The 60,948-nt window shown below is 39.0% G+C and overlaps 1 long non-coding RNA gene and 1 pseudogene across 1 annotated transcript, besides 2 other annotated features; both read right to left on the reverse strand.

Moving 5' to 3' along the window:
• Positions 8,175-8,882: an enhancer, noted in NCBI's record as "OCT4-NANOG-H3K27ac-H3K4me1 hESC enhancer chr4:55852217-55852924 (GRCh37/hg19 assembly coordinates)". NCBI's record gives its function as "activates a minimal SCP1, AML or CMV promoter by ChIP-STARR-seq in naive H9 embryonic stem cells {active_cell/tissue: H9 hESC(naive)}" and the evidence as "EXISTENCE:reporter gene assay evidence [ECO:0000049][PMID:30033119]".
• Positions 34,652-35,851: an enhancer, noted in NCBI's record as "BRD4-independent group 4 enhancer chr4:55878694-55879893 (GRCh37/hg19 assembly coordinates)". NCBI's record gives its function as "activates an origin of replication core promoter dependent on BRD2, P300/CBP, MED14 and CDK7 cofactors, and independent of BRD4, by STARR-seq in HCT116 cells {active_cell/tissue: HCT116}" and the evidence as "EXISTENCE:reporter gene assay evidence [ECO:0000049][PMID:35650434]".
• LOC124900703 (uncharacterized) lies at positions 34,999-57,504 on the reverse strand. Its single transcript, XR_007058121.1, has 2 exons — positions 57,416-57,504; positions 34,999-35,286 (listed from the first exon to the last, which is right to left on the reverse strand). It is a non-coding gene; the product is annotated as an uncharacterized LOC124900703 (long non-coding RNA).
• Positions 54,090-54,196, reverse strand: RNU6-410P (RNA, U6 small nuclear 410, pseudogene; annotated as a pseudogene).
• Positions 57,505-60,948: the final 3,444 nt, after the last annotated feature.

The raw sequence follows: 60,948 nt of genomic DNA on the forward strand, positions 1-60,948 counted from the left end.
ACTTTGTATTGTGATTTGAGTGCCAGCTTAGCTGCCATAAAATGGAGTATCAGGTAATTTGCTAAGGTTTTTTACTTCAAACCCTGACTCCCAGACAGCATCTCTGGACATGCCTAGGGCCTTGGGAAACTCATTACCCTGAAGGGAAGGGCCTTGAAGAAGACTCAGTGCTGTGCTGGCTTCAAGTCTGATCCAGTGCAGTCCCAGTAGTGACGGCCACAGGAGTGCTTGCATCACCACACTCCCAGTTCCAGGTGGCTCAGAACAGAGAGTAAGACTCTGTGTGTTTGGGAGAAAGTAAGGAAAATGAACAAGAGTCTTTGTATGGTAATCCGGAGAATTCTTCCAGATTATATTAAAGACAACCAAGGTGGTACTTCTGTGAGTCTACAAAAACTACAGTATTATTGGGACTAGGCACAAGTCCCTTTGAGTATCTGGAAAGCCTTTCCAAGAAGGAAAGACACAAACCTAGACTGTGAAGACGACAATAAATGCCTAACTCTTCAATGCCCAGACACCAACAAATATCTACAAGCATCAATAACATCCAGGAAAACAAGACACCACTAAATGAACTAGATAAGTCACCAGGGACCAAGCCTGGAGAAACAGATATATGGTCTTTCAGAGAGATAATTCAAAATAGCTCTTCTGAGGAAACTAAAATTCAAGATAACACAGAGAAGGAATTCAGAATTCTGTTAGATAAATTTAACAAAGAGATTGAAATAATTAAAAAGAATCAAGCAGAAATTCTAGAGTTGAAAAGTGCAATTGACATATTGAAGAATGCATCAGAATATCTTAATAGTAGAATGGATCAAGGAGAAAAAAAGAATTAGTGAGCTTGAAGACAGGCTATTTGAAAATATGCAGAGAGAAAAAAGAATAAAAAGAATCAAAAGCAATGAGAAGATCTATAAGATCTAGAAAATAGTCTCAAAAAAGCAAATCTAAGAGTTACTGGCCTTAAAGAGGAGGTAGAGAAAGAAATAGGAATAGAAAGTTTATTCAAAGGAATAACATCAGAGAACTTCCCAAGCCTAGAGAAAGATAACAACATTCAGGTACAAGAAGGTTATGGAACATCAAGCAGATTTAACCCAAAGAACACTATCTCAAGGCATTTAATAATTAAACTCCCAAGGGATAAAGAACAAATTTTAAAAACAGCAAGAGAAAAGAAATAAATATACAATAGAACTCCAATACATCTAACAGCAAACTGCAGTGGAAAACTTACAGGCCAGGAGAAACTGGTATGACATATTTGAAGTGCTGAAAGAAAAATCTTTCATCCTAGAATAGTATATTTAGCAAAAATGTCCTTTAAGCATGAAGGAGAAATAAAGACCTTCCCAGACCAACAAAACCGAGGGATTTCATCAACATCAGACCTGTCCTACAAGAAATGCTAAAGGGTGGTCTTCAATCTGAAATGAAGGGATATTAATGAGCAAGAAGAAGTCATCTGAAGGTACAAAACTCACTGGTAATATTAAGGACACAGAAAAACACAGAATAGTATAACACTGTAGTTGTGGTGTGTAAACTTCTATCAACTTAAGTAGAAAGACTAAATGATGAACTAATAAAAAATAATAACTACATCAATTTTTCAAGACATGGACAGAACAGTAAGACATAAAGAGAAACAACAAAAAGTTAAAAAGTGGGGGGACAAAATTAAAGTGTAGCCCTTCTTTAGTTTTCTTTTTGTGTGTTTGTTTGCTTGTTTATGCAATCAGTTTTAAGTTATCACCAGCTTAAAATAATGGGCTGTAAGATAGTATTTGCAACCTTCATGGTAACTTCAAATTGGAAAACATACAATGATAAACAAAAAATGAAAAAGCAAGAAATTATATCTTACCACCAGAGAAAATCATCTCCACTTTAAGAATGACAGGAAGGAAAAAAGGAAAAGAAGACTGCAAAACAATGAGACAATAAATAACAAACTGGCAGGAGTAAGTCCAATGTTATCAACAGTAATAGTGAATGTAAATGGACTAAACTCTTCAATCTAAAGAAACAGAGTGGCTAAATGGATGAAAGAACAGGACCCAGTGATCTGTTGCCTACTAGAAACACACTCTACCTACAAAGATACACATAGACTGGAAAATAAAGGGAAGGAAAGAGATATTCCATGCAAATGGAGCCCAAGAAAGAGCAGGAGTAGTTATATTTATATTATAGAAAACAGATTTCAAGACAAAAACTGTAAGAAGAGCCAAGAAAGTAATTATATAATGATAAAGGGGTCCATTCAGCAAGAGCATATAATAAATGTAAGTATATATGCATCCAACACTGGAGCAAGCTACATGTATAAAGCAATTATTATTAGAGATAAAAAAAAAAGAGATAGACCCCCAACAAAATAACAGCTGGAGACTTCAACACCTCACTTTCCTCATTGGACAGATCTCCCAGAGAGAAAATCAACAATAAAAAAATTAGACTTAATGTGCACTATAGAACAAATAGACCTGATAGATATTTACAGAATGTTTCATCCAATGGCTGCAGAATACACATTTTTCTTCTCAGCATGTGGATCATTCTTAAGGATAGACCATATGCTAGGTCACAAAATAAGTCTTAAAATATTTAAAAAATTACAATAATATCAAGCATTTTCTCTGACCACAATGGAATAAAACCACAAATTAATAACAAGAGGAATTTTGGAAACTGTACAACCACATAGAAATTAAACAATATGCCCCTGAATGACCAGTGGGTCAATGAAGAAATTAAGAAGGAAATTGAAATTTTTTTTGAAACAAATGATAATAGAAACAGAACCTATAGGATACATCAAAAGCAGTACTAACAGGGAAATTTATAACTTTAAGTGCCTATATCAAAAAAGAAGAAAAACTTTAAATGAATAACCTAATGATACATCTTAAAGAACTAGAAAAGTGAGAGCAAACCAAACGCAAAAATTAGTAGAAGAAACGAGATAATAAAGATCAGAGCAGAAATAAATGAAATTGAAATGAAGAAAATCATACAAAATATCAGCCAGGCACAGTGGCTCATGCCTTGAATTTTACTGTAGCACTTTGGGAGGCCAAGGCAGGGGAATGGCTTGAGCTCAGGAGTTTAAGACCAGCCTAGGAAACATGGCAAAAACCCACCTCTACAAAAAGTACAAAAAATTAGTCAGGTGTGATGGCATACATACACATCTGACCAGCTACTCAGGAGGTTGAGGTGGGAGGATCACCTGAGCCCAGGAGGTCAAGGCTGCAGTGAGCTGTGATCATGCTACTGCACTCCAGCCCGGACAATATAGTGAGACTGTGTCTCAAAATGAAAAGGATCAGTGAAACAAAAAGCTGGTTTTTTGAAAAGATAAACAAAATTGACAAGTCTTTAGCTTAGACCAAGAAAAAAAGAGAGATGACTCAAATAAAATCAGAGATGAAAAAGGGGACATTACAACTGACACTGCGAAAGTCAAAGGATCATTAGTGGCTACTATGAGCAACTATATGCCAATAAATTGGAAAATCTAGAAGAAATGTACAAATTCCTAGACACAACAACCTACTAAGATTGAACCATGAAGAAATTCAAAACCTGAACTCACCAATAAAAAATAATGAGATCAAAGCTGCAATAAAAAATCTCCCAGTAAAGAAAACCCCAGGACCCAATGGCTTCACTGCTGAACTCTATTAAACATTTAAAGAAGTAATACCAATCCTACTCAAACTGTTCCAATAAATAGAGTAAGAGGGAATACTTCCAAACTCATTCTACAAGGCTAGTATTACCCTGATACCAAAACCAGACAAGGACACATCAAAGAAAGAAAACTATAGGCCAATATCTCTTATGAATATTGATGCAAAAATTCTCAACAAAATATCCAGCAAACAAAATTCAACAATACATTAAAAAGATCATTCATCATAACCAAGTGAGATTCATCCCAAGGATAAAAGGATGGTTCAACATATGCAAATCAATCAATGTGATACATCATATCACATTGTAGGACAAAAATCATATAATCATTTCACTTGATGCTGCAAAAGCATTGGATAAAGTTCCCCACCCCTTCATGATAAAAAAAAAAAAACCTCAAAGACCTGGGTATAGAAGGAACATACCTTAACATAATAAAAGCCACGTATGATAGACCCACAGTTGGGATCATATTAAATGGGGAATAACTGAAAGCTTTTCCTCTTAGATCTGGAACATGAGAAGGATGCCCACTTTTACCAGTGTTATTCAACATAATACTGGAAGTCTTAATTAGAGCAATCAGATAAGAGAAAGAAATAGAGCATCCAAGCTGAAAGGAATAAATCAAATTATCCTTCTTTCCAGAAGATATGATCTTATATCCAGAAAAAACTAAAGACTCCACCAAAAAACTATTAGGACGGATAAACAAAATTCAGTTAAATTTGCAGAATACAGAATAAACATACAAAATCAGTATCATTTCTACATGCCAATAGTGAACAATCTGAAAAAATACATCAAAAAAGTAATCCCATTTATAATAACCACAAACAAAATTAAATACCTAGGAATTAACTGAAAAGGTAAAAGATCTCTACAATGAAAACTCTAAGCAGGGTGTGGTGGCTCATGCCTATAATCCCAGCTCTTTGGGAGGCCAAGGCGGGTGGATCACTTGAGGCCAGGAATTCGAGACCAGCCTGGCCAGCATGGAGAAACCCTGGCCTTACTAAAAATATAAGAAAAAAAATCATTAGCCAGGCATGGTGGTGCATGCCTGTAATCTCAGCTACTCAGGAGGCTGAGGTGGGAGGATTGCTTGAGCCTGGGAGATGGAGGTTGCAGTGAGCCAAGATTGTGCCACTGCACACCAGCCTGGGTGACAGAGTGAGACCCTATCTCAGAAAAAAAAGAAAAGAAAAGAAAACTCTAAAACACTAATGAAAGAAATTGAAGAAGACACCCAAAAAATGGAAAGATATTCCATGTTTATGGATTGGAAGAATCAATAATGTTAAAATGTCCATACTACCCAAAGCAATCTGCAGATTTAATGCAATCCCTATCAAAATACCAAAGACATTCTTCACAAAAATAGAAAAAAAATCCTAAAATTTATATGGAATCATAAAATACCCAGAATAGCCAAAGCTATCCTGAGCAAAAAGAACAAAACTGGAAGAATCACATTACCTGACTTCAAATTACACCACAGAGCTATAGTAACAAAAATAGTACGGTACTAGCATAAAAACAGACACATAGACCAGTGGAACAGAAGAGAGAACCCAGAAACAAATTTACACACCTACAGTAAAACTCATTTTCAACAAAGTTGCCAAGAACAGACACTAGGAAAAAAGACAATTTGTTCAATAAATGGTACTGGAAAAACTGTATATCCACATGCAGATGAATGAAACCTGGTCACTATCTCCTTATACAAAAAAATCAAATCAAAATGGACTAAAGACTTGCATGTAAGACCTCAAACTATGAAACGACTCCACAAAAACATTGAAGAAACTAAACTGTACAAGACATTGGTCTGAGCAAACATTTCTTAAGCAATATCCCACAAGCACATGCAACCAAAGCAAAAATAGATAAATGGTATCACATCAAGTTAAAAAGCTTCTGCACAAAGGAAACAATCAACAAAGTGAAGAGACAACCCACAGAATGGGAGAAAATATTTGCAAACTACCTGTCTGACAAGGGATTAATAAGTATAATATATAAGGAGCTCAAATTATCCCATTAAAAATGGGACAAAGACCTGAATAGACATTTCTCAAAATAAGATATACAAATAGAAAACAAGTATATGAAAATTAACAAAGAGGTGAAAGAGCTCTGCAATGAAAACTGTAAAATACTAATGAAAAAAATTGAAGAACACACACAAAATTTGTATTTCTCTGATAATCATTGATTGTCAGAGAAATACAAGTCAAAACTACCTCTTCAGGTAGTAACAAATGCTGGTGAGGATGTAGAGAAAAGAGAACCCTTATACAGTGTTGGTGGAAATGTAAATTAGTACAACCACTATGATGAACAGTTTGAAGGTTCCTCAAAAAACTAAAAATAGAGCTACCATGTGATCCAGCAATCCTATTGCTAGGTATATACTCAAAAGAAATAAAGTCAGCATATCAAAGAGATGTCTGCACTCCCATGTTTGTTGCAGCACTTCACATTAGCCAAGATTTGGAATCAACCTAAGTGCCCATCAACAGATGAATGAATTTTGAAAAATGTGGAACTTACACATAACAGAGTACTACTCAGCCATAAAAAAGAATGAGATTCTGTCATTTGCAACAACATGGATGGAACTGGAGGTCATTAGCTCAAATGAAATAGGCCAGGCACAAAAAGACAAACATCACATATTCTCACTTATTTGTGGGATCTAAAAATCAAAACAATTGAACTCATGGAGACATAGAAGGATGGTTACCAGAGGCTGAGAAGGGCAGTGGGAGTGTGGGGAGATGTTGGGAAAGGTTAATGGGTACAAAAAATATATAATGAATGACTAAAACCTAGTATTTGATAGCATAACAGGATGATTGTACTCAATAATAATGTAATTACATATTTTTAATAACTAAAAGAATATAATTGGGTTGTTTGTAACACAAAAGATAAATGCTTGAGGGGAAGGATGTCTAATTTTACGTGATGTGATTATTACGCATTGCATGCATGTATCAAAGCATGTCATGTACCCTATAAATACATATACCTACTATAGATTCATGAAAATTTAAAATGAAAATTTATTATTATGACATACTATTAATTTGGCCTTGCTAATATTTTATTTTCATTTCTGTGTTTAAAAGTGAACTGTGCCTATAATTTTCTTTTCTTGTACTCTTTCTATTTGTTTTGGAACCAAGACTATACAACCCTCAAAAAATTTTAAGAGCTTTTTTTTGCATTTGAAATTTTGTAGAATTCATCCGTAACACCATCTTGGCCTGAGGCTTTAGAAAAAGGGAGAACTTTGATTTTTCATTACGATTTCTTTTTTTTTTTTTTTTTGGAGATAGAGCCTGGTTCTGTCACCCAGGCTGGAATGCAGTGGCATGATCTCTGATCTCTGTTCACTGGAAGCTCTGCCTCCTGGGCAGCACATGCCTCCACACCCGGCTATTTTTTATTTTTTATTTTTTTTGTACTTTAGTAGAGACAGGGTTTCACCATGTTGGCCAGGCTGGCCTCAAATTCCTGAGCTCAGCAATCCGCCCGCCTAGGCCTCCCAAAGTGCTAGGATTACAGGCATGAGCCACCATGCCCAGCCTACAATTTCTTTAGTTCTTATCAGTTAATTCAAGTTTACATTTCCTTTTGTGCTAATTTTAACATTTTATATTTTTCTAAAAATTGTGCATTTCATCTGTTTTCAAATAACGATGCTTATTTTGAAAACTTCAAATTAGTACATAGTTTTTCGAAATATTAATTCTGTAAATATTTCTTGTGTTGAAAGTAATTTCCCTTTTTCTTTTCTGTAATTGGTTATTTGTATTTTTTCTCTTCTTTGTGATTAATCTTTCCAGAGATCTATCATTGATATTTTCAAAGAACTGACATCAATTTGATTCATTTAAATGTTTCATTGTTCTTTATTATATTGATTTCTTCCTTGAGCCTTATTATATATATCCTTTGTTCTTTGTCTTTTTAAACTTCTTAAGTTTAATAATTTGCTTTCAGCCTCTTAACTTTCTAATTCCTTAAGTTTATGCTTAATTTATTTGCTTTTGACTTCTCTTGTTTCCTGTTAAATGTATTTAAAGCTATAACATTTTTTCTAAGTATTACTTTAGTTGTTTTCACAAATTTTGGCATCGACTATTTTCAAGGCTAATTCATGTCTAAGTATTTCGTGTTTACCTTAAGATTTTTGAAAGTGGTGCTAATTTTAGCCCAAATGTCTAGGCATATGGAAATTTTAACATATGAGATTACTAGTTTATAGACATGTGAGATTTTTATAGAGTTTCTTTAGGTATTGGTTTCTAATTTGATTGACGAGAGTCAGATAATAATGTGTATGATATTGATCTTTTGGAATTTATTGAAGTTTTCTTTGCATGATTAATGTTTGTAAAGTGTGGAGGGGCTTCAAGATGGCTGACTAGAAGCATTTCATGTGCTCTTCCTCCCCTTAGAAGAACCAATACAGTGTGTAGACAATCACGTTTCAAATACATTATCCAAGAAAGAACACCAGAATTCAAAAGAAAAGTGACAGGAAACACTGAAAACAAAGACTTAGAAGAAAGAGAGGCAGCCTGCTTGACTGGGATCAGCTGGGAGCCAGGAGTGACTTCCCAACATGGGGAAAGGGCTAAGTGAGAGACTTTCAGCAGCTCACATCCCCACCATGGAATTATGCAAATCTGACCACGCTGGATCCTCCCAACCCCTGGGAATAACAAAGGGAGCTGCTGGGAGACTGTGACACAGAACTGCTTCAGGGAGGGAGCTCATGCTGTGTCCCATACACTTTCTGAGACCTATGCAGGTATTGCAAGGTGTCATTTTTAAGTGCAGCCTTTCACAAACTGCGGGCTTTCCTAGGGCCCAGCAGCACTGGGACTGAGGTGTTAGGGAAACTTGGGCTGTTGCTGTTGGGACTGCAACACAAGCTAGGAATGGGCTCCCACACCTGGGGCTGACAAGGAAGCAGTATATGGGCTGCAGCTGCCAGTGCTGGGAAGTGAGCGCCATCAGGACTGACACTGGGATGTGAGCTGGGCCCACGTTGCTTCTGGGATTCATTGCAAGTTGGGTGGGAGCTCCTGCAGCCAGGCTGAGGTGTGAGCTAGGTGCAGGCTACCACCACGACTGGTGGCCATGCCTCATCAGAATTGGGCATGAGAGGGATGCATATTACCCACTGGTTTAGGCTGTGGCCACTGAGGCTGGCTTCACAATGGCAGGGACTCAATGCAGCTGCTACCATCCCTCACCCAAGCGGTCCACCTGGGATCTGAGGATGCCTCTGCTCACCATGGCTGGCACCCGCTCTCCTCATTTGGAGGCCTGAGCATAAGCCTGCCCAACCCGGCTTTATCCCCAATGCTAAAGCACATAGCTTGGGGTCCTGGGGATTTCTCAACCCAATCCACCATATGGATTGCCTTAACACTCCTCCCAGGGGCCTGAGGTTTGGCCTAAATACCCAATCACTACAACCTCAGCTGACACCTACCTGTCAGCACCACACGCAGGTCTAGAGACTGGCCATTCCAGCACACTGCAGACACCGCCAAAACATATACACACTGCTTGGGACCCAGGGAATCATCCTATCACAGTTATTGCCATTGCCTTTGCCACACTGGCTACCTCAAGGCCTAAGAACCAACTCATCCACCCACTCCACTGCTGCTACTACTAGCATCCCAGAAAGCCACCTTTAGGCCCAAGAATTGGCCTGTAGATAACAAACAAACCAACACAGATGCCAGCATGCACCACCCTAGGGTACAAGGATACACGTACTCACCCCATCACTGCTACGACTAGGGCCTGAAGACTGGCCCACCTGACATTCCAGTCCCAAACACAACTTTGCCACAGCCTCCACTAATAACTGCACCCTAACATAATAAGGAAATCACAGATACCAATAATGTTGTTTACAACCAAAGAAATCATATGGAGACTACACTACTACACACCACAGAATCAAAGCTAAGGTGCCCTACTCAACCAACAACATCTTCTGGAAAAAGATTTTTCCCTATGAAAGTAAATTTAAAAATAGAAGTAACTGTTACAGTCACCAGATGCACAGAACAAGATAAGGACACATTGAAAACCAGGGAACATTGAAAACCAGGGAAATATTGAAAACCAGGGAAATATTACACCTCTAAAAGAACACAATAATTTTCCAGCAGAAGATACTAATCAAAAAGAAATTCTTGGCCAGGTGTGGTGGCTCATGCCTGTAATCCCAGCACTTTGGGAGGCTGAGGCAGGTGGATCACTTGAGGTCAGGAGTCTGAGACCAGCCTGGCCAACATGGTAAAACATTGTCCCTACTAAAAGTACAAAAATTAGCTAGGCATGGTGGCGCACACCTGTAATCCCAGCTACTTGGGAGGCTGAGGCACAGGAATCGCTTGAACCCGGGAAGCATAGGCTTCAGTGAGCTGAGATAACGCCACTGTGCTCCAGCCTGAGTGACAGAGCGAGACTGTGGCAAAGAAAAACAAAGAAAGAAAGAAGAAAGAAAGAAAGAAAGAAAGAGAAAAGAAATTCTTGAAAGCCAAGATTAAAAATTCAAACTATTGATTTTAAAGAAGCTAGATGAGATAGATACAAGATAATTCTGAAAAATAATGCAGGAAAATTAGAAAAACAATTCAGGATATGGATGAGAAATTTACCAAAGAGGTAGATATTTAAAAAAAAAATTCTGGAACCAAAGAATTCATTGAAGGAAATAAAAAATATATTTGAAAGCGGCAATAACAAAATAGGTAGGAAGAAAGAATCTCAGAACTTGAAGACAGGTCTTTTGAAATAATCCAGACAAAAAAAAAAACGATTTTTAAAAAATGAACAAAGTTTTCATAACATTTGAGGCAGCATAAAGCAATTATATTTAAGAATTATTGGATTCCTCAATAGGGAAGAGAGAAAAAAAGGATTAGAAAAACTGTTTCATGAAATAATAGATGACTCCCAAGTCTAGCAAGATATTTAGACATCCAGATACAGAAGCTTGACAATCCCCAAGCAGATAGGATGCAATAAGATCTTCTCCATAGTACATCATAGTCAGACTGTCTAAAGTCATAGATAAAGACTGAATCCTAAAAACAGCAAGAGAAAGGTATCTAGTCAACTATAAAGGAAACCTCATCAGAGTAACAGTAAATTTTTCAGCAGAAACATCACAAGTCAGAAGAGAATGGGAAAATATATTCAGTGTTGAAAGACAAATACTGTCAGCCAAGAATACTATAGTCAGCAAAATTATTCATCATAAATGGAGAAAGAAAGTCTTTCCCAAATATGCAAATGCTGGGAAAATTTATAACCACTGAGCCAGACTTATGAGAAATGTTTATGAGAGTCTTAAACCTGGAAGTGAAAAGATGACTTTCACCATCATGAAATCACATGAAACTATAAAACTCACTGGTAAAGCAATCACAAGAAGAAAGAAGACTGAAATGATACCACCACTACAGAAATCTACCAAACCACAACAACAAACAATAAAGGAAAAATTAAGTAGCAAAAAATATATAAAACAACCAGAAAATAATTAACAATATGATAGGAACAAAACCTCACATATGAATAACAACCTTGAATATAAATGGATTAAATACTCCACTTAAAATTATAGAATGGCTATATGTATTTTTTTAAGTGATCCAATTATTTGTTGCTTACAAGAAATCCACCTTGCTAGTAAAGACACATATACAAAAGTAAAGGAATGGAAAAAGATATTCTATGCAAATGAAAACCAAAAGCAAGCAGGAGTAGCTTAACATAAATCAGATAAAATAGACTTTAAGTCAAAAATAGTTTTAAAAAAAGACAAAGGAGGTCATTATGTAATGATAAAGGGATCAATCCAGCTAGTAGATATAAAAATGCACTCAACACTGGAGCATCCAGATTCATAAGGCAGACATTACTAGATCTAAAGAGAGAGATAGACTGCAATACAATAATAGTGGGGGACTTCAACACCTCATTCTCAGAATTAGACAGATCATCTAAACAGAAAATCAAAAAACAAATATTGGATCTAAGCTAGTCTTTAGAACAAATGAATGTGATAGACATTTACAGAACATCCTATTCAACAACTGCAGAATATACATTTTTTTTAATTAGCACATAAAACACTCTTCGGGATAGATCATATGTTAGGCCACAAAACAATTCTCAACAATTTTTTTAAAAAATCAAAATTATAACAAATATCTTTCAGACCACATGGAATAGAACTAGAAATCAATGGAAAGAGAAACTATGGAAACTATGTAAATACATAAAAATTACACAGTGTACTCATGAACAACCATTGTGTCAACAAAGAAATTAAGATGAGTATCAAAACACTTTTTGAAACAAATGAAAAGGGAAACATAACATACCAAAACCTGTAGGATACAGTAAAAGCAGTGCTAAGAGGGAAATTTATACCAATAAATGTTTATATCAAGAAAGTAGATAGATTACAAATTAACAATTTAACAATGTTTAAAGAAACAAGCCAAACCCAGAATTAGCAGAATAAAAGAAATAATAAAGATCAGAGCGTAATTAAATGAAATAAAGACTAAAAAATAATACAAAGCATCAATAAAACTAAAAGCTGTTTCTTTGAAAAGGTAAACAAAATAAACTGGTAGCTAGACTAACCAAGAAGACAGAAGATCCAAATAAACAAAATCAGAAATGAAAAGAAGACATTACAATTGATACCACAGAAATATAAAAGATTGTCAGAGACTATTGTGAACAACTATACACTAAAAACCTAAAGAAAATGAACAAATTCCTGGAAACATACAAGCTACCAAGACTGAATCAAGAAGAAATTAAAAACCTGAAAGAACCAATAATGAGTAGTGAGATTGAATCAGTAATAAGAAGTATTCCAATATAGAAAAACCTAGGACTGGATGAATTCTCAGCTGAATTCTACCAAATGTAGAAAGAACTAATCCCAATCCTCCTGAAATTATTCCAAAAAAAATTCAAAGGAAATTCTTCCTAACTAATTCTACAAAGCCAGCATCATCCTCATATGAAAACCAGACAAGGACACAACAAAAAAAGAAAACTACAAGCCAATATTCCTGATGAACATAGATGCAAAAATCCTGAACAAAATACTAGCAAACTGAATCCAATAGCACATCAAAAAGATAATACATCATGATCAAGAAGGATTTATACCAGGAATGCAAGAATGGTTCAACATATACGACTCAATAAATGTGATACATCACATCTACAGAATGAAAAACAAAAAACATATGATCATTTCAGTAGACGAAGAAAAAGCATTTGATAGAATTCAACATCACTTCATGGTAAAAGCTCTCAACAAACTAGGCATAGAAGGAACGTCTGTCAACATAATAAAGACCATATAGGATAAACTCATGGCTAACATTATACTGAATGAGGAAAAGTTGAAAGCCCTTCCTCTAAGAACAAAACAAGGATGTCCACTTCCAGCACTCCAATTCAACATAGTTCTAGAAGTCCAAGCCTTAGCAATCAGGCAAGTGAAAGAAATAAAAGGCATCCAAAGTAAAAAAGTCGAAGTTTAATTGTTCTTCTTTGCTGATAATGTGATCTTATATCTAGAAAAACCTAAAGACTTTACCAAAAAAACTCTTAGATTTGATAAATGAGTTCACCAAAGTGGCAGGATACAAAATCAATGTACAAGAATTAGTAATGTTTTGATACATCAATAATGATCAAGCTGAGAAAGAAATCAAGAAGGCAGTGCTGTTTACAATAGCTACAAAAAATTAAAACACCTAGGAATATATTTAACCAAGGAAGTGAAAGATCTCTACAAGAAAAACTACAAAAACACTGATGAAAGAAATTAAAGATGACACAAACAAATGAAAAAATATTCATGCTTGTGAATCAGAAGAATTAATATCCTTAAAATGACCATATTGCCCAAAGCAATCTACAGATTCAATGCAATCCCTACCAAAATGCTAGTATCACCCCTCACAGAATTAGAAAAAGACAATTCTAAAATGCATATGAAACCAAAACATAGCCCTAATATCCATAGCAATACTAATCAAAAAAGATCAAAGCTTGAGGCATCACATTATCTGACTTCAAAATATATTAGAAGGCTATAGTAACCAAAACAGTATGATATTGGTATAAAAATAGACACATGGATCAACGGAACAGAATACAGAACCCAGAAATAAAGCTACGTATTTATAGCCAGTTGATCTTGGACAAAAGCAACAAAGGCTTACATTGGGGAAAGGACACCCTCTTCAATAAATGGTGCTGGGAAAATGAGATAGCCACATGCAGAAGAATGAGACTGTATCCCTATTTCTGACATATACAGAAATCAACTCAAAATAGATTAAAGACTTAAACATCAGGCCTGAAACTATAAACATACAAAAAGAAAACCTAGGCAAAACTCTTCTGAACATTAGTTGAGGCAAAAAATTTATGACTAAGACCTTAAAAGCCCAGGCAACAAAAACAGACAAATGGGATGTAATTAAGCTAAAATGCTTCTGCACAGCAAAAGAAATAATCAACAGATAGAAGAAACAACCTGTTGAGTGGGAAAAAAATCATTTCAAATATTTTCCAATATTAGGGGACTAGTATCCAGAATGTACAAGGAACTCAACAAAAAAATAATAATCCCATTAAAAAAAGGGAAAAGGACATGAATAGACAATTCTCAAAGGAAGACTTTCAAATGGCCAACATTTGAAAAAATGCTCAACATCACTAATCATCAGAGAAATGCAAACCAAAACCACAATGAGATATTCATCTTACCCCAATCAGAATGACTACTATTTAAAAGGCAAAAAATAACAGACGTTGGTGAGGATGCAGAGGAAAGAGAACACTCATACACTGCTGGTGGGAATACAGCCACTCTGGAAAACAATATGGAGATTTCTCAAGAAACTAAACATAGAATTACCATTCAATCCAGCAATCCCACAACTAAGTATCTACCCAAAGGAAAATAAATCAGTATATGAAAGGGATAACTGCACTGTCTTGTTTATTTACAACACATTCAAAATAACAAAGGTATGAAATTAACCTAAGTGTTCATCAACAGATGGTTGGATTAAAAAGTGAGGTGCATATGTACACAATGGAATACTATTAAGCCATAAAAAGAATGAAATCATGTCATTTGAAGTAATATGGATGGAACTAGAGGTCATTATATTAAGTGAAATAATTCAGGCACAAAGAAACAAACATCACATGTTCTCACTTATATGTGGGAACTAAAAAATTGTATCACATGGCAGTAAAGAGTAAAAAGATAGAAGACAGAGACTGGGAAAGTTGAGTGGGATGTAGTGGGGAGAATGAAGAGAAGTGAGTTAAAAGGTATAAACACACAGTTACATAAAAAAAATAAATTCAATGTTTGGTAGCAGAGTAGAGTGATTATAGTTAACAAAAATGCATTGTATTTGGGTGACAGATACCCTGAATATCCTGACTTGATCACTACACATTATATACATGTAACAACTTTTACATGTACCCCATACATTTTTATAAATTAAAAAATGATAATTAAAAATTTTGTAAAGGTTCCATGTGTGCTTAAAAATAGCTGTATTTTCCTTTTGTTGAGTATTAACTAAATGGAGAAAAAGAATGTGTGTCTATGCGTATGCATATGCAATTGAGAGGTGACAGCGTGCTGGCAGCCCTCATAGCCCTCGCTCACTCTTGGCACCTCCTTGGCCTTGGCACCCACTCTGCCCACACTTGAGGAGCCCTTCAGCCCACCGCTGCACTGTGGGAGCCCCTTTCTGGGCTGGCCAAGGCCGGAGCCGGCTCCCTCAGCTTGTGGGGAGGTGTGGAGGGAGAAGCGCGGCGGGAACCGGGGCTGCGGGCCACACTTGCAGGCCAGCGCGAGTTCCAGGTGGGCGTGGGCTAGGCAGGCCCTGCACTCGGAGCGGCCAGCTGGCCCACTGCCCCAGGCAGTGAGGGGCTTAGCACCTGGGCCAGCAGCTGCTGTGCTCCACTTCTCGCCAGGTCTTAGCTGCCTCCCCACAGGGCAGGGCTCGGGACCTGCAGCCTGCCATGCCTGAACCTCCCCCGGCCCGCCGTGGGCTCCTGCACGGCCCGAGCCTCCCCGACTAGTGCCGACCCTGCTTCACAGTGCCCAGTCCCATCGACCGCCCAAGGGCTGAGAAGTGCGGGCCCACGGCGTGGGACTGGCAGGCACCTCCACCTGTGGCCCCGGTGCAGGATCCACTGGGTGAAGCCAGCTGGGCTCCTGAGTCTGGTGGGGACTTGGAGAAGCTTTATGTCTAGCTAAGGGATTGTAAATACACCAATCGGCACTCTGTATCTAGCTCAAGGTTTGTAAACACACCAATCAGCCCCCTGTGTCTAGCTCAGGGTTTGTGAATGCACCAATCCACACTCTGTATCTAGCTACTGTGGTGGGGACTTGGAGAACCTATGTGTTGATACTCCATATCTAGCTAATCTAGCGGGGACATGGAGAACTTTTGTGTCTAGCTCAGAGATTGTAAACGCACCAATCAGCACCCTGTCAAAACGGACCAATCAGCTCTCTGTAAAATGGACCAATCAGCTAATCAGCTCTCTGTAAAATGGACCAGTCAGCAGGATGTGGGTGGGGCCAGATAAGAGAATAAAAGCAGGCTGCCCCAGTCAGCAGGGACAATTTGCTCAGGTCCCCTTCCACGCTGTGGAAGCTTTGTTCTTTTGCTCTTTGCAATAAATTTTGGTGTTGCTCACTCTTTGGGTCCACACTGCCTTTATGAGCTGTAACACTCACCACGAAGGTCTGCAGCTTCACTCCTGAAGCCAGCGAGACCACGAACCCACCAGAAGGAAGAAACTCCGAACACATCCGAGCATCAGAAGGAACAAACTCTGGACACGCTGCTTTTAAGAACTGTGACACTCACCGCTAGGGTCCGCGGCTTCATTCTCGAAGTTGGTGAGGCCAAGAACCCACCAATTCTGGACACACAATGTCTAAAGATCATTAATTGTATTATTCACATGTTCTAAAGCTCTGATTATTTTTTGTGTGTTTGATCTATCATTTTTGCGAGGGAAATATTAACACTTCCAATTATAATAGTTGACTTAGTAATTCTCCCTAAACTTTTTCAAGTTGTTGCATAGTATTTCTTGAGGTTATATAGTTTACTTCATAGGTATTTATGTGGTTTATTAATGTTTACATGTTATTACTCCATATTCTTTTATCCAAGATACATCCTCTTTGTGTCTTATGACATATTTTACCTTGAATTCTGCTTTTTCAGATATTATAATACCACTCCATCTAATTTGATTCATGTTTTATCTAATATAGCTTATTACATCCTTTTATTTTCAAATTTTTGATATCCTATTTCAGTGTGTTTCTTACAGACTGCAAATTGTTATAATCTTTTTATTATTCTGAAATTCTCTCTTTATATTGATAAAATTAAACCATTTGTATTCATTATAATAATTTTAATACTATAACATTTCTGCCTTATTTTATGTTTTCAATTTATTGTATTTTTTATGATGTGTGCTTCTTTTCTCTTTTCTCGCCTTTTCTCCTTTCTTTAAAAAGTACACATTCTTTTTTTAAAATATAAATTTTTTAGGTTTATGATGTTTGACTTTAAACTAAGGCCCATTTTGTGTTTATTTCTATTAATTTCCCAATTACTCGTATATCTCAATATCCTTTGAGACATCATTAGCTTCTTTCATTTCTTATTTTTAAATGCTGCAGTGCTCCAAGACCCAGTCCTCATTCTTCTCCATCCTTACTCAGTTCCTAGGAAATCCTATTCAGTCCAATGGCTTTAAATATTAATTATATACTGATGAATTCCACATCGTTACCAGGCCTCCAAACCTGTGTATACAACTTCTTCTTCAGTATCTCTGCTTTAATGTTCACTGTGGACCTCAAATTTAACCTGCCCAAAGTAGAAGGTTCATTTACTTCAAGGTTGTATAATTGTGGTCTCCTACAGTATCTCCAAAATCCTAGGGGTTTTCTTTGGTTTCTCGTTGTCTACTACTTCACATTAAAATCTTCAACAAGACTACCATCTTTATGTTAAATTATATTCCCAATCTGCCCACTTTTGTCACCTCCACAGCTATCACCCTCGTCCATATCACTATCATCTCTCACCTGGATCATTGTAATTACCTACTAACTGTCCTCACTGTCACCTCATTTCCACTATTGCCTAACACCCCCCAACCGCCACCTCCATAATATATTTATCTCCACAAAGATCTATTTTTAACAGAGAAAATAACACTGCTCCCATACTCAGAGTCTTCTGCTGACTTCCCATCACGATTACATCCAAACTCCTTACCATAGCCTGTTAGGAAAGTGGACATATAATTTATCCATCCAAACCAGGCAGTGTTGAGACTGAAAGAGGCTCTATTAGTAAAGACACCGGGAACAATGACAACTTTACAACTTGATTCCTCCCCTACTCCCTCAGCTCCAACATGCTGCTCTGTTTAATCGTTCCCACAACAAGGTCTTTCATGAGCAAAAATTCAACAAGGATGTATCAAATGCGGAGTATGTGAGGATGCAACAGTGAACACAACAAAGTTTCTCATTTCATGGAGTTCACATTCTAAAAGCTTCTTCCATTTGGAAGACATCCTCCAGATTCTCACACAGCTTAAGCATTCATATTATCCAAATATCTGGTCAAATGTCCCTTTTTAGAAAGATATTCCCAGGATATCCTGCTGCAATAGCCTGACTAACCATCCCATCAATCTCTATCACTAACCCTGATTTATGCTTTTCATGTTTCACCTGAAATTATATTATTCCATTAATTGTTTTCTTATAGCCCGTGTACTATTAATAGTTTGTTCTTGTACTACTATAAAGAAATATGCGAGACTGGGTAATTTACAAAGAAAAGAGGTTTAATTGACTCACAGTTCTGCAGGCTGTACAGGTTGGGGAGGCCTTAGGAAACTTTCAATCATGGCGGAAGGTGAAGGAGAACCAGGCACATCTTACATGGCTGGAGTAGGAGGGAAGAGAGATAGGGGGAGATGCCACACACTTTTAAACAACCAGATCTCCTGAGAACTCACTCACTATCATGAGAACAGCAAGGGGGAAATCCACCTCCATGATCAAATCCTCTCCCACCAGGCCCTACCTCCAATATAGGGGGTTATAATTCAAATGAGATTTGGGTGGGGACACAAATCCAAACCATACCAGCCTGTCTGTCCCTTAGAATGTAAGCTTCAAGAGGACAAGGATGTGGCCTGCCTTAGTCACTGCTGTATCCCCAGCTCCTAGAACATTCCTAAACCATCAATATGTATTGAATAAATAAATAATGAATAGTTCATTGGGGACATTAAATTTATATGAAACTTTCCCTTTGGGAACATTTAACTATGTTATTCAATAATATTTAATAACAGCCAATTCCCCAGAGGTATCTACAGAGAATATCTCTATCACAATCATTTTTCTTGAAACAACTTTTTCCATGCATTCATTTCATATAAATGGCTGTTCTCTCTGCACTGAAAGTTGAACAAGACAAATAGAATTCACGTATAAATCTGAATTCTCTTAGCATCGCTGAAACCCAGACGAAAAGCACATGTGTGAAGAAGCTGGTGAGGCTTTCCCTTTCATGGGTCTTCTATGGCATATATTTATCCACCAGTCTCCTGAATGAAAGGCTGCACTTTTTAAATTCCAAACTAAGCACTTCAAAGGAAGAGCCTCCTGCTTTCCTAAATATGCTTAGTGCAAAAGATTGCATTGCAAGGGCTATCTGGGGGCATTTCTACCTGTGGCCAAAATCCAAATGTCTTGAGGTTTTTTTTTTTTTTTTCAGATTATTGTTTATATGCTTCAGATTGTTTATATGCTGCATATATGTTTATATGCAGATAAGCATATGAGAGAGAATGGGCTATAATTATTAAATAATGAAAACAATTTTTCCACACAACTTATGAATATCATCCTCATGAAGATTGGCTAATCAAATGTTTCTCCCTGCATTCTGCCAAGAATTTAATTAAAAATGGCTTTGATGGTGTGTATCCAAGGAAAACTAATTCCTGGTTTTAACTAAGGAATAAATGAATACTTAAAGCAGGTTGCTATGATGGACCAGGAGTGCACAAGTAGAGTTTTGTTTTGTTTTGTTTTGTTTTTTGTTTTTGTTTTTGTTTTTTTGAGATGGAGTTTTGCTTTTGTTGCCCAGGCTGGAGTGCAATGGCACAGTCTCGACTCACTGCAACCTCCACCTCCTGGGTTCAAGCGATTCTCTTGCCTCAGCCTTCCAAGTAGCTGAGATTACAGGCGCCCACCACCATGCCCAGCTAATGTTTTTTGTATTTTTAGTAGAGACAGGGTTTCACTATGTTGGCCAGGCTGGTCTCGAACCCCTGGCCTTAGGTAATCCACCTGCCTCGGCCTCCCAAAGTGCTGGGATTACAGGCATGAGCCACTGCACCCAGCCACAAGTAGGATTTTGACACATTGAACTGGTTTGCATGCCAAATCTAGTCAATGGCTTAAATAAGTTGTTGAGAAAGATGTTTCTTTGGTGCAAAGAATACAGAATAAGAAAAGTGAAAATATTTGATTCAACAAACTTTTTGAGAGTTACCTATCAAATACTCCATGGAAAGCAATACTGCTCAGACCACTACAGTCGCCTTGCATTAAGCATCTCATGATCTCCATTTCAATCATAATACTTCTTCAGATGAATTTTATTCATGTATTTCATTCCACTCTTACCTGATTCCCTATAGTGTCTTTGTATTATTGCCTTGGACTGCAGCTATGCTTTGGTGGCAAGAATGTAGCCTGTGTTCAAGATCAACTTGAACAGGTTAAACTTTTCAATTGGCTGCATAAAGTTTGGCAGGCACTTAATCTGTCTCAGTTTGCTCAGTTTGTTACACCACAAAATGCAGCTAGTGATACCTACCTATTGGGTTGCTATGAGGGGTGAGTGTGACCATATATGGGAGTATTTCTCAATGATCAATGGCATAGGCAAGACCAGAATCAGGGTGAGATGAATGAGAAGCAACATTTAAGAGGACACCAAAAAACTACCATCAGGATAAATATTTTAATAAAATATGTTGCAGAAATCTAAATCAATGGAAAAAATCCATGATGAACAAAATACCAAAAATTCAGGCTCTGGATATGAGAATATGAGAGATATAACAGTATGTTTGATAGAGGTATAACAGACAAACATTTGACCAGTGGTCTTTCTTGCCACGTCATACGGTTTTAATCCTGTCCTTTACTTCTCAGCAGCTGGCTTCAGAGCATCCATCAGTGTCTGCCTCCTCACTATCCAGCCAGCTGGGAGCTTTTTTCTCCTTGCTATTTGCTTAAATTCTTGCTTTCTCTTCCTTGGAGTACATAGTTGCCTTTCTGACAATTTTCAACTCTTACTCTTCAAGTTCCTTTATTGTCCTGCTAGGGGTGCTCCAGTTCTTTGGAAAAACTCTCTTTTTAGCTCAGGATTTGGTGCCAAGAGTATTTTAGCCTTGTTTTTTCTGATGTTGGACTCCTGCATCAAATGCTGGCTCTTCCTCAAGATCTCAAGTTCAAGTAATGTTGCAAAAAGTGTGCACTCTCAAGTGAGCTGTTCACACAGAGTTCCATTTACTGGTCCATCTAGGTGACAAGCCAATACATACAACCTACAGATTTCATGGAAACACAAAGGCAACCAATGTCTGATTATCAGTTACATGAAGCAAGTTTAGAAGACTAGGTGATATGTCCCTGAGAGAGAGACTCTTCTCTCTGTCACTCAGGGAAGGACTCTCTTCTTCTGTTGCAAGCATGGGGCATTGATTGATTTATTAATTCATTGATTTTTCTTATCACCATCATCAGATCCCTATTTCTACCAATAATTACTACCCTTTACTGGTTATTTACTATGTGCTAGTTGCTGTGCATACATTGTTTCATTCAATCCTTGTAGCATGCTTTTGGAGTAGGAATTATTAACTTATTTAAGGATGAGGAAACCCAATCTTAGAGATGCTCTTATAGCTATCAATAATAAATTCTCTTATGTATTCACTCTACAAATATTTATAAAGTTCCTTAAATAATTGAGCTTCTGTGCTAGTATCTTTGGAAACTAAAATAGACTGGCTGAGTGCTATGGTTTGAATGCTTGAGTCGTTCCAAAATTCATGTTGAAACATAATCCCTAATGCAACAGTATTAAGAAATAGGGCATTTAGAAGGTTATTCGGCCATGAGAAATTCACCCCCTTGAATGAATTGGTGCCTTATAAAAGGGCTTGAGTGGGCACAGGCACAGCATTCCTCCCCTGTGGAGGAAGAAGTGTCCAAGGTGCCATCTTGGAAGAAGAGACGGGGACCTCACCAGACACTGAACCTGCTGGTGCCTTGATCTTGGACTTGCCAGCCTCCAGAACTGTGAGAAATACATTTCTATTATCTATAAATTACCCAGTCTAAAATAACGTATTTTGTTAACAGCAATATATATAGACTAAGAAACTGAGGTAAGCAGAAAAGGGATTTATAAAAGGATATTGAGTAGCTCGCAGAATCCCAGAGAGAAGAGATGCCCACAGAAAAAAGCCTAGAGTCACATCAGAGACCCAATCTGGTGAGGAACTTGTCACCACTGACTCCACTGTCAGGGGTGCTGGAATATGCTATCAGCACTGTCACCACTAGTCCCCCTGGGACTTGTTCCTGCTACACTGCCACCGCCAATAGAGAGCCTCTTGGATGTCCTTGCTGCTTTGCAACATTAGTTCTCCATTCAAAACCTAACCTGGGGCACCTTTTGGAAAACTATAAGTCACACATCCACACCCTAACTACAAGGAAGACTGGGAATATGAGGATCTAGAAGCTTCTACAGAAAGAGGTGATTTGGATCTCCAACAGAGACTCAATTTTTTAAATGTAGGAAGGAACTTCAGGTGCTGGCACATCCAAAAGAATCACAGGTAACTGCTACATTGAGTCCTTGCCCTTCAGGCACTTATAAATGAACAGGGCAGAAGACGCACACCAATGACCACAGTATGTAAGAAATGCCACCAAAGATGAGGACAAAAAAAAATCCTTCTTGGCAGGAGGTAGAGGATGCATTCTCACTGGAGATAACAGGACAAATTCAAAGAAGGGATCACACTTCTACTGAGTCTTACAAAGTGGTAGAATTTGATAGATTATGATGCTGAGTGGGTCAAATAGGAAAAACAATTCAAAGAACAAGATACCCAAGCAAAAATGTACAAGGTTTATTGGCAAGGATGAGTACTCACATTGTGCTGAGTAGAGCAGAGGGTCTTCGGTGTGATTTAGGTGTGAAATGACCAAGGCTTTTGGCCATGGTGAAGGGGAAGAAGGAATAGACTCAGCAGTAATTATGAGGGAAAGATCAACTGGGCTTACTCCTCCTTCTAGATCTTGTTATGTTTATACTTCCTCATTTGTGTCTATGATTGTCTGAGTAACAACTGTCTCCTCTATCAGATAGGAACCTTCATAAGCAGGGACAGTGCCTGCTATTTCTCCCCATCATATACCTGGTGGCTTGCCTAGTAATGGCTGCACTGAAGGAGCTCAGTAGATACTTATTGAAGGGAAGACAGATTGATAAACAAGAAGATTGATATACAGTTAGAGAAAAGGGAGTGAGGAGAGAAGAGATCATTCTGAGATCTTTTAGACATGTTGAATTTGAGATTCAAAAGAGATATCTTAGGGGACATTTTTCAAGTGGATCTTTGGGGAAAAAGGGATTTCTAGACTACTATAAAATTGGGTAGGTAAGTCTGTTCTGCATATGTGTATAGTGGCTAACACATCTCAAGTATGTGTTTCCATAATGACATATTACATATGCAGTGGAGAAAACTGGCTTTGGGAAAAAAGTGATATTTGAAGATGGTTCTTCATTTCACATTGCTTGTGCCACTACTCATACATTCCTCTGACTTGTACAAATATTCAACACATTACCATGTGATCTAAATAGAGAGACAGATCTCTGAGGAGTTTCGTCAAGCCACCTGTCCTCTTACAGTTGCAGTATGAAACTGAGTAAGAGTGAACATCCAATCCACATTGGGAGAAGAAAATAATTTATGTCAAAGATGCAGTCTCCAGGTTCCCTTGGGTTCACTGTATATTCATAAGGGGGCTCCCCCCTACCCAGTATACATGTGAAAGTGTTCCTTGGTCCTATGCCATAATTCATATCAAGAGCTGATTAATTTTTCACAGTAAGCCTTTTAGTGTATATGGGTTTTTTTTTTTTTCAGTCTTGCTCTTTGGGGGTCAAGTGACCCAAGAAGGGTCTGGTGGCTAATATAGTGCAGGATTTAAGGAATTACACAAGTGCTGGAATGTTTCCACCAAGCTTCCTTGGTAACAGCGGCCAGGTGATAGGGAACATTTTATAAATTAAGCCGCTTTTGCCAGAAAAGGAAGTAGAACGGCCACTTCATTATAGTTAACTGTTTCTCTCCCAATAATAAGAAAAGTGAATGATATATGTCCTCTGTGTCTTGCCCAAACTCAGCTAAAAATAATAACTAATTCTGGGTCACACGGATCTCAGAAGAAACTAAATTATCCAGATTAGCAAATATAAACTGTGTTTGAAAAGGAAAAAGACAGGTAGTAGACATTTGTGGCTTTGTGCTTCCCGGAAGCCCTTATTTTGGTAATAGAACCCACATCTTCCCTGTGACAATTGCACCTTCCTTGTCACAGTTTCTGTGGTTTAATGAAGCATACCCAGACCCCCAGGGTGGGCACGTGGCCCAGGTCTGCCTACAGGGAGCTCTGAGTACCTGGCTAGAGAGGTCAGGTTAGGGATTGGCATAAATCTCACCAAGTTAGTCAGAAAGAATCCTGGGATCTGTAGCTGTCATCATTCCTGAGTAATTTCAGAGACATGTGGGCCCAACCTCATAAAACAGTTACATCACAAGGATACCTAGCAGCCCTTTGATCATTAAACACATAGTGACTTTAAACACAAGTGTTAGGGACAGATTTTTGTGTGCTCCTCAAATTCATATGTTGAAATCCTAACCCCCAAGCTGATGGTAATAGGAGGTGGGGCCTTTGGGTGGAAGGTGATTAGGACATGAAGGAGGAGCCCTCATGAATGGGATTAGTGCCCTTATGAGAAGAGACCCAAGAACTTGCTTCCTCTCTCTGTTCTCCACCATGTGAGACACAATGAGAAGACAGCCACCTACAAATCAGGAAGAAGGCCATCACCAGGAACCAAATAAGCTAGTACCTTGATCTTGGACTTCCCAGCCTCCACAACTATGGGAAATCAATTTCTGTTGTTTAAGCCACTCAATCTATGGTATTCTATTATAGCAAACTTTACCAACTAAGACAATAAGCTTCTTTGTATAATGTATACACAATTATTTGTGTATTTCTTTCCCCATCACTGAGCTATGGACCCAGGGAACAAAAGCCATATATATATATTTTAATCTCATATTCCCAGAAGACCTAGCACACATGTGCTTCACACATGAAGTCATTGGATACATACATCAAACTGAATCAGCTTCAGGTCTGCCGAGGCATAGGTGATGGATTCCCTAAAGCGGATGGACACAATGGCAAAACACTGTTCAGAGAGGTTCCCTGACCTATCCAAGGTTTCACTTAATAGATATATTATGAAGGAGATAACTTTATAAAAACCATTACTTCATTTGCTAAAGCCCTTCATGAGACAACTCCTTCAGAACTAAAAGCAAAATACTTCACTTGCTGAGGAAAAGGTATTTTTCCATTTGTGCATAATAAATGACCATGTTTCCTTCTCTGCTTTGACCACGAGGAAGCTCTGAGGCAAATTTACTGCTCAGTCATTGCAAGTGTGTAAGATCTTTTGGGTTTGCTCATCTCCCTTCCGCACTTGTTCTAATTTCATTTATCTGGTGCTGCTACTTAATTTTAAATTTGTATTTTATTATATGTATTTTCTATATATTCTTTGTAGAACAAGATATGTGATATTAATAGGCCAGTTATGGCTCAACTAATAACAGTTTGAAAGTACATGGATACCTGAGATAACAGTGCTGAGTGACTAGAACAAGGGGTTACATGCTTGGTTCTTATAAGGTAGGAGGCTTTGTTTTTCTAAAATGTAACTCCTGCTCTGGAGATGCTACTGGTGGTGAGAGCACTTCCCTGGGCTTCTGCCCTGACCAGTGATGAAATATTTACCCTCAGCAGGTTCTCTCTTCTAGTATAGGGTAGTGTTGCTTACTGTTCAACTCCACTTGGATTAATCAGTTAATGTGTGAAATCATTTTGAATATGAAAAGTTCTGGGTCAGGTACGCAGCAGTCATTGCTGTCTGAGTTACTATGCTAATCCTTGCCTTTGTGAGAGAGGAGTGTGCTTAAAGTCCTTCTATGAAACCATTCCTCTCAGGAGTCTGTCAAAGTCACCAGAAAAATAGGTAGATCCAGCCATTGGCAAAGAGGGACCCAACCTGGGCATCTGAATATGACTCAGAGAAACCAAACACGAGACATAGAAAGAGGTTGCAGGCAAGAATCTAGGGCTTGCAGGGGCACCAGACCATCAAGACTTCCAGGAGAAATTACGGAAACATCTGCAAGGTTAAGTCAGGAAGTCCAGGGGCTACTTCCCAGAGAGGGAAGTGCCTTTCTTGGGACTGCTGCTACAGAGCTGAAACGGTGCATAACCTGGGGCCAAGGAGGCTGATTGAAGATGAGGGATTAGACTCCAAGAAGGATCAAGAATCCATCAACTCAACTCCACTCCTTCAGCCACACCGAGGTGAGGACAAGCCTTGGGCTTTGGGACACAGTGAACTCTGCATTAACCAGGCCAAGAAGTGGCTCCATGTTAACTGCATTACAAGAAAGAATTTATGTTCAGCAAATCTCTTGACCACATTTGCTTCTGTTCCCTCCCAGCCTTTGCCAACCATGGCACTACAAAGAGCTAATCATCAAAAGATAAAGCAAATAGGTTTCATTGCTGAGTGATAATCAAACAGTTGCCAAAACTTTGCAATCTTAGTGCTTGGAAAATACAAGGTCTACAAAACCTCAGCTGAAGAACAGATAATTAGCCAGAAAAATCTAGGAGGGGCTTGGACTGCTTTGGGCATGAAAGGAATGTCTTTCTTCAACTCCACAGGGATGTGGTGAGGTAGGAGTGGGGTGGGGGCTGGACTATTGGATACTCACTGCAAGTTCTGCCAGCTTGGCAACACATCTCCTGCTTCTCTGGGCTGGCTCACCCAGCACAAATTCAACCCTTTGCTTGTTGCATATCCTTTTACATTTCCCCAGAGGGAGCTCACTCTCAGCCTTCCCACTTAGAATCACCACCCTTGGGACCCCAACACTTTAGATCCGTCCAGCATTGTTCAGCCTGACAGATGACCCAGCCTCCTGGTTTTCTTAAAATAACAAGAGAACATTTGCTCTCTGGAAATACAAGGTCGCATCCAAATTTAAAGAAGAAAAATAGGAGAGGAAAGCATTCAAACAAAACTCTTGGAATTGGGCTCCTGTGGTAACATTTGGAATAAAGGAAAACAGGAAAGCAATTGCAATATTAAAAATAGATGATTTCCTGCATGTAAATTCTTTGCTGACCTTGTTGATTGCAGCATGGTCCATGTTTGCTGGCTTGCCACCTTCTGACTTCATGAGAGTTCATACCAAGGGACAGTTCTCAGGGCTCAGAATTCAACCCCTAGTTAAAAAGCATTTGTTTACAAATCTGCCTATTGGCATCAACCCTTTTCTCTTTAATCCTTGATGCTTATCGGAGATTAATTATTTATCCTTTGTTTTATTCCTATGTGTCCAGGAGGAACGTACTGAATATCAAGAATACTTCAGAGGATCCTGGAGCAGACATGGTACCTCCACATAACACAGTGCACCTTGATGATATTAGCATCCACTGCCAATAAGCATAAAAGTAATCATGGGAAAGGTAATGCATTATCTGGCTGAAAGAGCATTCATCCCTCAATGGATACTTAATCAGCAGCCAGGCACTACTCTATGCTCTGGGGTCACACCCATGCCCTCAGCAACTTTATATGCTAGTTGGGTGAAATAAACAATAAACATAGTAAATAAGTTAGATAATATGCTATAAGATAGGTATATAAAAAAAGAAAAAGTAAAGTGGAGTAGGGGGATTGGGCAAGTAAGGTATTAAATACAATAGAGAAGGCCTTAGGAAAAAGGTAAAATTTGAGCACAGGTTTACTGTGAAGGGAGTAGCTAGGCAGATATGTTGATAAAGTTTCCAGCCTGGCACAGCAGCCTGAGCAAAGGCCCTGAGGCAGGACCATGATAATTAGTTGACAGCAAGATCTGGTGTCTCTCTCTTTCACTGTCAGGGAGGTCTGAGACAAGGCAGCAGTTAGTTATTCTCTGTGGGTAGCAGAGAGAGTGGCTTTGAAGCAGAAGGAGCAATGATGAAATGGTTTCGTTGATGAAAAAATGGGCAGCTTTTGGAATTGGGGTGAGCCGGAGTGAAAGGAAAGGTTAAAGGCTCAACAAAAGGGAACAGCTTCCAAGATTCCACTCTCTGGGTGGAGAATGAGACCTGGAATCCAAAGGGCACACCCAAGACAAATCAGCTGGAGACAAGGGGCCCCATCCCCGTGTTTTGAATCCCCTTGCAGTTACGAGTATGGCTCAGCGCTTTCTGAAGCTCTCCTGGAATCTGGCCTTGGCTCACAGAACTTTCAGACTGAATTGCTCCCTCTTGGCTTTGCTTGTTGCCTAATGCCCTTCTCTTGATCACCTTGGTCCTTGGAGTTCTCTTAACCATTTTCTGTTCAGGGCCACTCTGGAAATTAGATCTACCTAAGTGATGACCAACACCTCACAGAACTGACCCTCCCCCTCCCTCCATTGGGGCTGATGAATTTACTGTAATCATCTGTGAATTCAAACCCCATTGTTAAAGAGGAAGAGGCAGAGTCACATCTACCCCTTCCTCTTGGGGTAGATGCGTTTTTGAAAAAATGCACCTGGTGTTCAGGTGATTTTTCAAAATGCATTTGGCTTTCTCTCTCGTAGCCATTAGGGTTCTAGAATAAGAGAGGGTGAGCTAGAAGCTTGTGTATTTACAACCCCCATAGCTTCCCAGTTGATACGGTTTGGCTGTGTTCCCCCCAAATCTCACCTTGAATTGTAGTTCCCATAATCCCCACGTGTTGTGGGAGGGACCCAATGGGAGGTAGTTGAATCATGCTGTTCTGTGACAGTGAGTGAGTTCTCACAAGACCTGATGGTTTTATAAGGGGCTTTTCCCCCGTAGTTCAGCACTGCTCCTTCCCACCACCTTGTGAAGAAGGTGCCTTACTTCCCCTTCACCTTGTGCCATGATTGTAAGTTTCCTGTGGCCTCCCCAGCCATGCTGAACTGTGAGTCAACTCAGCCTCTTTCCTTTATAAATTACCCAGTCTTGGGCAGTTCTTTATAGGAGTGTGAGAATGGACTAATCCACCAGTGTTCTTGGGAGACAATCAACACTCCCCAGCAGCCTTCCTTCCTCTAGAGCTGTATCTTTCTGAGTCCCCTGTTTGCTTACTGAAGGCATTGACATTTCTCTAAGGGGCCCTCCTTTTTACTGCTTCCAAATGTATACACCTGCTGCCTTGCAATACTCTTCTGGCCCTCTCTTCACCTGGCTAAATCCTACGCACTCTTCAAGTCCCAGCTTAGTCAGTCCTCCTCAAGGAAAGATTTTTTAATCCCTCAGACTAAATTGGGCCACTGTACTTCCAGAACTTAGCATGGCAACTGGCACATAGTAAGTGCTCAGTAAACATTGATGCTTCATAAATTCATTTGATATACAAATGCATGAGTGAGGGAACAGAAAGAGAAGCTAAAATCAATGTGAGAAACAAAGTTTTTAATTGGAAGATCAAGATAACAAAAGTCCCTACCACAAAGAGAAGGAGAAGAGAATAAAAGACAATGGTACAATCTTTAAGGCCTGATGTGCTTTTGCTTAAGGCAGTATCAGGTCGATCAGGTCAATCACCTGAGAAAGCAATGGGGTTCCAGGGTATTCATCTTGTGGCTTAGTGTCAAGAAGTAATATTGTCAGCCATGTGAGCTGAGACTGCAATGAGCTGGATTTCCCCTGGCAGAAGGGGTAATAGGAGGACACAGCCAGGAAAATCAAGCACATAGTGAACACCCTGCTTGGAGGGGTGAAGAAACTATATTGCAAGAACACAATTTCAAGTTGTTGTTCTGTCTTGATTCATTGTGTATGACTTTGGACAAATCACTTAACCTTTGGAATTGCACTTCCTTTTTAAAAAAATAAAGATAGGGGTCTCCCTGTGATGCCCAGGCTGGTCTTGAACTCCTGGGCTCAAGCTATCCTCCCACCTTGGCCTCCCAAAAGCTGGGATTATAGGCATGAGCCACTGTGCTCAGCCGGAATTTCACTTTCATTGTCCAGAAAAATAAACTGTGGGACTACTATGCGGATATTGGGAGAAACATGAATATTAGCCAAGTTTACGTATGGCCCAAGGTCCAACACAATAGTGGTATTATTCATGATCCCCAACGCTATCCCCAGCTGTTCCCCAGTAAGAGTTTATTAGTCCCACTGCTATTTCCTGATTTGTTTCCATTCAGGAAGCTTCGAACTAATGGTTAGCAGAGGGGCACATTGCAAAAATAAAAATTCTCACTTTTAACTTTTCCATCCCCTTTAATCCCCACTGCCCAGCCTTCCTCTCTCCCCAGCGAGGGCTGGAGTTGTGCCATCCCCGTGATCAATCACACACTGGGGAGCGCCTCGTGGCGGGGTGGAGGCTGTGGGCAGGGGGAGAGCTGGCCCAGCACGTCTGTTGAGTATGATGTCCTTTCGTGATGCCCTTACAAACAGAAGCGAGGAAACAGGCCGTCATTTATCATGTGGCTTTGTAGTGGATGCTGATAATGCAGAACAGCCAGACCACTCTTGAGGTCGCTCCATTGAAGTACTTACTGAGTCAGCTGTCGGGAGCCAGTCGGAAAGGGAGGTTCCCCATATGACTTGCCTTACTGCCAGGGACCTCCCCGCAGTAACAACTGCCCACTCCTCGATGGAATGGAGCCTGCCATTTGCCCTCCGGAAGCCACCCAGCCTCCTGGGTTATGGGCATTGAAAGTTTTTGGCCTCTAGGGGGAGCTGAAGACCTCTCCCCATTCCAGCCCATTCACCCCACTCACCCCCCAACTCCCCAAGCCAGGCACACTATTGGGCAAGAGGGTGGAGCTTTTTGGTGAGATGGTGGCTGCATGGTCCTTGAACCATTCACTGTTGCAGGCGCCATTCTGTTTAGCCACACCTAGGTCACTTGCCTGCTCTTGGTTGGGTTACGAAGTAAGGTAGCTTTAGCCACATCCAAACTGCACAGACACGTTTCCAGAAGTGAGGGAAGGGGAAGTGTGATGGGCACTATAGCGACCACTGGCATGACGTCTTCTATTTCTCTGAATTTCCTCTACCCTTACCAGCACAACATCTAGCACCATGCTTTGGCCCAAAGCAGGGTTCAATCAATGAATTTACTGGCAAGAAAACACTTAAATCCACAAACGAACACATCGTGAAAGCCATGCAAGGGCAGAGCTCCCTGGAAGTACTCTTTTAAAAGGGGCTTTTTCTCCCCCAGGTACTCACCTAAGAAGATGTTGAGCCAAGAGAATGATATTGCTAAAAGGTCAGCCTCTCAACACAGCCACCCTCTCTCCTTTTGACCTTGGCTACTCTTTTCCATGTCATGACGGCCTCCGTGTTGCTAAGTTTGGTCCCATCTGACTTACCCCATCAGCAACATTTGACCCAGTTGATAACTTTCTTCTCCTTGAAACCTTTTCTTCTCTTGGCTTTTAGGACGTCACACTCACTTGGTTTTCCTCCTACCTCCCTGGTCATTCCTTCTCAGCTTCTTCTGCTGGTTGTCCTCATCCTTCCAATCCTTGATTGTTCAGTCCCCATGGATCAGTACTTGGGCCTCCTCATTCCTATGGACACTCACTCCCTGGGTGATCTCATCCAGGTTATAGATTTCATACTATCCGTGTGCTACAACTCCAACATGTGTGTCTCTAGCCTAAACCCCTTTCCTGAACTCCAGATCTTACATCAACCTTCCTGTCCGAAATGTCTACTGGAATGTCCAATAGACATCTCCAACCAATCTCATCCAAAACTGAACCCTTGATAACTCTCCCTCCACTACTACCAAAAAAAAAAACTCCTCCCATAATCCTCCCATAATCCAGTCACGCAGGCAAAAATCCATAGTGCTATTCTTGACTTCTCTCTTCCTCTTACACTCTACGTCTTGTCTGTCAGAAAATTCTATAGGCTCTATCTTCAAAAGATATTCAGAATTTAATACCACCTCCATTGCTACCACCCTACTTTTAACAAGTATCCCTCCTTCCTGACTTTGCTTCCTACCCCACCCTTATCCTCACAGCCCATTCTTAACATGTTAGCCAACTGATCCAATTAAAACGTCAGTCAGATCATGTTAATCCTCTGCTCCATAACCACAGTAGCTGTAAAAGCTGTGCCCTTGTGCCCTGTGTGGCCTATGTGATCTGCCTCTCACTCACTGTATCCCACTTACTAACACCCCTATTCTCTCTACTCCAGTCTCTTGGCCTCCTTGGTCAGATATTCCTGGCATGCCTCAACCCCAGGGCCTTTGCACTTGCCCTTTCCTCTTCCTGGCATGCTCTTCCCCTAAATATTCACACAATTCCCTCTCAACTCCTTTAAGTCTTTACTTGAAGGTCACTTTCTTAAGAGAAGTTTTTCCTGAAACTACATCTAAATTTCAACATGCCCACCCTTTGTGTCCCTCTTCCCTTCTTATTTTTTTCCTTTCCTTTTATCACTATAATTTGTATATTCTTTTAATATTATTATTGAATATAATATTATAGAATATTAATATTCTTTAAGGAATATTTGTTTAATATTTAATGTGTAATTTATTTAATTGATATTTAATTATATTCTTTTTACCTATTTTATCTTTTTTTCTTTTTGAGACAGGATCTTGCTCTGCCACTCAGTCTGGAGTGCAGTGGTGTGATCATAGCTCACTGCAGCCTCAACCTCCCAGACTCAAGCAACCCTCCCACCTCAGCCTCCTAAGTAGCTGGGAGTAGGTGCACACCACCATGCCTTGCTATACCTACTTTAGCTTGTATATTGCATCTTATCCAACTAGATTATATGCTCCATAAGGACAGGAATATTTTCATATGTTTTGATCATCAGGAGCAAATGTCAAAGTGTTAGAAACTACAATAGTGCTTTCACATATAAAAGAAAGCAAACAGTATAGCCTAATTGTACAGCTAAGATGTGAGTCTTTTGAAATCCACACTATTTGGCCTTGACTTCCAACTAAACTCAGTGATCAGGCAGGATGGATTTCCAAGTTTTGAGGCTAATTTTTGGTAGAGAGGCAGCCATGAAAATTTTCTACTCATGTCACTTCCTAGCTGAACAGTTTTCAATAGCTTCCCGTTGCCTCCACTGCCTTAAGGAGCGAAGTTTATACCTCCCTCATCCATACCTTTCTCAGGTGATCTCCTGCATCAGCAATACAAATGTCTTCTCCAGCCAAACTGCCTTATCCACTGTTTCCCCAAATAGCCTTGAGCTTCTCTTTCTCCATATTCTTTCTCATTTCTTTCTTTCTTCTGAAATATCCTCCTTTATTTCCTCTATTCCTCCATCCAAGTCCACAATTGTTTTAAAGACATGCTTTCTTCTCCATCTGCTGAAATTTAACCTTCTCTTTCAACTTACATGGCACCTCTTTTATAAAGGCTTCCTTGAATTTATCAGATGAAACACTCCCTATCCTCTTGTAATTTCATGGTATTTTGCTTCTACCTTTATTCCATCTCATTTCACAGTACAGTCATGCAGGAGTCCACAGCAGAGATTCTGGAGCCTAAGTTGAATGACTTTGCACAAGTAATGTGGCCTCTCTGTGCTTCTGTTTCTTTCTCTGTAAAATGAGGTTAATAGCAGTTCCTACCATATAGGATTTTATGATGATTAAGTGTATTAACATGTAAAACACTTAGAACAGCATCTCTCCTCTGAGTGTTTTGATGTTGTTACTGCTGTTAGCAATTCTTCATTTTCAGTCCACTTGACTTTGTTGGGTGAAACATCACAGCTGGATTTCTTCCAGTTGTTTAATACATACACTTTAATCTTATTAAATAATGAGTGTATCATTTCCTTTTTCTCAATTTGGAGGTGCAGGTAAATTAAATCCAATGTAAGGAATTATTGATACTATAGACAATTTTATTGATTTTTTTCTGAATTACACAATGCATAACCACAATGCAAGTGTTACATGGAATTGAACTGAATTCCCGTGTATTGAATTCAACTTAATCACACATGCTGTGAGGAACAGAAAGATGAAGACAAGGCCCTGACCTCATAGAACCACTATCTCTATTCAGCAAGATTAATATATACACAAGTAGCTTTCCAATATCTGCTATATGCTACATATCATATGGTTCTTTTACTTATATCTTAATATTTCAGTTTTTCTCAGTCTTCTAATATCTTTTTATTATTTTGAACCCAGGGTGCATTAGTTCATTTGAAAGAGTTTTTTGTTTTAATGTGGGAACACAAGCCATCAGTTGTAGTCTATTATTGTCTACTTAATGAAATTGTTTTTGAAACCCTGCCCATTCACCTTTAACCTTGAGGCCCATGCATAGTTTCCGTATTTATTAAATGATTAACTCACTTACTAGAGGTATTTATGAGTTCTTGGCTCAGCCTGAGCCTGCCAGTCCTGGTCGAGAGACAGGAATGGTTCCAGAATGACCTCCCCAGTCTTCTGCTGAGACCCATCTCTCATCGCCCCCACGTGTCTCCGTTCCTGATCATCCCTACATGCTTTTCTTCCACATCCACTTCACTCTCTTCTCCAGGAGGTACAATTGCATCTGGTCCTCATTGTGGTGATAATTTCACTTTGCAGTTATTTTTATAAATGTTTAATCAGGTGTGCAGGCAAAAAGATGAAAAGTGAAGGGTGGCTGTTTCTAAATATTTATTCAGAAAACAAATTCAGCAATATTCAATCTGGCCTCTTCCTCAGGGACACTGGCATTGACATCCTCATAGCAGCAGCCTAAGACCCTCAGTCCTTGAAGGTGAGTCCTGGAACTATAGCCTAATACCCATGAAATTGTTTTTTCACGCCTAATAGTGTCCTCACCCTGCGTGCTGGATAAACAGGCGCTGAAGTGGTTTCTATGCCAGGCTTGTTTTCCTTCTGAAACATGATCCTTAAAGTAACTTCAGAAAACAGAAGGTCAACTCTAAAGACAAAAAAAAAAGAATCCATGGTTACATAAAAAAGCCTTTCAGTAAACTAAGATACTATTCACAGAAGTTGTAAAATAATATGTTACTAGTTCATAATTTTAAGTATTTAGAATAAGAGGACTCATGAGGAAAGTGCCTACAAGCATCTAAGGGTAGTACCTTGGGTCATTTTTCTGAAGGTGATTAAGATGAAACAAAGTGTTCTTCATAGTATAACATAGGCCACTTTGAAATATAAAACTGTGAGTATTTAACTCTTAAAAAGGACAAAGAAATGTCAGATGATAACGTGGATGCTAAAGGTTATGGCAATGGTTCGTTTTCCTAGCAAGCCCACAAAGCTGGCCAAGAGAGAATGGCTTTCACTTTGGAAATACCCTCAAGACGTAAGTTTCACCTTCCAGGTATCTTTGGAATGCAAGATCAGGAATTATGAATGAGCTCTCCCAAATACCCTCAGCGTCATTGGACCTAGGCTAACAACGATGAAGATAAGACCCCACATTGTTTAAGAATCTGGCCTGAAGAAGCTGGATGGAAGACTACAGGAAGCACTAAAATTCATCTTGGGTAGTTTGGAAACTACTTTTCCCATTGCAGCTGTAACCACGCTATGACCACAAGAGTTTTGGTGGACAGAGCCCTACCCTTTATCAGGCATGTGAACATCCCAATAAAATTTCTATACCACTTACAAAAGATAAAGGAATTCACATGGTTTCCCAGACCAAGTTCTACTGATAGGATATGCAATTCAGTCAACAATCACAGCAAGTAAATAAAACAGAAATTTGAGATTACAAACCTTAACGAGATGAATGAGGTAGATGAGGCCCTCCTGGGCAGAAAAAGCAGCAGAAGCAACAGTGATCTTCCGCCATGGTGTTCAGAAATACAAAGTTGTGTCAGACAAGATTGAATTATCAGAGGATTTGACTGCAGTTTGCAAGCTTACATAAAAAGGAGGAGAGGACCCATCTGTTCTGTTGAACAATGGTTTTCTGAAACTTCGTCAAATTGAAAGGGTAATCCAGTTAATTAATCAGACTCTATCAGATATCGACTGGAAGCTGAAACCAACGCTCGTTAAAATGAGGGTGAGGTTCTTGTACCTCAATGAAAGTTACTACAACCTTTGCCAGAAGGTGTATGAAAACACTCTTTTTTTAAAAAAAAAAAAAATCACATTACTTTTATTTTAAAATTTTTTTATTTTTAATTTTTGTGGGTACATATTAACTTTTAATTTTTGTGGGTACATATTAATAGTACATATTAGTAACCATTTTAACTGAGGTAAGATGATATCTCATTATAGTTTTGATTTGTATTTCTGGAAGTACTCTTTTGTGGAAAAGAAAACAAATGTCTCTGGGTGAGATGTTAACTCACTACTTTGCTTTTACTTTAAAGCAAAAAAGTACTAAACAATTAAAAGAAAGAAATCGATCTGCACCAAATATTTGTATCATTTCATCTTCTCAACATGTGAGGTTACAAAAAAGGAAACGGAGGCTCAAAGAAGCAAAGTAGTTTAAGGAGCTTTCCATAGCTAGTAAGTTTCTACCCAGCATTTCAGATCAGAATTAAAAGTATCCATAGCCCCAGCTATTTCCACAATATGCTGCCGCCATTTGGGGCAAAGTTCTCTGTGTGGATGAAAGGAGAGAAAGACCAAGGGAATGCTCTGAAGAGGTAAGTAGGAGGCCTTCCTGTCCTGAATAGTAAGATAATGGCTGAAGATTAAATGGGGAAGCTTTTCTGCATGTGGGTGCTAATGAGATCACATTAATATGTCAGCTTTTGCTGGCTCCAAAGCTCAGCAACTAAACTGCAGGAAACCTACTCCCTCCCCATTCAATATTCTCTTTCGTTTAGAATGTCAGGCAGTCCCTAAGTTTCACACTGCACAGCAGATTAATGTCATCCTTTGGTGACACTGCAGCCATCTGGCAGGTTGGCCCAGCTGCTCCTTCACACCTCTCAGGGCTCTCCCTGTAGCGCTGCCACACCCCAGCTATTTGTTCAAAGCTGAGGATTGATTACCTGAGCTGATTTTCTGTTCCTCTCTACTTTGGTTCCCTTCTCTGAGTTCTGGGCCTATATATACAAATGTCTTTCACACTTCTCAACAGAATGTCCCAAAGATATCTCAAATACAATACAACCAATAAATAAATACATTATCTTCTCTAAAAATCTTCTCTTCACGTGAGCTGAGTTTTGATAAATAAACGACACCAGTACTCATAGTGACTCAAATCAAAAACCTGGAGTCACATATCTCTGGCTTCTTCAACCCGACACCAAGTCCTATCAATTCTACATTCCTCTCGACTATGATCTCTCTCCTCTCTATTTCCTGAAGGTCGAATGGGTAAACCAAATGCTCTGGGGTTCTATCCGCATTCCCACTCCCTTTGTCCAAGGCCTTATCATCTTTCTCCTCTTTACTGACTTCCATGTTTCTTACCAGGATCACCTTTCCATAATGCATATTGCACCAAATTACCAGGTTCCCTATGGTACAAAATTCTAATGACCTTGGGTTTGGCATTTATGGCCCTTTAGGATTTGCCCCCTACTCATTTTTCCACCAAAGTTGAATGATTGGCACATTTATACTTTCTTAAATTTACTGACTCCAAAATAGCATGAAGAGATGATGCACACTGGGGCTCAAGATGTAGACAGTGAATAATCGAGTTACGTTATCCAAGAATAATGAAGTTAGATCATAACTTGGATATCTTAAGAAAGAAACATAGGATGGTTTACTATTTGGAATGAACAACAATATGAGGGACAGAGAATACTGAACACCAGCAACTCTCTAAATTATATCTGTGTTCTGTGTTCCAACAAATGAAAGAACATTGTGTTCTGTGTTCCAGCAAATGAAAGAACATTCAAAACAAGCAAGTTTAGAAGGCAAAAAACTTTATTGAGAATGTATGGATTGAATGTACTCCACATAAGAGGCATGGCTAAATGAATGTTCATCAAGGCCTGAGATGTGTGACCCTAAGAAACAAGACTGATGGTTTAATAAAGAACCAACAAAGACCAAGAAAAAAGATGAAAATGCTAACACTGAAAGATAAAACACCGGCTGCAGGATGTGGGAGAAATGTCTACTAACTGTAAAGCATGTGGTTTGAGGTGTTCATCTGCAAGGACGTGTATTGAGAAAACAAAATGGTGGTTGGCCTATGCTTTTCTCATGAAGCAGAGCAACTCCAGCAGCCTGAGAGAAGGCAGAAAGACACATAGATTAATTTATCTTGCTCAGAGATACAGAGTCTGTCTAAGAAGAATTGAATATGTGAGTGCTGTCTTTTGAGATGGACATAGAACTCTTTCTTCCCCTACCCCAACCCAAATTTCTAGATTTATTTGGAGACAACAATCTCCCTAAAACAACATGGTGGGTGTATGTGTGTGTGTAGCAAATGCATTATATAAGGCTGGCTCCTCATAAGTAATAAATAAAATAATAAAGATGTGAGTGGAAAACAAAAGAGTCAATTCTAAGAATTGTGGTCCTTTTAATAATAAGAAGAAGAGGAGTAAGAAAAGAAAACATTTTTACAGAACTTAATGTGCATTTTATGTATTAATTAGTTCTGAGGACAATCCTATATTAGACTAGCATAAACTATGCTGTAGGAAAAAGAAATTTAAAACTCCAAAATCTCAGTAATTAAGTTAGCACAACACAAGTTTATTTCTTGCTCATGCCAAGTTTGATTTAGGCAAGCAGAGACTCTCTTCTACCTGCTAACTCAAGGATTCAGGCTCTCTCCATCTTGTGATCACACAAGTGCTCTGTGGTAGAAGGCAAAGCAGCTCTTAACTGCCTCAGCCTTGCAATGACACATGATACTTCTACCCCCAGTCCACCAGTTAGAACTAGTCAAATGGCCCCAGTCACAGCCAGGGAGGCTGGGAAATGTTGGGAAGCTCATGAATATCTCAATGAGCACTGTCTCCTCCATGTCCCTTGTGAGGAATGTAATAGCATAAGCCCTATGATTTTTACAGATGATGAGAAAGTGGCACAAGGAAAAAATAATGTATCCAGATTCACACTGCTGGTAAGTGGCAGACCTGACCTTTCAACCAAACAATCTGGTTCTAGGATCCATGCTTTTAAAAATTGTATTGTCTTTCAAAAGCAATAGAATTACCAATGACTTTATTAATGATTTATATTAGAGAAACAATCTATGGACGAAGACAGAAAATCCTCCCTTGGAACCCAGAGCTATGTTACATGAGCACCAGCTGGACGCTGGAAATTAGACAACAAAATACACAATCACTTTTCTGTAGACCTGAGAAGGGATTCAACAAGCAGGCTGGTGGTCAACAAGGGCGACCGAGGGAAATCCCTGCATCCTACCTATTGGCAAGCATCTAGTCCAGACATGTCTCTCTTACTGACAGTAAGAGAGTTTAAAAAAAAAAAATCAGCCTGAGACATACAGGGAAAGTACTTGAAAACCCAAGACAAAGGGAATAAGAGATTGCCAAAACAGGAGTCTGTTCTCTACAACAGGGGTGGGTAAACATTCCCGTAAAGGTCCATCTGGGAAATATTTTAGGATTTATGGAACCCTACAGTTTCTATCATGACTACCCATCTCTGCAGAACTGCAAGGGAGCATTTCCATAAATGAAAGGGTATGGCTGAGACCCTGTGAAACTTTATTTACAAAAACAGATTTGGCCCATGGGCTGTAGTTTGCCAGCCCCTGCTCTAAAAAAAGGAAACTGAGAAGAAATGTAAATGATCAGTAAACATTTGAAAAATATTCTATTTAATAGGAATCCAAGAATTTACAAATCTAAACAATGATGTAATTGTTGTCAGCAAACAACTGACAAATATTTTTAAGAGTTTATTGTTAGAAGGTTTCTGGGAGATGACTTTATATATTTCTGATAACAATGTGAATAAGTATAGTTTTTCTTGAATTTAATTTGTGGACATAGGTCAAGATTCTTGAAAGTATTATACACCTAAAATGTTTACTTCCAATATTTAAAAAATAATCAAATAGGAGCTCCAAAACTTTTTTATAAGTATTATCATCCCAGCATTACTTATAAAGTTTTTAAATGAAAAAATAAAACACTAATAATAGAAACATGGTTGAATATAATACAGCATATTATATTCAACCACGTTTCTATTTTTTATTTTTTCTTTTAAAATCTCATTTTGTTTTTTCTTTTAAAATTTCATTTTTGAGAACTATCTAGTGATATGAAAAATAAGATAATGCTAGGTAAAAATAGTACAGAATATTATGTATATATATGCATAATATATTAATATATACTCATATATATGTGCCAATTTCATAACTATGTATTTTAAACTGCATAAGATAAGGACAGAACAGAAATCATAAATAGTAATAATCAGGATGTAGAAATATAGGAGGGTGCATCTTCGTTTTTCTGAGTTATTCACATTTTCTATGAAAACATTTCATAATCAGAAAAAAATGTATACAATGCAAAGTGAAACTCATGAGCTTTTGAGTCAGACCTGATTTGAATTTTAGCTCTGCTGAAATCACCGGTTTGTGATCTTGGGCAAATTATCATATAGCTTTGAACTTCCATTTTCTCATTTAAAAAATACAGATAATAACACCTACTCCACATGATTTTTTTTCAATGATTACATGAGTTAATATATATAAAGCCTCTAGTACATATTATGTTCTCAATAAATATCAGTTAATTACACTTTTAGAAAAGCATATGAATTTGGGATTGCACAGAAAAGGCTGAGAGACCAGGAATCTGGGAGTGGGGGTGGTCATGATAAAAGTTGTAAAAATTGAAGAGAGGGACAGCCAAGAGACTTGTTTGTGTGGGATTAGGGTAAGGGGAGATGGAAGGGAAAGACAAAGGAGACAGAGAAAGAAAGCAGGTGGAGAGGAGAGAGAAACTGACTATTGTTTCAGAGACAGAGGTGCTTTTCCCAGTCTAGATCAGGTGACTGTGAAACAGCTTCAGTCAGGAGTTGAGAGGGAGAACTGAGACTCTGGCAGAGGCACTACGGTTCTTTTTCTGAGTAGGGGCTAAAAGAAAAACCTTCTCCTAGAGGGAAACTGGTAAAGAGGCCCTCAGAGATCAGGGTTGAATGCGAAAGGAGGGGCTCAATGCCACATGGAGCTAAGCAAGTGTTTATGCCCGGTTAATAGTTACCCCTTGAAAGGAAGGTCTAGTACCTCACCCTAGACCTGACCACTGTGGGTTTGTTCCCTGGGATTTCCCACATCGCAGCAAAATCTCTCAACAAAGCACAGGGGATGCGAAAACAAACAAACATTTGGGAGGTGGTGGAAGAGGAAGAGACAAGAAGAAAGGAACACCAAAGAGAAGTAGTGAAAAAAGGATTTCGCTCTAACAGTAGGGTCTTCATGGCAGAAGACTCTTCCTCGTTCCTGTGCAGGTCACTAGGGAATCCTCTGTAGATAACAGAGCCCCTTATATGACACCAGTGGCACCAATCGCAGTTGAGCAAACAGCTTCTCAAATATCCCTTGCTCCTTCTCACCTCCCAGCCCACACCAGCTGTATCCTCACAGCAGGTACAGTTTTCAAATGCATTTTATCTTGTCTCTTCCCCACTCTCCTGCTCCTACCTAAACACAGTACATGCATGCACACACATGTCTGCTCTTTCTGGCTACCTCCTTATATACACCTTTACTTCTCAGCACTCATGTCCCTTTCTCTGACCTCCCAGAAGAGTCACCCACTGCTCTACAGTGACACTGTCTGTACATTTGTCTCTCCCATCCATTCAATTGTGGTGAACTCCTTGAGGACAGAGACCATGTCTCATGGGCCATTGTTGCTTAGGCTCCTAGTGCAGCATCTGGCATATAATCTAGCTGGTCTCTTATGGTCATTTTTTAGCACGCCTCTGTCACCACCATGGCACTCAACATAGCTCTTTTTGGTGCCTTAGGCCCCATCTTCTGACCCACAAGACAAAATGACCTCATAAATCATAGAGTGAGAAGAAAGAGAAGCTGCAGGCAGCAGAGACCTGGTACACAATGAGGAATTGTGGACTCGAGCTGTGGCAACAGAGAGGACCAGGGCTGCAAAACAATTGCATAACTCCAACCTGTCTCACGTTCTTCCAGTTCTCCCCTTGGTTTCACATTTTCTGCAATATTGCAACATGTCTACCAAATACTGGGCCAAGATGAGTATAGGAAATCAGTCTGCCAGTCTCCAACTTGGCTGGTGGTTCTTGCTCTCCATACAATTTTGAACCTAAATCTGCAGCCCATATTTCTTGGCAATAAGTCAGCAAGCTATTCTTGGCAGAACTAAGGATGTGATCTTGTCAATAAGGCAATCAGAACTACTATCTATTGAGCATGTATATAGTAGGTGTTTTACATACATCAGTTTCCTTAGTCCTCACAACAAACCTTTGAGGTGAACAACACTGTCTCAATTTTGCAGTTGAAAAATCAATGGAGTTTGAATAACTTGCCCAATGTCACACAATTAAAAGTGTTACAGTCAGGATTTGAAATAAGTATTTCTATATTATTTAAACTCTACTGCCAAGAACCAGGGATATAAGAAATTTACTAGAGATTGCTCTGAAAGCCAAATGCTTAGTTAGGAAACCTGACCTCAAATTAGATGTTCACTTATGATAGTAAGTGACTTATCTAAAAGACCATGGATCTAGTTGTACTGTTGATAACTTTGCACCCTTTCAGAGACTTGGGTTGTAGTGGTAGCATCATAGACCTCAAAAGCATGTTGGAAGTTGACCCCAATTAACACCACTGGGCATACTCAGTTTAGCTGTAATATCATGTAACTGCTACAACATCCTTAAGACCCCAGGTTCTGTTTTCCAGGGTGACTGATGACAGTTTTGTTTTCAGAACAAACAAGTAGAGTGGGATAAGGATTCCCAGTGGATATTTAGTCTCTAGAGATGTCTATGACCCACATTTTAAGCCCTAGAAAGAAATACAGTCCACTTGCCGAAAGGTCTTCCCATGATGTTGGTTCAGAAAAAGATAAACCCAATTAGGTATAACCAACAAAGTGAGGAGGGCTGCCAAGCAGAGGAAAATTCCACACCATTAAAAAGGCAGTAAGACAAATCTACTTTTCTATGGGTTTAAGAGGGCCTGGGGTGACTGGATTAACTCTGACATCTGTGCTCAGATTCAAACCTTTGGTGGAAGAAAAGCTTATAGCTTAATTTTGCAAGACCCAGCATGAAACCTTTGTTGGCCAGTAGGGAGATGGGGTCTGAGAAAATTGGATTAGAGCTCCTGAAATAAGGACTTGAGCAATGGAGAGGAAAGTGCAATTATAAGCAACTGTACCAGACAAGACTTTTTCCTGTGTGATGTTTCAATCCCAGAAAAGATCACAAGCTGTATAACCAAATCTTTACTGGTCTGGATTTCAACTGGATTCATAGTAACATATGCTGGCCTTGTGATTAAAATGTTCTTAATCAAAATATTTTGAACATACATATTTATAAAACTAACAGAACCCTGCAAGTTTTAAGTTATCAGTCCTTTTCCAAAAAAACAAAATGTTGATTTCCCGGTGCTGAATTTTTTTTAATAAAATAAAATAAAAATGAACATGTATATTTGGGGGAAAAAAGACATGGAGACTATAATTAAGAGATGTACCATCTAGCTTATCAGAGTATAAGAAAGAGGTAGTAGAGAAAATGTAGAAGAAGGCAATATTCAAAGAGATGGTGAATAAGAATTTTCCCAAATGTATGAGGCAGAAATCCTCAGACACAGAAAACCAAGTAAAGCAAAATAAATAAAAAGAGATTCGAGGCTAGATACTAGATACATTGTAAGATACTGCAGAATATCAAAACAAGGAAAGAAAGAGGGAGGGAAAGAAGAAGGGAGGAAAAGAGAAGCGAATATAATTTTTTTAATGGAAAAAAGAAAGAAAATCATAAAAGCAGCCAGAGAACAAGTCAGATTACTGATATAGGTACAAATTTGATTGACATCTAATTGCTCAATAGAGAAAGTAGGGCCTATTCTCAATAGTCACAAAAAATCAGAAAATAATGGATTTTTTTTAAGCAGAGAGGAAAAAACCATCAACCTAGAATGATATTACTACAGAAATGATCTTTGAAGAACAATAGCAAAATAAAAATATTTTTAGAAAATAAAAATTGAGAGATTCTTTTTAAAGGAATGTCTAAAAGATTTACTCCAGAAAGAAGGAAAATGAGCCCCCAGGGAAGCCTGAGATGTAAGAAGAAATAGTGAGCAAACAAAATGTTAAATGAGTGGATTAATCTAAAGCAACTCTGTAATTTGAGGGCTTAAAGACTACAAGAACTTGGCTCACGCCTGTAATCCCAGCACTTTGGGAGGCCGAGGCGGGCGGATCACGAGGTCAGGAGATCGAGACCATCCCGGCTAAAACGGTGAAACCCCGTCTCTACTAAAAATACAAAAAATTAGCCGGGCGTGGTGGCGGGCGCCTGTAGTCCCAGCTACTAGGGAGGCTGAGGCAGGAGAATGGCGTGAACCTGGGAGGCGGAGCTTGCAGTGAGCCGAGATCCCGCCACTGCACTCCAGCCTGGGCGACAGAGCGAGACTCCGTCTCAAAAAAAAAAAAAAAGACTACAAGAACTAAAATACTGGATAATAATAGCAGTTACTCATAAGTTGGGATGGAGTGAACAGAATTAAGGGTGTCTTACGTTGTTTATATTATTTGGGAAAAGAATAAGTGAATGAATCAACTTTAGCCTTTGCTAAATTAAAATACATTCTAAATTTATAGGGAATCATTTAAACAATAAAAATAAAGATATAATTTGCAATTAATTGAGGAGAAAAATGAAATGGGAAAACAAACGCAATGCAAAAGAAAGTATTTAAGAAGAAGAAAGGACATATGAAATATAAATAGAAATAAAGATAAATAGAAAACACAACATAAAAAGTAAAATAAATCTAAATATAGCTGTAATCACAATAAATGTAAATGCATAAATGCGCCAGTTAAAAGCCAAAGACTGTCAGACTAGATTTCAAAAAACATTCACCAGTATGTTACTTACAAGACTGCCAATTAAAAACTAGGGACATAAATAGACTGAGACTAAAAGGATGAATATTATCATGCAAATACTAAATAAAATCTAAATTGACATCAGACAAAATCAACTTAAAGGAGCAAAACATTGTTTAAGGCAATAAATCACTACATAGTTTTTTAAAAGTTAAAGTTGCTAATAAGATGTAACAAATACAAAATTGATACATCCTTCATTATCGTAAGAGATTTTAATATATCTCCATTGGTAACTGAGTGATCAGGTAGGCAAAGTAACCAGTAAGAATATGAACTTGACTAATATAATTAATTAACAGGTTTGATATAATGATGATATATGAAAGAATGTATCTAAAATTTGGTAAATTGGCATTTTTTTCAAACTTACACAGAACACATATGAAAATTGAATATGTGTAAGGCCATTAAATAAATCTCAAAGAATTTCAAGAAATCAGAATTTACACAAAAGTTATCTGACTAAAATGCAATTATATCAGAAATCAATAATGAAACAACCAAACTCTTTTTTAAAAAAATTAAGCACATGCTTCTGAATAACTCCAGTCAAAGAATAAATCACTTAACAATCGTTTTTAATTTTTAGCATGAAAAGAGAATAAAAACATATGTGATACAGCAAAACCAAAGCTTAGGGCAAAATCTGGGGGAAAATGCTTTTCTAAAAAATAAAGACTAACAAGTTAGCAAGCTAAATATATAACTTAAGAAGTTAGTAACAAAATATGTATAAAGTAGAAAAATGATAAATATAAAAGCTAAAGTAGAAAAAGTAGTAAATATAAAAGCTAAAGCTAATGAAATGGTAAACAGATTAACTAGAGAATATCATTAAAGCAAATGTGAGTTCTTTGAAAAAACTAATAAATTAACAAACCTCTGAAGATATTATGAAGAAATGAAAAGGAAAAAATAAACACTATTTGAAATAATTAATCAAACATAATTACCAATGCAGAAGAGTGACAGGATAACAAGTGAACATTAGTAACAAGTAAATTAGAAAACTAAGATATATAAACACATCTCAGGGAAAAAATGAGAAAACTAATTCAGGAAGACAGAAAATCTGAATAATCCTACATTTATTAAAGAAATAAAATCAATAATTTTTAATATTTTTGCAAAGTGAAACTAATTCTTGAACATTTTACCAGTGAGTTGTACCAAACACTCAGAGAACAGATACCGGTTGAGTATCCCTTATTTAAAATGTTTGGTGGCCGGGTGCAGTGGCTCACACCTGTAATCCCAGCACTTTGGGAGGCAGAGGTGGTCGGATCACCTGAGGTCAGAAGTTCGAGATCAGCCTGGCCAACATGGTGAAACTCCATCTCTACTAAAAAAATATATATATATTAGCCAGGTGTGGTGGCGCATGCTTGTAATCCCAGCTACTCAGGAAGCTGAGGCAAGAGAATCACTTGAACCCAGGAGGCAGAGATTGCAGTGAGCCAAGATCACACCACTGCACTCCAGTCTGGGCAACAGAGTGAGACTCTGTCTCAAAATAAATAAATAAATAAAATTTTTTTAAAAATACAATGTTTGGGACCAGAAATGTTTCAAATTTTGATTTTTTTGAGGTGGGGGTGGGGGGAGTTTCAGAATATTTGCATTATACCAGTTGAGCATCCCAAATCTGAAAATCCTTAATCTGAAATGCTCCAATGAGCATTCCCTTTGAACATCATGTCAACACTCAAAAAGTTTGGATTTGGAGATTCTCAGATTTTGGATTTTGGATACTAGGGCAATCCCTCACTATCCAGCATCATATTAGGGATGCTAAACTTGTGATTCTAATCTTACACAACTTTTTCAGGAACAAAAAAAAGGAAAAGAAAAAACCCACCCACCTCATTTCATGAGGTTTCATGAGGCTAGTATAACCTTCAAACCAAAAACAGTCAGGAAATAAATCTTGAATATTAAAAGTAGGAAAGCAGAAATGAAAATTTAATAAAATGTCTGAAAAATAAAATTAAAAATTTTCTAAAAACATAAAGGTATAAAATATGGAAGATAACGTAAGAAAAGATAAGCGAATGTAAAAAGTAGAGGTTCTTCTTCAAAGACTTTCCTCCCCATTTAATTAGAAATAAATAATAACTTCTCTTAGAAGCAAAATGTGTTCAAAGACCTGTGCTAACTTTCCTAAATATCTGCTAGCTGTAATAAAGAAATCAAAGTACTTTATGTTCTTAGCTCCCACAATTTAGCCTAAATATTTGCCCTGGCATGCTTATACTGGTCCAAGCAAGCATTAGGTCACAGCCTGTTCCTTTTCCTTATTTAAAGGTGTTTCTGCCTTTCTCAGCATTCCACAAGTTGCGTCCTCCTTCCTTTGTTCTCCTCTACCTTTGCCTCTTTTAAAAAGTTCTAAGTTGCTAGCCAATCGAGACAAATACAGAATGTGAGGTTCCGTTCCAGCCAATGGAAAATGGACACAGCAGTAGGGTGAACGTGTCAGGTTATAAATGACCCTCTCTCCTTTGTTCAGTGTTATACTCTCGAGGCAAAACTGCTGGCGAGTGTACCCTTTCTGCAGGAAATAAAAATGGTCTTGCTGAATAAATTAAATTTATGTTCAAGTGCTATTTTGTCACGACACCAGGGAACAAGCATTTCAAACAGAGAACCAAAGAGAATATAAAAGTTATTACTAGAGAATTGAAAGAAACAGTCCACTATATCCTACAGATAGAAGTTCCAAAACAGCAAACACCAAGAATGGTGGGGAAGATATTATGAAAGAAATAAAACAAGGAAATTTCCCAGAACCACAGAAACAAGTTTCCAGATTGAAAAAGCCCACTGAGTATTCATTATGATAAATGAAGACCCCACCACATTGCATTATTGCAAACCTCAAAACACCAAGTTATGCTTAATGGTATATCCCGGGCTTTTTGTGAAGTATGTCATTTTAATATACAGGATCAGGAATTATAATGACATGGGATTCCTCACAGAGACCCAGCTTCTGTTGATCCTTTCCTTGTAGTAAGATGGTTTAAAGAAACAAACAAAACAAGTAAGATGTAGCTATTTTAATCTCTCGTTGGAGAAAAGTATGTTCATTGCAGCACTATTCACAATAACAAAGGCATGGAATCAACCTAAATTCCCATCAGTGATAGAATGGATAAAGAAATGTGGTGCATATACACCATGGAATACCATGCAGCCGTAAACAGTATGAAATCATGTCCTTTGCAGGGACATGGATGGAGCAGAAGGCTGTTATCCTCAGCAAACTTAATGCAGGAACAGAAGCCCAAATATCGCATGATCTCACTTACAAATGGGAACTGAATGATGAGAACACATGGACACATGATGGGATACAGCACACACTGGGGCCTGTGGGAGGGTGGCGGGGGAGGAGTATCAGGAGGGAGAGTATCAGGAAAAATAGCTAATGGATGCTGGGCTTAATATCGGGGTGATGGGAAGATCTGTGGAGCAAACCATCACGGCACAGATTTACCTATGTAACAAACCTGCACATCCTGCACATGTACCCCCTGAACATTAAAAAAATGAAATTAGAAAAAGGAAAAATAAAAGCATTCTATGATCTATAAGGCTATATGTTACAGTAAATTTTTGAAATCATAAACTACATGCAATAAAAACATTAAAAATATTTAAAAACATAGAAATGACATAAATGTTGAATTTATCTGGCAAAGATTTTAAAGCAGCTATCATAAAAATATTTTAATGCGTAATTACAAACATACTTAAAATAAATGAAAAAACAGAAAGTCTCAGCAAAGAAATAAAAGATATAACAAAGAACCAAATTGAAATCTGAACTAAAAACCACAATAACTGAAATAAAATATTCATTGGATGGGCTCAACAACACAATAGAGAGGAGAGAGGGAAGAATCAATGAACATGAAAGTAGAACAATAGAAATCACCCAATCTAAAGAACAAAAAGAAAATAAACTGAAAACATAAAATGACATACTTAAGACCTAACATATTAATTACATCATCATAAATGATCTGAATGCACCAATTAAAAGGCAGAGGTTGGCAGAATGGTTTTTTTTTTTTTTTAATGACCCAACTCAATGCTCAAGGGCATTTTTGTCAGTGAAAAAAGCCAACCTCAAAAAGTTATATACCAGCCAGGTGCAGTGTCTCATACCTGTAATCCCAATGCTTTGGGAGGCTGACGTAGGAAGATTACTTCAGGCCAGGAGTTCAAGAACAGCCTGAGCAACATAGTGAGATTCCCATCTCTACAAATTTAAAAAAAAAAAATAGCTGGGTGTGGTGGCATGTGCATGTATATAGTCCCAGCTAGAGGCTGAGGTGAGAGGATCACCTAAGCCCAGGAGGTCAAGGCTGCAGTGAGCCATGATCATGCACTGGGTGCATGCCTGGGTGATAGAATGTGACCCTGTATCAAAAAAAATTAAAAAGTCATATACCATGTAATTCCATTTGCATTACATTGTCAAAATGACAAAATTACGAAAGTGGAAAGCAGAGTAGTGGCTGCCAGGGGCTAGGGATGATGCGGGAGGGGGCTGGGTATGATTACAAAGGGGTAGCCTAAGGGAGATATTTGTGGTGATGGAACAGCTCTGTGTCTTGACTTCAGTGATGGTTATGTGAATCTACATACATGATGAAACAGTATGAACTATGCACAGGCATTGTACCAATGGTAGATTCCTGGTTTTAATATTGCTTTACAGTTGTATAAGCTATAATCATTGAGAGAAATTGAGTGAAACGTAAATGGAAACTCTCTGTATTATTTTTATAACTTTCTGTGAATTTATAATTATTTCAAAATTAAAAGATTTTTAAAAACTTATAAAGCATATCTTTTTCCAAGTCTTAGGCATACAGAGATGAATAAAACAAGAGTTCCTGCCTTCAGAGTCCTGCCATCTGGTTAACTATATAATCCTTTTGGGAAGATGGGTAAAACCCAAAGATACAAAAGATAGAAATAGCCTTTTTTTTTTTTTTGAGACGGAGTCTCATTCTTTCGCCCAGGCTGGAGGGCAGTGGCGCGATGTCGGCTCACTCTGCTCACTGCAAGCTCCGCCTCCCGGGCTCACGCCCTTCTCCTGCCTCAGCCTCCTGAGTAGCTGGAACTACAGAGAAATAGCCATTTTAAAAGGGGTTGTAGCTGTATGAGTGGTGCTAGGATTATAAAGTCTAAAGATGCCAAGACTCCAAGCACTGGGTCTCTTAATAACAATTTAAAATTCAAAGTGTTTGCTGGGCTTAGTTGCTCACGCCTGTATTCCCAGTACTTTGGAAGGCTGAGGCAGGAGGATCGCTTGAGGCCAGGAGTTAGAGAATAATTTATTATGAAACAGTCTGTGCCTACACCAGAATATGTGCAAAAGTATGAACACACTCTGACCCGCCAGCCGACTAAAGAATCCCCAAATTAACCACACAATTGAAGCTAACCCAACTCCCATCCTCCTCCCCTCAGACATAACTGTCACCGTGAATTTTGTGTTTACCATACCCTTGCTTTTAAAAATTAGTTGACTATATACTCTGGTTTCTCTTCAGATCGTATAAATCTTTCGCCTTTTACTAAAAATTAGTTGACTACAATGTAAGTATTCCCTGACAGCGTTTGTTTAGCTTTGCTTGTGTGTTTGTTAATACACTGTTTTTCTTTTTCCTGTTTTTTTTTTTTTTTTTTGGAGATGGAGTCTTGCTCTGTCGCCCAGGCTCAAGTGCAGTGGTGCGATCTTGGCTCACTGCAACCTCCACCTCCCAGGTTCAAGCGATTCTCTTGCCTCAGCCTCCTGAGTAGCTGGGAGTACAGGCGCGCACCATGACCATGACGCCCAGCTAATTTTTGTAGCTAATACACTCCCATTAACAGTCTTATACATATCTCCTGGTGTACATGTGCAAGAGTTTCTCTAGGGTACATACCTAGGAGTGAAATTGCTGGGTCATAGGAATGTCATCTTTACCTGTGATTGATAATGCCGAATTGTTTTCCAAAGAAAATGTACTAATTTACAGTCTCAACAGCAGTACATAAGATTCTGTTTTTCCACATCCTCATTAATACTTAATATTGTCAGACTTCATAAGTTTTTGTACATCTAGTGGGTATAAAATGATATTATAATTCTAATTTGCAAATCTGCACTTCTCTGATTACTAATGGAGTTGAGGGACTTTAAATATGCTGAATAGTCATTTATATTTCTTTTGTGAATTACCTAATCATGTTTTGGGCGCATCTTTCAATGGGTTATAGTCATTCTTTATATATTCCAGGTCCTAATCCCTTCTTTGTCAGTTAGATGTAGTGTAAAGGTTTTCTTCCACTTTGAGGCTGACCATTTTACTCTCCTTGTGGTATTTTTGGTAAACAGAAGTCCTTTATTTTAATGAAGTGAAATGTATTAATCTCTTCCTTTTGCTTTGTGCTTTTTGTGTCTCTTAATTCCACAGAGAAGGAAAAATTTTACTTTAGAAAAAATATAGGGGAATATCTTTATGACCTCTGGAGAGGGAAGGATTTCTCAAACAAGATCCCAAAAGTGCTAATCATAAACCGTTGCTATTTAACAACCACTTCTAGGGATTGTAAGGATGAATCAGGAGGATACGCTGAGCTCTGGCCACCTTTGTTTTCATTATTTCCTTGGAGAAGTAGGTTCCCCTGTGTTGCTGTTGAATGGGGGTGGGCTCACAACAAAAGACTGTTAGCACAGCCAAGGCAACTGCCCATGCCCTAGTTGCATCCATCCGGCCTGCGTGGCTACCACCTTTTCAGGAGAGAGGCAGGGGGACCCACCACAGTTTGTTCACCTTTAGTTCTTCTTTGTTACTAGCTTTGATGGGGGTCTGTTTCCGCTAATCTTAACTGTGGCAAAAATGCTCCAGGATGTCTATTCTTCTAGTTATATATGGAATTTCCTGGACTTCATTTGATTGCTTGGGATGGGGGCTGAGTAGATGCAGCTATTTCCAGGCATCCTTGCCTTTTCTTTCCTGAAAAACCATTGTGTTAGCAACACAGTTCTAGGTGGGGCAACACTATTCACATACATTTTGTTTTTTACTATATAATCTCAAACCAAGTTTTCTTTTTAGAAATATGCATATACACTTGCAGCTAATGCTACTTTCAACAATCCTCTGTGTAATACTATTTGTATGTTTCTTTTAATCGTTTTTACCATTTTAAGGCTCATTTTTTTCCTGTGCAATTTCAGGAGGCTTCTTCCCCCTCCCCCATCACCCCCTCCCCCTTTTCCCATATATCTGTATATGGGTCATTATCCTCTTCTCCATCAACATCTTCTCAGCATAACTGAATGCCCTAGGGAGATTGGGCTGGTGAGGCTCTGCCATGATTAATGGATTTCTTTTCACTCTTCAGTAATTGGCTGGCTTCCACTAAGGGCAGCTAATGTCTCTGTAGCTAGTTGGATTAAGTAGATTAGGTTACCAGTATTGCTGCTTATCTCATTCTAGAATCAATGATCCAATTCACACGTTCACCACCTATAAATCTGGGGAAACTATTACACAGAAGCCCTAGTAATTGATTAGTGGGTATTTCCTGAAATGAATCATTTATAAGGTGATGCCTTGGTTCCCAGCCTATTTCTGAGGCAATTAGGACCTACTGAGTTGCTTATTTGTTTACACTTTGATGACATCCATTTATTTCTGGTCTAAAGTCTGAATCTCACACCCAGTTTCTTAATGTTCTGGCCACCAGCTCTTTCTCATTTCTTTCTTTGTGCTTCTTTCTGAAACCTTTTCAGCCAGATGCCCAGTTTATGACACAGCTGATCTCCAGTATCTATCTGTCTGTTGATTTTGATAGCGCCGAAATAGGGTCATTTTGATTCTTGGAGCAAACTGTAGCCAGGACCCACCTCCTTTTGCCTTTGCCGTCTCAGTGCTCACTGGCCATGCCAGAGGAAAAGCCTGGAGGGGATGTGTAGGTAGAGGACACTTGCAGAGTGCTCTGACTCTCCTCCCAAGACCTGTATGTCAACAGAGCCTGCCAACAGAGAACAGCTGTTCTTCAACATGAGAGTCTGCTTCAGGCCGGAATCCTTTTTTACAATTTATGACTTCATATATGCCAGGCACTAAATTACAGACTGTACCTTAAAATCTGGGTGTGGTGGGAAGTCAGGTAATAATTGCTACCACACACCGAGCACTTCTATGAGCAAGGTGGTTTGTGCTAAGAGTTTCTCCTACAGCATTTCATTTAACTTATAGCCATCATGTGTCCTGGGTGTTATCATCTCATGCAAGAAACCTAAAGCTGATGGAGGTTATGTACATTTTCTGGGTCATTCAATTAATAAGTGAAGAAATTCAATCAAGCATTGACTTAGCTAATTCAAAATGGTACTTTTAACCAGTACAACATCCTGCCTCCCTCTTGAAAACATAAATGATTGGTCAGAATTACATGGCATTAGCTAAAAGGAGGTCACAGAAAGGCTGGTCACAGAAAGGTTACATGTAGGCTGCATAGCCCTGGGCTATAGAGTAGAAGGAAATGGGTCCTAGGAAGCATATAATCCCATGGTTCTCAAACTTTTTTTTCTTATTGTGGTTAAGAAAAACATGACATAAAACAAAAGATGGGATGCTTCAAAAGTTTGTGAAGATACAGCAAGATAGCTGTGCATCTTTGCACAGGGGCCATGGAATCTTCTCTGTATTGTTGCAGTTTTAGGATATACGCTGCCAAAATGAGCACTCCCAAATTTTTTAACTTGCAACTCACAACGTGAAACACATTTTACATCATGACTCCATACACACATCCATCTATAACTGAAACGAAATTCTACTTTGTAATCCTTGCACTTCTTCCATGTAGTACACTACATTTTTCTATTACATTTTCTATTTAAAAAAAAAAAATCTGGCCATAGCCTATTAAGTGGACTTTACAACTTGCAAATACTGATCTCTAAACATCAACGGATGGAAAATGGAGGCTCCAGGATATGTTGGATACCTGGCGCAGTGCCTGGCAAATAACAATCCTGAGTGTCTTTGCCTTATCTCCCTGTGTGATGCAGCAAGCCTGTGTAGTACCTCACCGGCAGAGCTGGGATGGAATCCAGGTTTGCCAATTCCCAATTTAGGGTTTCTCAGTCAAGGAAAGTTTGTCAAAGAGGAGGGATTCTCTCGTGGAAGAGTTTCTTCACAGGGGTGGGCAGAAGTGGGAAGAAACAATGAAGTCGTGGAAGACTCACACTGCCCACCATGGACCTTGCCCGAGGGCACAGGATACTACAACAGGACTGTCTAATTCCAAAGCCCACACTCTTTTTGTGGTTGTCTACCCTGGTTGCTCTGTAAAACCACCTAGGAACTCATCAACAATACCAATGCCTGGGCTACACTCATCAATTTAATTGGATTGTTTAGAGGTGGAGTGTTTTCTAAGGATCCCCAGCCAATTTTAAAGCAGAGCTACCATCTCAGTGCAGTGCAGAAGACACCTCATAAAACTGTTCTCACCAACCTTTCAAGCCTCAGCTGCAAGGCTGCCCTCTGGACCCCAGGGAGTCCTGACTTAAAGCGACAGTCAAAAGTAACTGCCCTTTCCTTGTATCCCTCCAGCCTTCACAGGTCCCTTTATCTGGTGCTTATCTCTCCTGCTACATGATGCAGGGCTTATGCCTTACTCACTGTTGTATCCAAGTGTGGAATAAATATTTACAGTATGCCCTTTGCTCAGATGGCTCTTCTTTTCCAAGCCATTCAGGCTTTTCAACTTTCCTGTGATTTAGCTGTAACTCCTAAAGAGGGTGATTCAATTCTCCCTATTGAAGTACTACCTCAGGTAGCTTTTTTTTTTTTAAATTCTCCCCAGGATCAGTTCCACAGAGGACAAAAGGAACTCTCATTTCACAGTTGCAAAATCTTGACCAGTGAGGACCAGTCACTGAAGGCAGTGAGGCTACAGTGTCCCTTCCCACATGGCTGGGCTTTCTCTCCCAGTCTCTCCCCTCCAGTCGTCTCCCCTAGGTTTTCAAATCCTCCAGGGTTTCTGACAAGGCAGTGTTCTCCGGGGTGCAGCGCCCTGGACAGGAAGTAAGGAAGAAGGACTCCCTGTCCAGTTCGTGACCATCAGTGTGTCACACCTTGAGGCCTCACTTTTCCGTTTTGTTAGCTGGGAACGAAAACATTCCTAACTCAATTGTCACCCTCCGCTCCTTTCCCCCTCGGGGATTATATAAGAACCCTTATACATGAAAACAAGCTTTGTTCAGGTCCTTGAGCTTTTCTGAGGACAGCTTTGTATAAATATAAGATACCTTTTGTTATTGTGTGTGGCCCAAGGGATTTCCAAAAAGAAGCTGGGAGCCAGCAATGCTCATTTTTATAGGCAGAAAATAGCTGTTGGGAAAACAACCTGATGTGTGGAGCACAATGTTCTTATCGAGTAGACAGAATTATCTTTCCCAGGCAGCCATGAAGATGAAACACCTGGTGCACACGTTTCCTGCCCCTTCACATATTTTGAAAGAAAGAGACCTTTACCCTGACCTGTCAAGCAATGATCTTCATGAACTTCTGTCCACAGACTCTGACTGTTATCTTGGCTTGCTTCTGTGGATTTAAATGGTAAACATAGCTGATCCTCACTCATAGGGCATCTTCTTCTCCAGATATCACGCAGACCTTATCTGATCCACACATGCATTTCTTCTTCCTTAAAATGCAGTCACTGGACAGGGCTCACCTCACTGATGTCAGGGGCTAAGGGCCAGGGGTTTCCTGCTTTCAGCCCAACACAGTGTTGGGTGCTGGTGAGGAGATCAGGACCTTGAAGCCTTGACCCTGACCCGGCAATGACTGAAAAATCTTTTGGGAAAGAAAACAAAATAAAGCCACTGAAAACATTTAGAGAACTAAACAAACCTGTAATAAAATTTACTGTCTACCTTGAAGGCTTGAAAGTGTTTAAAGAAGGTAGAAATCAGTGTAGGAAAGTTCCATACAAAAGCACCAATACATGTAGAAGGTTCTCAATAATATTAGTTAAGTCAATGAAGGAAACCTGAAGTGAATGAAAAGCATTTGAAATGGTGGAGGAAGGAGCCAACAGCTGCAGAAGCCATGGAGCACAGTAGTTTAAGTGTTGATTGTAAAACAAGACAGATTGGCCTGAGTGTGCCACTCACCAACTGTGTGATTCTGAGCAAGCTGTGTCACCTCTCCAAGCTTAACTTTCCTCTTTCATAATAAATAACTAACAACAATAACTCTATCATAGGCTCAGGGGAAGAATTGTGTGACATAAATACAGGCAAAGCTCTTAGCACAATGCCAAGCATGGAGTAACTGTTCAAACAATGTTGAATATTGTTGTTGTTTATATTATTATTAGGGAAAACATGAACAAAGGCAGGAATTACTTAGTCTGTGCATGGGAAAATCTATTTTCCCTACAATAATAAAATAATCAAAATACTTGGTACTATTATTTAAAATCCCATCTCCCAGGCTAGATGAGATGCTATAAGCCATGATGGCATGGGTCATTAGGGCTCTTAGGAACTGTTGCATGGTACATAACATGGAATTTGAGCAGAAAGAGCCTGCCCACTGCAATATTGTGAAGGAAAGAAGATGTATATTAATGACCTCCTTCCAGCTCTGATTTCTCGCCTCTTGCCTTCTTTCCACACTCTTCCCCATTCCCACTACTTCCGTTTCCCCATCGTGCCTCAGTGACCTCACATTGTCTCTTCTCAACCCTCCCCTCCCCACTCCCTTCTCACCCTTCCACCCAAATTTAAAATCTCATCTCCCAGGCTGGATTGAAAGCCTGGTGAGTCAGGGGAAATGGGACTGACATGGTGGCCTCTCAGGCAATGTTGATAGCATATGGGGTCAGGGGCAGAGATTACCTTGGTTGTGTCTTGATCTATCAAGTCATATATGGGTAGCTGCTCACCTCTTACACATGGAGCACTCAGCAGGAAAACTTCCAGTTCCCTTACAAATCAAATTTTCAAGTGAGAACTTAAGGAATTCTTCATTTTCCTAATAAAAGAAACACAAATGCCATAAGTAAGCCATGATATCACAGGTCATTAGGGCTGTTACATACTGTTGCACAGTTGGTGCACTGCACATAAAGGCCTGATGTAGGCATCTGCTTGTCAAGCTGTGCACTGATGGGGCTATGGGCATCCACCCTGCTTCCTTCCCAATTTGTCCTATGGATGACAGTCATGATCCTACTGAAATGGTCTTGACCACATTTTTAGTTTCATAAGGCTATCTTGGCTCCAAGTTACCTACAGGATAAAACCCCAATTTTCTAGCCTGGCAGAGAAAGCTTTTCACATCCATCCCTGCCTTCCTCTCCTCATCTCCTGCAGTGATAAACTCCTCCTCAGTTCCAGTCCCCCCGCCGAACACTGTATCTTTTCAAAACATTGTCCTTCAATCTGAACACTATCTCTAATATTCTTCACCTGATAAACTCCTCCTGCTCTACTAGAACCTCCTCCAGTATCATTTCCAAAGTAAAAGTTTTCATATCTTTTCCAGCCTTTGGATTCTGCAGTTTATACCTCAAATGTTTAGCACATAGTGGATGCTTAGAGATACTTCTTAAATGAATAAGTTCTAACTTCAATAATATCATTTATCAAGAGGTATGGGAATTGTCCTATTTCTTGTTGGTTTTCTCATCAGACTGTGAGGCTCTCAAAAGGGTGAAGGGAGGGGAGATTGTGTCTGTTATTTTTGTATCCTCAGAACCTAGTACAGTGACTCATATAATAGGCTTTAAATCAAAATTTGACAAATGAATGAAATTTTAAGATATCTTTTGCAAAATGATTTTTTTCTCATTCTACATTCTTTCACGACTAGGCTTCTCTTCTCTCTTAATGCTGAGTTGGAGGAGAGGGAGGAGTATAGGGAATTTTTGTTATCTTACCTCTCCAGAATATAGGTGAAAATATAAAACATAGGGCCCGGGCAGGAAGTCTCCTGTCTTAGGTTAAGATCCCTAACATCAGAGGTTGCAATGGCAGAGTCAGGAGTCTTCTGCAAGCACATGCAAGTGAAACCTTGTAAGGCAGTGAGGGAAGCAAGACAGGGCTGGGAAGAAGCAAAGTGAGGATATGCGGTCAGCTGCAGTTCAGTCTCTGTCCGGTCCCACAGATAGCACTGGAACAAGGATGGCCTTACAGAATTGTCCCAACTTGAAGCAAGGGGGCTGGGCTTTTATACCCCTGTATTAGTGGTTGGCTGCAAGCCACACCCAGAGGTTAGGGAAAAACCTCTCAGGTATTTCTGGGCGGATCAGCTCCTGTAGGCTAAGGGCAAGGCTTCAGTGAAAGGTGCAGCTGCAAGCCATTGATCACCAACACCTACAGAGCTGAGTGACAAGAGAGCTCATCTGGTAAACAGATATGAGCAGCACTGCAACAGCCCCTATCAACCCCTAAAACTAAGGAAGGTGATAGAAAGTGTTTACTCCAGAAGGGTCATCCAGCCTTTATTTAAAACCTATCTGCTCCTGCTTGATCAACAAGTCTATCAAACTGGGTTATCTGAGCTGGTTCCTCACTTTTTAACAGATTCAAACCAACAAGGTAGAAGAGGGAGCAGAAATCCTTAAAGGTAAGTGCACCAATAGAAGCAGATAAGAAACAGGAACTCCAAAAAGCACAGCAGACTGGAACCTTGTAGTGTAGAGCCCGAGAGGGTTGTGAATTAAAGAAAAGACTAAAACAAATTGAGATTTACAATGATGCACTAAGTCAAGAAGAAAATGTTAAATAAGCTGTATTTGGCATTCTATGCTTAAGAATACAAGGTGATGTGCAACACAATTTTAAATGATGTCCTTTAAAAGTCGGAAGCTTTGGCCAGGCTGGGTGGTTCATGCTTGTAACTTCAGCACTGTGGGAGGCCAAGGCTGGAGGTTTGCTTGAGGACAGGAGTTCAAGACCAGCTTGAACAACCTAATGAGACTCTGTCTCCACAAGAAATAAAAAAAATAAATAAAAACTTTGGAAGTTTTAGGTATGCAAACAATCACATAGACATTTTATTGTTGCCGTATATCTCCTTCTCTGCCAGCCTGGATAAGTGAGGCATTACTGATCTATATCTTTGAGAACCTCTGACACCCAGGATCCCACTGAAGCTTCTTAAGAGTAGCATAATTTCCACCTTGTTTAAAAGTTCTGGTAGTTTGTAATCCACCTAGTGTGATTAAATAATCAGGGCTGATAGAAACCGTCTTGAATCATCACATACACCCACACATGCATCAGTCTGATATGGAAAGAGCTTTAGACTAGAATCAGACAGACTTCAAGTTCCTCCCCTGTCATTAACATCTGTGTGACCCTAACCAAATCATTTATTTTCCCTGAGTCTCAGTGTCTTCACCTATAGACAGAAAATAAATATTCATATTTATTATATTCTTAACATTTATTGTGTTCTTATATATACAATATATTACATATATTTACATACATGTGGTCACATATATAATCACATACTAATATATAATATATTATTTTATATAATATATTACATATTTATTATAATTATATATCAACATATAATTACATATATTGTATAATTATATAATATAATACACAATAATCATATGTTACATTATTATATTTATTATATTCACAATATTAGTATGTCTCATCAGTCTCTTGTGACGAGCAAATGATACAATGTTTATGAAGTTACTTTGTAAGGGGCAAAATATAATCTAAATGAAAGTGAAGTATTTTGTCCCTTTCTTCCTTCCAATGAACTCTTTGACAGTTTTTCTACATCCATAAAACTGGTGAGACACACATGGATGCCATTTCCTATAGATTCAGTATGTCCCAGTCCACTACCACCTGACCTCTTATTCTGCCATCCCAGGGGGTGGCCTGGACCCCCATTTCTAGCTCTTGTTTCAGAATGACTGCCTTTGGAGAATGGAGTTTCTCAGGAAGGACATTGCACAATCAGAAAACGCTGATCTGCCAAGTCTGTAACATTTTTTTCCTGGAGCACTTTCAGGAATGTGTCACAGGAGGTGGGGGAGATGGGCAATGGAACAGAGAGTACTAGGCACCAGCAACCAGGTAATAAAATGTTCAAGCATTCCTTTTCAAAATCTAATGAAGACATCAACCTTCATTAAGTCAAAGGGTCTGGGGTCCACAGTCGTGAGATTTACTGAGCCCCTTCAAAAAGCTAGAGAAACAATGACCAAAAGGCAGGCAATAGAGCAACAGGCATTTGATTCTAGAACTCAATGATGTCTATTTTCAACAAGTGTTGAATTTGCCAATAGCTATTAGCCCTAAACACAATCCTGCAGCTCAGTGTGTGCTGGAGCCAGCTTGCACTGGCTCAAGAGAGCTGATTCTTCATGGCTCTTTCCAGCCATGCTCAGCAATGTCATGGTGGAGCTTGTAATTGGCCATGGTGGCACTATTTGCATCA

The sequence above is a fragment of the Homo sapiens genome, chromosome 4, assembly GCF_000001405.40.
Source record: "Homo sapiens chromosome 4, GRCh38.p14 Primary Assembly".
NCBI classification, from domain to species: Eukaryota; Metazoa; Chordata; class Mammalia; order Primates; family Hominidae; genus Homo; species Homo sapiens.